Source organism: Heterocephalus glaber, unplaced genomic scaffold, assembly GCF_053883595.1.
Source record: "Heterocephalus glaber isolate CG9 unplaced genomic scaffold, H.glaber_assembly_v1.0 deba00000331, whole genome shotgun sequence".
In the NCBI taxonomy this organism is placed as follows: Eukaryota; Metazoa; Chordata; class Mammalia; order Rodentia; family Bathyergidae; genus Heterocephalus; species Heterocephalus glaber.
Window position 1 is genome coordinate 1,439,925 of NW_028258142.1, and position 72,089 is coordinate 1,512,013.

General features: G+C 44.0%; 1 protein-coding gene across 2 annotated transcripts; it reads right to left on the reverse strand.

Moving 5' to 3' along the window:
- Positions 1-319: 319 nt before the first annotated feature.
- Sall3 (spalt like transcription factor 3) lies at positions 320-19,460 on the reverse strand. 2 transcript variants are annotated; one of them, XM_004861926.3, is made up of 4 exons: positions 19,325-19,460; positions 4,974-7,838; positions 4,417-4,757; positions 320-3,202 (listed from the first exon to the last, which is right to left on the reverse strand). In XM_004861926.3, exons 1-4 carry the CDS (start codon positions 19,404-19,406, stop codon positions 2,771-2,773), a joined length of 3,720 nt encoding a protein of 1,239 aa, XP_004861983.2. In that variant the 5' UTR covers positions 19,407-19,460; the 3' UTR covers positions 320-2,770. The 2 variants fall into 2 exon arrangements, with proteins under 2 accessions (XP_004861983.2, XP_004861982.2); XM_004861925.3 differs by having other exon boundaries at positions 4,417-7,838.
- Positions 19,461-72,089: the final 52,629 nt, after the last annotated feature.

A 72,089-nucleotide genomic window follows, 5' to 3' on the forward strand; every position in this document is an offset into this window, starting at 1 on the left:
GAGCTTGCGAGGCCAGCGGAGGAACCACTGAGCTAAGTCCCTGGCCCACTGCTGAGTCTTTTAACAGGTAGGAATTTTCTATGACACCTTCTTGCATGAGAGATATAAAAAAATCCAAAATTAGAAGAATGAATTTTTATTTTGGAAACAAAAACCCCAAATTCAAGACCAATCGAAATACTCTTAGATATTGCTTAAATCTAAGCTGTCAACCCTCATTGACTTTCCTTGTAGCAATACCATAGACATACACACACCATAAATGACCACCTCAAATTTCACTTTTCCATTAGAAGAATCAAGGAACGCAATTCAGAAATAATATCACATCCTGCATTTTATTCAGTTCCATATGACAAAAATAGTAACCTAGACTAAGACATCCATTTCAATCAGTAGATGTGTCAAGCCACAAGATTTAATCATAAAAAATATTGGATCTAGGTAACAATTCCCAGCTGGCTCAGGGAAGTCCTCACCCTGCATGGTATTGCAATAAAAAAATAGTGTCTCTCTTCACCATGCAGGGATGAGCCAGCCCTGAATACAGACTGGGCCGGTCTCACTGTCCCTTCACGAGCCACCTTATTTATAACACTTTACATTTCTCTTTTCTTAAGTTATATACACATCCTTCTGGGAGAAGAGAGGACACTAACATAGTACCAAATACTAACCAAAACAAAACGAAACACACCGAAAGGACACAGATAAATAACAAAACATTCGACTGCTGAAACACAGCAACGTTAAGCCACCTTGGTTCCCTCTTCCCAATGCCGACACACCCCTGTCACTCATCCCCCAGGAGAGATGGCATGACACGGAGGTGCCACATGTCACCACATGGAAAACAGAGTTGCAGAGTTCAACGTTCATTTCCAACAGAAACAAACAGCTAATGAGCCTTTGAAACTCTTTGTTCAACAACACGCTGGCAGAGGAGCCCGTCCTCCTCCAACACCTTTTGCTGTTGCTGGACTTGTGTGAGAAAGATGGTTCTATTTTTCTGTTTCAACTGAGAAGATTCACTGTCTGATTCATTCTTCAGGGGCTGACAGCTCCTTGAACTGTTACCCAGCTACTCACAATATCTCTTGAACAATTCTGTTGTTGGAAGTTCATTGTGTCAGATCCCAGCATACTTGCAACGCATAAAAATGAGGTAGTACACACAACACTGACGTTCAAGTTTTGATTTAGCCCCACCTCCCAGCCTTTGCTCACTTGATGCAACTGAGATAAAGTCATCAGCGTAAGACCATATTTGCAATAATCAGAGGACATTGTGCTTTGTTTTCATTTGAGAAGATAATAAATAAATCAGGAACTCAGGAAATTTCAAAGTTATGACTGATTATACTGCTGGACACTATTTCTCTTGTTTATTGAATGCGGTTACCAGCACTATTAGGCAGTCACCATCCTGTGTGTGTGTGTGTGTGTGTGTGTGTGTGTGAGAAAGAGACAGGAGAGCTTACAGTAAAAATCACACCTACACAATGTCTCTCAGTTATTTTTGGACTTGTACTGATGTCACAGTTCTAAGATTAATTTGTCAAAGTTTCATTAGGGTGGTCACAGTTTTTCAATGGGCTTTGTAGAAAAGTTAAATAAATCATGTTAACTTAAGAAATGGCAGGCCTTATTTTATCGAGGCGCTGACAAGTGTTGGTGGCTTTTCTGCTTAAGTAGGATAGATTTCTTGTATTGTTTGACTTTAAGACAAAACAAGAAACCATAACAGGGTTTTTTCCCCCCATTTTCCTAAATCAAAGTACTATTTATAAAATACTTTACATCTTTTAAAATTTTCAAATTATAGACAAACCTCCCTAATACAAAATACTAAAAGTGCAATCGTATAAATTAAGAGTTTGCAACCACATTATACAAACATTACCTTTTTATTGTACAGCTTTGATGTTTACTCACAACTGTTTATAATGTTGTGAATAATTTACGGTGATGTATGTCTGTAACTTGTTCCCCAATCAATCACTGGGCTACAGACCACACTAGAGAACAACTGTCCACATAGCAGCTACAAACATTTAAGTTAAAAAAAATAATAAAAGGCTTGTTACTGACAGGTACTTGCACACAAAAAGCATGCTATCTTTCCCAACAGAACGTCACAATTTTGCCTGCGTTGAAATAATCCACTTATTTATAGTAAAACAAACTTTGTTTTTTTTTTAAAAAAAATCACATAGCCAGATGTATTCTGCAGTACAAAAGCTTCATTTAAGGTTGGGGCTATTTTATTGTCTGTTACCCGCATAATCTTAACATTATAAATACTACGGACGAAGATACTGTCGTAATACACAGCATTGGGAGTACTGAACCACTTCTTTAAGATGAAGAGTTCCTAAAACATAGTTCAAGTTTCTAACTAATTCGAACAAAACCATCGAGAGGGGTTCACTGGAATACCCCTGAAAGGGTTATTAGGTTTTAGGATAAAGGCAGTGGATATGAACTGAGCTCTTTCTGTTCTAAGGCGGTTTTCCAAGCACTTCTTTTTTTTCTTTTTAACTGGAATTTATTTAAAAAGTTGCAGAGTTCTTAAGAACAGTCAAACCCACTGTTGAGCAGAGTACCATGCAGCGCTCACAGACGACCTTTTGGCAGCCACATGGTGAAAGTATTTTCTGCCATAAGTAAAATTTTAATGAGAACCTAGGCATGAGGGTCCAAAGCTGACGCTCAAACTGCAAAATGTGAATGTGGACAGAACAGATGAATTGAGTCCCAATGAGTCCAGCTAGTTTATACCGATCTCTTTGTTATCCTCAACAAATCTCGTGAATGGACGGCTGGCTCCCGTCTCTGAGCTCACTTTGTCCAAACTGACAATGGGTGGGCTGCTGCTGGTGCGTGCTTTGTCCATCCCACCGGTCATGGTACCCAGAGGGGGAATGGCACTTCCGCCTAGACTTACTGGGAGCTGGGGGATACCTCCATTCTGAATGACAGAGATCTCGTTGTTCTTCATGGCGAGCCCATTAGTGATGGCTGCTGCATACTGGTTCCAAAAGCTAGGGTCAACATTCATGGCTCGAGCTGCCAGGTCCTTCTGAAACATTTCAGAGAACTTCAGGGCATCACCACCTAGCAGGGCCATGGGGTTTTCCACAGACAAACGGCGACCACGCCTTGCAGGGGCATTATTCCACATGTGAGTTCCCATGTGTACCTGTGTAAGATGGACAGACAAGCCACAGTAAGAGAGTCCATAACTTCAAGGTGGGTATGTCCTGTTTCTGCTGTTCCACAATGCTGACCCCATCCGAAGCATTAGCTTGGCCATAGTAAAACACAGTTAGGGAAGTTTTTCTGAGCATCTTATATATGCAGTCTTTCATCTTGTGAATGCAAAAACCAAAACCAGCAAATAAGTTAACGAGTGTGTTCTTTTAGTTAACACACCTGATAAACAATACCAAAAAGGCCACAGGGAATTTCTAGAGCTCCAAGGATAAAGGGCTTTGTCCATTGCCCACCTCCCGGCTTAAACCATCTTCTATTTGAACTCTTCATTGACTAGTACCTCTTTCCTCCCTTTCTTTCAAACAAGGAAGTACTAATTCTAAAACATCTTGGGGCCATCTGCATCAACAGAGTCCTCAGGCAGCTCTTATCCTTACAGTCCTTATTGGACTTTGCCTCTGCAGAGGCTGTGCCTCGACACAGGCAATCTCTGTAGACATGCTTTACAGAACACGAGACCAGCATATTTAGCTGAGGTCATGTGGATGCACACCCTAGAGTCAGCAGCATCTTGTCCACAGTGCGTCCCCTGAGGAAGACACAGTGCTGCTGTAGTCTTCAACAGGGACATAACTCAGCATCTGTTTTCTCTCTGGCCCTCCCATTCCAGGGAGCTTCTCACTAGCACCCTTCCCATGGGCCTTCTCGGCAGCCCCCCTTCTAGAAGTCACTGAGCAAGCCTCATAGTTGTCTTATTTGTATTATATGTGAGTGCTTAAAGGCCAAGTTTATTTTGTTATCAGATTCAAGAGAGCTTTGCCATGTGTGTGCCATCACCCCAAGTACCAGAGCAGGCCAGTGTCAGAGGCATAGGTGGACATGTATCCTGGACAGGAGGCCCAGTGTCCTGTTTTTCCCAATGTTGCATGGGATGCACACTTTGAGAGTATTTGCATATGAACACATAGGTACACACTCCACATGTATAGACATGCACACTCCATACTACGTGGCTACACCACATTCATACTCAGACACATAACCCACTTCATACCCACACACAAACACCCCCAGCATCTTATCCTCTGGGCCAAGGTAAGAGCAGAATTTCTGCCATCCAGTCCAAGACAGGTAGCACAGGGAGGAGTCCACAGGTACCCTGTTGGTTCGGCCACAGCTTCAAGCCCATGGTCCCCTTACCTTGAGGTTGCCCTTGGTGGTGAAGGCCCTCCCACAGATGGTGCAGCCGAAGGGCTTCTCCCCAGTATGAGTGCGCTCGTGGATCTGCAGGGCACTGGCCGAGGAGAAGGTCTTCCCACAGGACTGGCAGTTGTGCTGCTTCGGAGTCCGGCGTGGTGGAGGTGCCAGCATGGGTGCCAGGCCTGGGGTCATCACTGTCTGGGGCCCTGTGGGGACCTGGACTCCAGCCGGCAGTGGTGGGCCCTCGCCCAGTGCGATGGCCTTGCTGTGACCGTTCACTTCCATTTTGATCATGGTGGGTGCAGGGCTGGAGACCAGGCTAGGAGTGCTGTGGCTGGGACCTAGAGTAAAGTTGGGGTCAAATACCTGAGAAGGCAGCTCTTTCAATCTGTGTGTCAGTAAGTGCTGTTTTAAATTACCCATAGTGGAACACCCCCGCCTGCAGACTGAGCAGACAAATGGCCGTTCCTTGGTATGGCTGCGGTGGTGGATTTCCAACGCACTCTTGCAAGCAAAGGGCTTGCCACAGACACCACACACAGTGCTCGTACACTTACCCCGCTCTCTGTTCAGGAACAGCAGGCTGAAGGGGGCCTCCTCCTTGATGATGGGCCGGGTGGGGTGGCTGGCTGTCAGGTCCAGGGCACCTCCATTTCCTGGGCCTGGGGGTGGACTGTCTGGCCTTTCTGTCTTTAGCGGGATCTCCTGTGGATCCTCCTGATTGCCAAAGCCTGGGGACTTACAGCGGAAGCTCTCACCATTGCTGTTGGTGGGTGACAGTGCCTGGGAGGATGAGGATTCCGACAGGGCAGGGCTGCCTGCACTGCGGCTCTCCAGGTCACCCACCGCAGATGAGGAATCGTTACTCAGGTGATCACTTTCCCCAGATCCATTTTCCACGGATTTCAGGCTGGTCAGCTGCTGACAGTTCATGACTGAATCAATCATTTTCATCTGATTCTCCAGGGCAGCAATGCTGGAGATGACTGAGGGAGGTGATGGGGGGCAGGATCCTGAGTAGGGAAGGAGTGGTTTGGACGAATCGCTGGCTGCGTCCTTCAGTTCTGCGTCCTCCTCCATTGAGTTTTCATCGATGTCATCATCATAGCTGCTCAGGGTTTCCACATTCTTCTCATCAAAGGGCAGCTCTGCATCCATGGCATCCTGGAAGCCCTCTGGCAGAGGTGTATTGGGGATCTGCCCTCCCATGTGCATGCGGATGTGCTGCTGCAGCACCACGGCATTTGTGAACTTCTTCTGACAGATGGGGCAGGAGTGCTGAACTCGAAGGGGTGGTTTGGCGCGGTGGACCCCAAAGTGTGTCTTCAGGTTGCCTTTGGTGGTAAATGCTCGGCCACAGATCTTGCATTTAAAGGGCCTTTCCCCTGTGTGCGTCCGGTAGTGCATCTTTAGGGCGCTTTGACAGCTCAGCACCCTGTGGCAGATGACACACTGATTTGGATCCGTCATCTTCTTATCGATGTTCTCTACCAACTGCTGCAGTTTCGAGGTTTCTGACGTTTGCATAGAGTCGAGCAGGCCACCAAAGGGGAACTGGGCCTTGAACTGGTCAGAGGCTGCTGGAAGACTGGGGCTGCCAAGGCTCGTGGAAGTGCTGTCTGTGACAGCAGTGACTGCAGACGTGGGCACAGCACTGATCTGCCCAACAGGAATGTCCACTGTCCTTGCGTTTGTACAAGGCAGGCTGCCAGGCTCAGTTTTAGTCAGAGAAGACCCACTGAGGAGCGGCTGTGGGGACTCAGCTGACACTGGGATGCTGGTGTCAGCATGGTTGAGGCCTGGGGACAAGGAGGTGCATTCACTGGATGCAGGAGAGGGTCTCTGTGGGGAGCGACTGATGGGGGTGACACTAGGGGAGTCGTTGTAGCTGTGAGTGCTGGGGACCGTGGGGGGCAGCTGCAGTCCCACAGATGTGGGCACTGTTGGCAGCACTGGTTTGCTGTCCAGCCAGGTGGTCACTGGCTTCTCTGGGGGCAGTGACATGCCATAGGGAATCCCAGAGCAGGTGGGCACATTGTCGAGGTACTCCGGGACGGGGTAGGGGTTCATCTGGATGTGGGGGTACTTCTCCTTGTGCCTCTGGAAGTGCACCTTCAGGTTGCCTTTGGTGGAGAAGCGGTTCCCACAGATGTTGCACTTGAAGGGCCGCTCACCAGTGTGTGAGCGCAAGTGGATCTGCAGTGCACTGTCGCTGCCGAAGACCTTGGCACAGAACCTGCACTTGTGCTTGAAGAAGGGGTCCTCAGCACTGGCCTTGGGCTCGAACACTGACACGTTGGGTGGCTTGCCCTTGCGGTGTTTCATGAGGGCCGACAGTGGGTCCAGTGCGTTGGCCGTGGCAGCAATGCTGACCAAGGGGTTGGGGAAGATGACGCTGCTGGAGGAGGTTTGAGGTAGCAGAGGGCTTGGCAGGCTGGGGGCGGAGCTGAGCAGGGGCCCGGGGCCCAGGGCAGGGGGTGTGGGCGCGTTCTGCGGCTGCGGGGTGCTGCCAGGTGCGGTAGGCCCTGCGCTGGAGGCTGGGGGTGCTGTGCATTCCGCAGGGCTGGGGCCACCTGGGGGGCTTGCTCTGGAGGTGGACTGCGTCAGGGGTTGGGGGCCCTCGAAAGTGGCCAGTGGGGCGGCTGGGCCCGCAGGGCCAGGGACTGGGGCAGCAGAGAGCTGCAGGGCAGGGTGTGCAGCCAGGGAAGTTGGGCCAGCTGCACCAGGCGCCGCTGCTGAGGGGTTCAGGGGTGGCCGCGCAGGCTGGCGGCTCATGAGGGCTACCTGGCTGCGTATCTGCTCGATGAGCTGCAGCTGGTGAATCTGCTGCTGCTGCAGGGCCACCAGCTGCTCCAGGATCATGGGGATGGCCACAGCGCCAACGCCCGTGCCTGCTGTGCCACCTGCCGCGCGTGTGCCCTGGGAGAACTGCGCCACGGCCACCTTGGTGCTGAGCAGCGTCTCAAGGGTCACATTGGTGCTGGGCATCCCGAAGGTGGCTGCGGCTGGCTCAGGGCCTGGGGCCAGGGGTGGGGCTGGCGGGGCAGGAGCACCCTGGCCTGTGCCGCCCTTGTCCCCGGGCCCCTCCACGTCCATGGGCTCGAGCTCGCGCGCTGGCGCCTGGGCCTCGCCCGCCTCACCCTCCGCCGGGGTGGCCTCCTCCGCGGGCTCGCTCTCAGCCTCAGCACGCTCGCTGGGTGAGCTGGCGGGGGAAGCTTCCGGGAACTCCTCACCGGGCGGCTCAGGCTCATCCTCGCCCACGATGAGCACCAGCGGGTTCTTGGTGCAGCTCTCCTTGTGCTGCAGGAAATCGGCCCACTTGAAGAACTCGGCGCAGCATTTCTCACACACGCTGGTCTCCTCACCGCCACTACGGCTCTCGTTCCCGCTGTCCACGTCCTCTGCGCCTTCCCCAGGGACGCCTAGGAAACCAAGGGACGATATCAGCCGGCCTGCTAGTCAGCCACCCTCCGTCTCAAAATTTTGCCCATAAGTAAAATCAATATTTTTTTATTTTGTACAAATTACCCCACTTCAACATTTCTGACGTCCCAGCGTGTGTGTCCTATGACTCTTTCTAGCTAGCTAATCATTTTCTTAGCACAATCCATCAAATTATGAGGCTCTATCAATTGTGGATACTGCTTCTTAATGAAATTCCATAGAAGCCATCGATTTCCAATATTTTCATACAATCCGCAGCCACCCTGTCTGTTGGGTACAAAGCCAGCTTCGATGGGCTCATTAGGGCTCCCCTTCACCATCGGGCTTCCTCATTTCCAGTGAAATTACAGATGCCTCTGCCAGTTCACTTAACATTGCTAACCTAATCCACAACCTCCCCAGTGCATCAGCACTTGAAGGGAGCTGCCTGCACTCTGGTGTGGTCTCGGCTGCTGCACGGATTTATTATCTTTATGCAGGGCTGAGGCTGTACAGATCTAAAGTAATTCTATAGAACCTTTGGAATCAATAGGCATTTTTTTCATGTAGGAAATTTTGGCTAAATACTTTCATTTGTAAACGTAACAAAGAAAATATAAGCACTTCTTACATTTCTGCTGAGAAAAACAATCTCGACTTAAAGAGTTTGAGCAACCAAGCTACTTGCACCTTTTTGTCTCAGACTTCCCTTATAGAAAGGGCGCATTTCTACATTTTAGATTTGCCAGATGACTATCAATATAGGCTAGGTCTAAAATGGATCATGTTTAATATAATTAATTGGCTCTGTCAGATGCAATATTTCTTGGCAAAATGAACTAAAATTACATGTTATTGTGATTAGCCAATAGAGTTTAGTGGTTTGTTAACAAACTAGAAATTATATATTTAAAGTTCATTTATGTTGACATGTTTAACATGAGAATGTTGTAGTCAGACACACTTTTTGTACCTATTTTCATCTATTCTCATAGAAAGACTTAGCAAATTATATGCTTGTGCCATAGTGGAAAACCCTCTAATTGGTTACACATGTTTAATTACTGTTGTAGGCAGCCACTTCCTCTGTCTCCCCTTACCCTCTTGTGCCGAATAACAACCGTGTTTAATGAACAACTCTAATTCACACCTGATCAAATAAAGAGCTGTACAGGAACGAGACATGGACACATGATCACACTTCTGGCTGCTACCTTTTGGATAGCTGGGGTGTGCAGTCCCACCCAGGCACTGCTCAGTTCCCTGAGCCAGCTTGGGTATTACTGACTCTTAGCTGCTTTTTGTCAACTTACAGATGGAGTGACAGCAACAAATCAGTTTGAACACAGCCGAATGACAGCTGCAAATCAGCTCTTTGTTAAACATGCATAGTTGAATGTGAGAAAAAAAATCCTCAAAGTCAGTGTCCCTGGAAATAATTTAATGTTCTATCATCAACACATGGATTTGCTAAAAAGTCTCAATTTTTTCTTTTAGGGTTTTGGAAAAACAGTTCAGCAGTAGTACTGAACTGAGTTCAGTAGAGAAACCTGATTTTTAAAAAATCACCCAGAAAAAGTACATTGCTCTCTCTCCTGGAAAAGAAATAAAAATATTTTTTGAGGCTAGTCTGCTGCTCTCCATGAGGCCATTATTTCCAGGTAATTTATACATGCCTTTAAAAAATTATTAGCAGCATTCAATTAGCATTTTCTTAACTGGCTAAGCCATTTGAAGGGGAAAAGAAGTTAGAGCTCGCAGCCCATAAAGCCTCCTAGACTTTTAAACTAAATTCAGCACGGAAGATCAGGCTGCAGCAAGCAGTCTCATTACAGCGCGGAGGAAAGAATGTAATAGGTATCTGTAATGAGGTTGAGGGTAGCTGCAAGCAAAGGCACAGCCGATTTATACTGCAGATAGGCGCATTAACAAAATACTCAGAGCACTCAACTTTCCTCAATATATGCAAGATGTAATTGTAAACCTGCTAAGGTTATGGAACAGAGCAAACAAAGCAAAACACAACAAAATAACAACCTAAAATCTTCAGGTAAATAGTATCTTAGTGATTGATCAGAAAAATAAGGGCTACTTAAAATTCTAGTCTTGGAAGAATTCCTGCTTTAAAATTTCTTAATTGTGGAATGTTTAGACTTATTTATTAAAAAATAATCTAAATGGACATTTAAAAATGTTAATCTGCATTAAGCAATCAAATGATTAAACGGGGACAGACTTCAAAAGTTATTTTCCAATATTTAAAAGCTATGATATAAAAAGTATTAATACTTTTTTAAAAAGTAGCAACAAAATTAAAATTGCTAATTCCTTGACATATTTTTCACACATAACTTCATAGATGAGGTAAAATGTATAACTTATATGATATACAAAAACATTCACATGCTATGTAAGTTTAAAATTTTACAAAGTTAAAATATTTCATTAAAGGAACAGTTTTCTTTATATGAAGTATCTTAGGACAATTCACTGAGAAAATGCTTAAGAATTATGTTGACTTCTGGATCATTTAAAGTCAGTTCAGTGTTGAAAAAATTAATTTATTTATCTATAAATAAACTATATCTTTAAAAATGAACATTTCTCAGATTTTCTTTGTAACAAACTATAGCATGTGATATAAACACTTTTGTTTCACACAAAGATCTTATGCTTTTCACAAAGGTCTTGACCCAAACAAATCTCTATTTACTTTAAAGATTTGTATTTTTACATTCCTTTAGTTTTTTAATGTGTTAATAAGCATTTTTAGGGTTCACTTCCAAATGAATGGAAGTTGGGGAGTCTTCCCACAGGTAATTTCATTTTTTCTCATTGGTAGAGTGCTAAATTAACAACTGTTTCTCAATTGTAGATACTGTACCTAAATATTTAAGTGCTTTCAGCCAAGTATGTAATTTTGTTTAGTGGAATTTTAAGTGAAAATTACCTCAACATAATGAAGATATTCTTGTCAAAGAAAAACAATCTTCTACTTACATTCCTTCAAAATTGAAGAAGGAAACTGTAAAGCTGGCACTGTATCTGTTAAAGTTCACCATGCTAATGAACCTAAGGAAACTGACAACTGGTTAACAATTTGTTTATCACCAAAGCTTCATAATAAATTTGACTTCTGACTAGAAGATATCTTAAAAACTACAATTAGTGGCAGAAAAATTCTTCAATATAATTCAGATTTCTTATTTTGAGCAAATAAACAAGAATCAGCACTTACAACTTCTACTGGGGTTTGTATAAAACACCAGTACATGATCATCAAGTATTATTTTCACATGCTCAACTACAATTGCGTGATCAAAATCTGACTGCAATTAGCACTCTAAAAAAGTTGCAGAGAAGCACAAGTTTCATAAAATAGTCTTGAATACAAAAAGAAACTAGTATCTGACACCCAGGATTGAAATTTTGTTTGCATACTTTAAGATTATTCAACAAGTACTTTTAACTGAATTGATTGGCAGGAAGTAAGCCAAATGAGTATGTTTTACTGAGGACAGAGCTCTTTCGAAGTAGCAAGGCATTTTACTGATGATGTGCAGAGCTCAAGTGTTAACTTGTGATGCATTGTGAAGAGAAATTAGTTTTATAACTTGTTTTCATGACTCTTCTCATTATAATGATTACACATTACAGTGCCTACGTGCTAATCTAGCGTTATTTAAGTGCTCTCCATAATAAAATCTATGCACGAGAACTCTGAATGTAATTTGCAGTTGTATCATACAACTGCTAACCCTTTAATCCTGCATCATTTAAAGGGAATATTATGTCAGAATAAAATATATTTAACTACCTTTTAATTACACTAACTTTTTGAACTGGCTACTATACTCTAAAAATAGAAGTTATTACATCCACGAAAGTATGGCTTAAAATTGTTATTTCGATGTAAATCCTTGTTAAGGAGGCACTTTCTAACAATAGAACACCAGTAACAAGTTTGAGAAATTTATTACAAATGCAATGTTCTGTTTTCTTTCTTTAAAGGGGGAATTTAAAAACAAGCATTGTAAACATTATTATTAGTGTCAAAGTAATTTATTTTTTGCATACTGATTGTTTAACTACTAAGAGATCTGAAACTATAAACAGCCAAGGGATTGAGCATTACTTGCTGCCCTGGTCATGTATGAAAGTGAGGAAGGGAGTGGATTCGGCTCTGAGAACTCTCCTTCACTGATGTCCAATATATATCAAACCCCTGATGCCGGGATCAGTCACCTGTACTATAGGGCTAAAATTACAATTCTTTTGGTTTGATCTACATATATCCCAACATTTGCTATTTACACTTAACCTTTTCAGGGTTTCTAACTCCACCACTATGCACATGTTCTTGCGTGATTTCTGTTTCTTGCTTGTATAGGAGGGAGAAAACATAGCCAACAGCATTTCAGAGAAACTCTTGAACGAAAGGGCAGCTTTGAAAGCAGTAGTTTCAAAAATACACGTATTTTTCTACACATGAGTAAAGCACACAGAAAATGATTAACAGAAATATTGCTATTCTTAGGACTGACTCTCACTGTGAAAGAAGCCACCAACAGTTTCTGTAGTCTTTTGGCTTTCATTCCTGGCTGTTACAGAACATACTCGTATCAAGTTTACACTGTATTCCAGAGAATGATGGGTCAGAAGATAGGTGGAATGTTTGGTCATGATCATATTTTTAAAAGTCTCAAGTAAAAACACAATGTATAAAAGTATTTGAGGCATAAAGCTTACTTTAAAATTTTCTAGCTACAGTTCTTGGCAAGACTTTTAAAAAAATTGTCTCTTTTCAGGAGTAAATAAGGTTGTCAATTACAAAGAAGTTGTAAAATAGGTATTTTGTAATTTTTAGTTACTTTTATTCTGCCACACTTTTGTTACACACTTTTGTTACATTACATTCTTAATTCATTACAATTAGCAAAGGGAGAAGCAAAACTTGTTTAAGTACTGGGAGAGGCATGCTAACCTCTCTACTTCAATTAGTCATTTTAAAATGCCTTGTCTATCCTCAGGACAGGCAACTGTACTTTCTTCTTTGCTTTTCCATCTCTTAAAAATCTAGCAAGCATTTTTCAAGTTTTTCTAAATTGTTAGGAGACACTTATTTTCTTGCAAATTAATTCTTTTTAACTCCTTATGATAGCTTTGAATCCCATAAAGAAAGATGAATTATCACATACTGAGCCCAAGCTGTGACACAGGAGGAGACAAATAGAGACCCCCACTGTGTTTAACAATGTAGAAGAAATTCCAGGCTCAATAGAAAAATTTTCTGTCCTTTTCCCCAGACCTCTAGCTTGTGCTCACAGAGTTGAACGGTGGAGGGCACTCTTGCTATGCTCAACACGGCACTGACCTGCACACTCCCTCTTACTCAGTGGCCCACATCTCAAATTTGTTAAGTCACGACCACCTGTGGCACAGGCACCAAACGTCTTCGGTTTAAAACATTGGCAGTTTTAATCTGTGGTGAAGCATCGGGGACAGAAACACTGTTCCTTTCTGGGCACATGCAGATGGGAGCAGCACAGCATGCTCACTTGCTCTATCAGCCCTGACACTGCATCAGATAATAAGACGTTTGTTACACTTCAAGGTTGCACAATAGTCTTTTCACTTACATATTCTGTTGTCATCATGCTCCCAGTGAATACACACATCGCTCTCCATGCCTAATGAAAAATACACAAACCTGAAATTCTTTAGTCCAGGCAAATAATTTCAATCAAAATTTGGTGAGGGGTGAACACAAGATTTTGCCAGATCACTTCTGGCTAAGGTGAGATAGTTTAAATATTGGAGATGCATCTGTGTCATGATGTGTTTTCTGCAAAGTGCCTACATAATTGCCCACACACTGGCCATTTTTCAAATCCATCATGCACAGAAATAAATAGACAGCAAAATTAGTTAGATGTATAACATTTAAATGGCTCTAGAGGGGACCATCTATGCTCGACCAGGAAAAAGGTTTGAGTCAGCCCTAACCATTAGGCTGCCACATGTGGGGTCAGGTGACTAAATCATTTCATTATTTGTCATCACTTTGCAGCACTGTTTAAATTCTATGAGAGGAGCCTGCGTATAGGTAGGAAATCGCCAGGGAAAAACCACTACTCTAGTCGTTGAAGCCAGTGACTCGCACGTATACACACCATACAATAGAATTATCAAACAAGTCAGCTGAGGTCACTTCCGCAAAGAGGTCCAGTAACGCTGAGGAGTGAAGACGAAGTGCTATGGCACCTGCGGGGTTAACTAAACAGTTCAAGATGCAATGGCTACACAAAAGAAAGCCGGTTTCTCTTCTTCCAAGAACTATAAACACTTGTGCTGGACTAGATGGCATTTGATAAGCTGTGCTGCACGGAACAAACGCACAGGATCTCTAGTTAACACTTAGATTCAGTGTTCACACTTAACAGAACAGTGGTGAGTCCTGTTGCCAAGGTCAACAGCACAGATGCACTAATTGTATTATGAGCTTGACATCTAGTGGTCACCCCTGGCAGGGCAAAGCAGGCAAAGGTTAAATCAGCAAGGTTTGTCAAAGCACTTCTAACTACCCACCTTCAGGGAGAGTCAGAAGCTGGCCAGCACTCTGCAATCCACCTTCCACAGTCAGAAGACAAAAAAGGCTTTATATGCCATGCCTTGTGGCCACTGTTTGCAGAATGCAAAGGGGGTAGGCTCTCTTGATAGCACGCAGAACTAATCTAGGGGTGATTTAAAAAGGCCCACAGAGGAAAATATTTAGACACCAACTGGCCTCATCCGGTCTCTTTGGTGGACACTTGAAAATTCTTCTCTTTAATTAAGAAACAAATCAATCTTAATCTGTAACATAGAGGCCATTCCATTACTTTGTTAATATTTTATACTTTTTGTAACAAGATTTCTCCTATTTGTTTGCTTAGAAATCACGCGCTTAACTGTATTTTAAATCAAACACATGTTGAAATTACAAGAGAAAAAAATTCAAGCTGTTTTTAAAAAATCAGCGTTTACTTAAAGTAATAGTAAAATATTTAATTTTTACATAGGTTTTATTTATATCTGATTTTATATGAAATATGTAGCAACTTAACATATGCTATAATAACAAAGCTACACCAAAGCTACACTAACTGTAGTAGAATTAGTTCACATCTTCATGAGACTAAGATATGTTGATCTCATTCTGGGAATGAGTCAAGAAATCATGTAGGAAAAGCAAAGCCAATAAAACAAAACAAAAAAATCCAAAACACAAAAAACACCCTTCCTGTTATATTATTAAAAAATTATGCTTCTTGAAACTATCTTGCAGCTTTGTAAGATCAGGAATCACATTATTAGCAGTTAAAAAGATTTTAAATTTACTTAAATCAAAGCCTGTGCCAATACTTACATTTAAGAACGTTAAATTGCAACTGATGGTCAGGCTGCAGAATAGAAACTTTGGCTGTATCTTTGCTGCATTTCCCCCTGAAAAAAAATGTTCTTAAGACTACCTGGAGATGATGGTAGAGCTTCTTAGAGATTGAAGCTGAAAATGAAATCTGACCCACTTTTGCCTGCTTTCACCATCATCGTGGATACAAAAAATAATCAGCTTGCTAAGTAATTCCTGCTGTTACTCCATACCTTTTCCTTTCTCTGGCAATGAACACATTGAAAAATTCTGGATTATGCATATGCTGTGAAAGTTTGAAATGCATTGTACACAAAAATTCCCTCTTTGTCACATAATCAGTTCTCTGAAAGGTAGAATTAATGGGCCCCCTTTTTTGTTGATCACGGCAATATGCATTTTAAAATGGGTTAAATTTCTAAGTGTTATTTTTAAAAGAAATGTTTGCAGGTTCTTTTCCTTCTCTTCCCTGGTTACTTTTTACCTTTCATGTTTCAGAGAAAACAATCTGCCTGTGGATGTTGGAAAGTGGCTTCTGCATTGTCCCTTTTGGTATGCTGAATTGTAAATGTGGGTAGTGTGCTGGGGGAGCTGAAGGCAAACCCTGGATCTACAGATAAAAGAAAAAAGACCTCTTCACCGAGTGCCGATGGCCTTCTTTCCCTGAATTTAAACACAGCCTGTGAATTCCTCGGGTAAATCCTTAGGTCACAGGCTCACCATATTTGAAAGGATTCTTAAGATAGCCATATACTATAAGTTGGCAGAAAATAAAAACACTTTGAAGCAATTAGTACCAACAAAATGCAAGATGGCAAACTGTTTTAAATTGCAATATCCTTTTGTTCCTCTTTAAATACATACTTTCTAAAGACAGTAAAATGTTTATTAAATTTCATTTATGCAACACAGGACAGCAATATTACACCTTTTGAAGTTCTTAGTGGGAGTTAAGTGCTGCACTGTCATTGGAAGTTTTAATTAGTTTTTCTTAGAACAAAAATCTTCAGCTGGTTCAAAGGATATCATTATTGGTGGCATAGATTTAACTCCAGAGCATTTACTTCTATAATGGGAATGAAATAATTAGCAAATAAGTAATTTTACAAGACAGTTTCTATTGGGAATGTAAATCTGAATGACCTTAAAATAAATTTTTACAAAAGGGTAACTTTAGAACTTTACATAAATCATCCTTATGTTTTCTCATTCTAAATACATTATCATTTCATTCCTTCAGTGATAAGGCTGGGATAGCTCCAAATCAATTTTTTATAGTATTTTTTTCATTGCTTGCCTAAAAACCGAAGCCTGAAAAAGAAGTTATAGAAATATGGGCTTGTAACTATAAAGTAATGTGCCTCTGCATCTTTGCCCTCTATTATAGTAAATTTTTTGCATACTGTATTTGTTTTTCATGACATCAATTTACTGCACGTAGATGGACCCATTGCTTTAATTAATATGTTATGCCCAAAGTGATACAAAGGAATTATTTACTTCATTTCTAAAACACTGTAAACTAACTTAGCTCAATTATAACTCCACACATGACATGTTTATTCCCACAGCATTTAACAAAATTAAAATTTTGAAGAGATCTGGTTCATGTTGGAGTAATTTAGTTTGTACAGCCATTTGTCTTAAAAAAAACTTTAGTTGGTTATCTTAGAGTGATACACACAGAATCACTCCTTGACTTCACAGGGAGCAGAGTATCTTTTATGCTCCATGAACAATCTGCTTCAGAACAATTAAAGCAGAAAGAACTTGTTTTAATAGTTTGCCTGAACTACCCTTTAAACAGGCATGGAAATACACTGCTTTCCTAGGGCTAGCCCCAGACAGGCTATTTCTGGCCTGTTGCAAAATATGATCAACATCGTGATTAGAACTCAGAATGGCTGTGGAAAACACAGGCTCGACAAAAACTCCACTCCTATGACGGTAGAAAGCCTGGGTGTGGTAAATCTCTAAACAAATTCGAGCAGCAAGGCGAATTCAAAATAGAACTCCTAAATAATTACTCCATTTGTGGGTTTCAGCACTATATGTCCTCCAACATGTTTACACTATTAAGTGCATCACGCTCACATTTCTGAAGTGAAATTAAAAATGAACAGCAATGCCTCAGCTTGTTAATTGTTAAATACAAGAGGTTTTACTCTATTAATTAAAATATGCTTTAATAAAAGGAGACATTGCACATTTTGATAACGACCCTACAAAGCTGAGAAGTATTTACATTGTTGCATTTTGGGGCGGCTGTGAAAGCCGATTTTAAGCTATTCAGGAGCCACAATAATAAAGCTTTAAAATTCCTCACTGGGATGCAATGTAGTTCTTTTGAAGGAAAGACTGTCTTTCTCATTCGGTAGAAATAAATCCATTCATTTGATCATGTAGTCATTGAGGGCAATACAAAACAAACCAAGTGTGAGAAATTCTATGTGAAGAAGTAAACAAAACAAAAAAATCCATTTCCATGACAAAAAGATTCTTTGTCCTTAATCTACCCAACATATGCAAGCGTTTCTTTTTAGCATATCGCCTGTTCTAATCTTGGCTGACTTGCTTCGCAGAGACCGCTCCCTCACCTCCACAACAACAAAAAGACCCAAGGAGTCCTCAGTTTTATTTCATGCACTTTTTACCCAGTCCGTTTTACCTAGTTTCTCACTTTCTCCATTCCGACGAAGATGTATACCTGCTTTGTCAAACTTTACACCACCCTGTGACAAACTCTTAAAACTCTCCCCCCCCTTTTTTCAGTCTAATTCAGTCTAATTCTCAAAGTAAAAAGATTAGTATTTGCCTCCGAACAGCTTATAATAGGTTAATCACAGCAGTTGGCTAGCCTGTTTTTTAAAGTAACAAACTGTCCCACGCCCGTGCTGACTGCGGGCTCAGGGGTGCCCGCGGCCGTCCCTCCTCGGTCCTCCGCGCGGGCGCCCTGGGGACCCCTGCGGGATGCGCCGAAGCCTGCTATTCAAGGCCGAGGCTTTTAACTTGAGAAAACGGATTCGGGATTTCCTAAACTTTACAGTGCCAAAATTCAGCTACAGTTAATCCGAATCGTTGCCAGTCTCTAACTTTCGCGGCGCCTGCCCTTCACTTCAGGGTGTTTCCAGGAGGAAGTTCCTACCAGCGAATTAACTGCAAAGAGCCTCCGGCGCCCGATTTCGATGCCTCCAAAAGAATAAGAAAACGCCTGAGAAAACCCTGAAACCCTCCAGAAACGTGTTGGGAGTCCCACCGTGTGCAAGGGCCCAGGCAGCCCCTGAACGCTGCAGCTGTGCTCACCCCAGCTTAATTCCCAAGTCGGCCATTAAGGAAAGGCCAAGGGACGTTTACTTTCTACTCGTTTCCGAACGGCATCATCGCATTTGTCAACGCACTGGGACATCGCGGGGTTCGCGGCCAAGGGTCACTCGAGGCGGCACACAGGCGGTACGGAGGGCAGAGGGCACAGGCGGGGATCAGGGAGGTGGCGTTGCATTCTGGGCTGGCTCGGGGCACGCACCACCCGGGCACCCGGGCGCGCAAAGCCGAACAAAGCTGGCCAGGCGGCGGCCTCTGGGACCCGCGGGGGGTGAGCCTTGGACGCGTATCCAGCTGCTGCTCCAGCCCGGGGCTCGTTCGTTCGAAGTCTCCGCCGCCACAAGGCCGCGACGCTTCTGGGCGCAGCGAGGCCGGGGGGCAGCGATGAGGCAGCAGCCGGGACCCCCGCCCGCTCCGGCTCGGCGCGCAGGCCTCCACGCCCGGCAGCGCCGGCTCCCAGCCGCCCCCCAGTCGGCCCGGCCGTAGCGCCCTCCACGCGCAGCACCCCAACTCCGAGGAGCGAAGCCAAGTTTCTTTGGCTCGCAACTCTCCGCGGCCGCGCGCGCTCCGGCGGAGGACCCAAGTCCCCGAGGCCGCCCCGGCCCGGGAACCGGACGCGACTCGGACACTTGCTCTAGGGAGCCAAGGAACTTTCTCCCACTCCGCGACGCACTCGGCCGCTCCGGTCGCCTGCGCTCCCACCTCGCGTGGGAGCCCAGCAGCCCCGGCCACCCTGCGGTCCCTGGCCCTCACCGTGCTCGGGAGCCCCGTCCGGCGGCGGCAGCTCCTCGTCCGACTTGAGGTGCTGAGGCTTGGCCTGTTTGCGCCGAGACATGCTGCTAGCGGCGCTCCGGCCCCGCGCGGGGCAGCGACATCAGCTGGGAGGCCGGCGGGGACGGCGCGGGGCGGGCGCGGGGCGGCCGGGCGGGCGCGGGGCGGCGGCGGCTGCGCGGGCCGCGCATGGGGCTGAGCAATTAGGCTGGTGAATAATGCACGGCCATTAGCGGAGGGCCGCGCCGATTGGCCGGCCTCCAGCGGACTCGGGCGGCCTATGCAAATGAGGCCGCGCTCGCAATTAGCGGCCGCGCCGGCCAGGAGGGGCCGGTGGCCTGCGGAACCGGGTGCGCGCTGCCGGGCGCCTCTCACATCGCGGGCTCCGCCGCTCGCGCTCTTTGGCGGCCCTGCTGCGGCTGCGGCGGGCCCCGGCGCGGAGCGGGACTCGCCGGCCTCCCCTCCGCCAAGCGCAGCAGCAAACTTTGGCGGCGTCCGCGCGGCGCCGTCTCCGCCGGCGCGCCGAGCTCGCCCCTTTATAGAGTGTCTGCGCCGTCGCCCGCGCCCCGCGCCGCGCCCCCCCGCCCCGCCGCTGGGCCGCCCCTCCCGGAGCGAGCGGCCGCGGGCAGGGCTCCGGCCGGGAGCCTTTGTCTCGCCCGGGCCGCTGGGCGCCGCGCCGCCTGCGCTCTGGGCGCGCAGGGCCGGGCGCCTCCTTCCTCTTCGGCGCAGGTCGCGGCACCGCTCAGCACGCGGCCTACTCTGGCTCAGGTGCCCCGACTCCGGACCTTCTCTCCCGGTTCGAGTCCCCTCCGAAGGCTCCCCGCGCCAGCGGGGCTCGCAGACTTGCAGCCGGAGCGGAGTGCGCACGCCGGGGTGGCGGGACTTCGGCAAGACCAACTTTCCGGTTCGGAAGCGGCGAGGGCCGCGCGGCTCCTCCCCTCCCCTGCCTTTCCCTTCGCCCCCACCCCCGTCTCCCCGCCCCCCCACCCCAGGTCCCACCAACTCGGGAGCGTCCGCCCCGCCCGCCGCTGCCACCTGGGCCGCCTCGGCCCCCGCGTCCGCCCGCCGGGGCCTCTCCGCCGCGGGAGGCTTCTTAAGTCCAGGGAAGGGAGGGGACGGCGGGGCCCCAGTGTCCCTCCCCGCTGCCTCCCCCCACCCCGTTCCCCTTCTGGACGGGCGCCGTGGCTCCGGCACCCACTGCTGGGGAACCTGCGGAGTGGGCGGGGAGCGCGACTGAAAGTTCCAAGTTCACAGAAGTCCCGCGCGCGGCCCACCGCGTCTCGGGATTTCGGGGGGGGTGTGTGGGGGGCCAGGTAAGCGGTTCGCGCACGTCAGGACCAGCCCCGCACCCTCTGGCAGCCTGCGCGGCGCGCTGCCCCGCCCTCGGTCACACGAACGCGCCTTCTCACCCGCGCGCACACCCGCTGCCGAGCACACGCGTCCGCGTGCACGGCCGCTCGTGTCCTCCATCCTCGAGCGACCACCAGGATGTGCCTCGGGCCTCGCCGCCGCCGCCGCTGCCGCTGTGCCCGCGACAGTGCCCCTAGCCCCAGTATGTCTCTTTTCATCTCCTAATTTTAATATTTTTGTCCTCGCAAGTGGCCCTGTGTGGTGCGAAGCTTGGACACGATAGTCTCCCCACACTTCCCCTGGTCGTCGCTTGTGGCGGCTGCGGCCGGAGGTGGAGGGCAGGTGATGACCAGCTAGTCCCCCACGCCAGGCTGCCGCACGCTCCCCGCAGGGTTAGAAGCTGCTCCCTGGCTGGTGGGATCCCCTTCTCTTCCAAAGACTCAAGCCTGGCACCGCTCCCCTGCTCTCCGCCGGCTGCTTTTCGGTTCTAGGCTCTGGTTCTCAGCCCGAGTTTTGCTGCCCTCCTCTAGTTGTGTGAATTCCACGAAGCAACAGCTTTGGGCTCCAGGCAGAGCGCAGGAGAATCATGCAGAGGAAGGAAGCACACAGGTTGGAGTCGCCTCCAAACAGCCCCAAGAGCCACTTAAAAAAATTCTTTAAGGTTGGTTTTGTTTTTGGCTTTTGGAAAGCGTATTCACTTAGGTGATTTCTGTTTAAAGAAAAGCAAATAAAAGATGCTCAAAATCTAGAGTTCTCCCGTTTGACTCACACACACGTCGATTGCGCTTTCATAGTTAAACCTTGGGACAAAATGTTATCGAAATTGCGGTGAAGGTTTGTGAAGGCTGTGAGCGTTTTGAGGACGCTCCTTGGTCTGGCACAAAGGCGCTCTGCAGTGAGAAGTTTGCAGCTAGGGCTTTAGAGCCAGGAGGGACAGATATTTTCCTGGGAAAAGAGGAGATAGCGGCAGAGGTGGGGAAAGAAAAAAAAAAGTGGAGGGGCAGTGGAAAATGGAAGTTTTTGCAGAATTTCGCGGACCGTCCAGAGTTAGGGGAAGGCGCTGCGCCTCGGCGGGAAGGCAGACGTCTGCATTACTTTCTAGAACGCAGGAGGACCATCCCCCAGTGCTACCCCAGGCTAAAGGTGTGTTGGCTTTTTTGACCTGGGCAGTCCCCTCCCCCTTTCTGTTTGTTATCTGCCCACTTCGGGAAGAAGGAAACGCAGGTTCTCATAGCAGGCGGCATTTGAAGCCTTTCAGGGAAGACCCGGATCCCGCTAGACTGCAAAGCCTCCCGGGCCCCACAGCCCGAACGACTCCTCATTGGGTCGCCTCTGCTTGCTGCTGCCCACCTTTTTGTGGCTGGCGGCCCTCTCATACTCCCACCTCTGCACCCCGCCCCCCAATCCCTCTCTCCAACAAACGGTCACGATTTCCCTTGGTCTTTCCGGGGCTTCCCTATGCAACTGTTTAATTTTGTGCACTTCCTTTGCATTTTCTATGAGGTGTGGTCGTGGGGAGGATCTTTCGAGTCCCTCCAATGAAGGCACATCTGAGCCCGGGCCCTCCGTGTGCACGAAACATGCCTTCAGATTGCAGAAGAGTTCAGCGAATGCTAAGTGGGAAGGTAAAGCAGGCAGGACTCGGGGCTTGGATGGACGTCGTGGATCTCACGGGAACAAGCCAGCGATCTGGATGCGTTGGTCCAGCCCCGGGTGGGCTGCTGTCCCAGGGTTAGGGCAGTTCAGGGCTGAGCTGTCCGGGAAAGGTCCAGGCTCCGTGACTCCGTTGGTGCAGGCTGCGCTCGAATTTCGTTGAAAAGGTGAAGCAAAGATTTGGACGGAAGGGCCAAGAGGCTGCGGAAGCCTGCACTAATTCTCTCCACTGCTGAAATGGTGCCCTTGAGCAAGCCCTGAGGTGCACCCTTTTAGGAACTGCTTGGGCAGGACAAGATAAAAATTTTTTAAGTAATGGTGGAAAACAAAAGGCGGGTTTCTTCCCGACTTACCTGCTCCCTTCCCCTTTTTGCCTCCTTACACTCAGATCAGAAACCTCTGATTGTTCTTACTCACTGTGGCAAGTTTTAATGAAAGCATTTACATTTTATGCCCTACTGGCAACAATATATTTATTTCAAAGTGACAGTGGGTCAATGGGATATTTTCACAGATGAGAGGCAGGATGTAGGCTCTGGTTGTGCCCAGGTTAATGCACAGATGTATGCAACAGAGGTGTGGACTCTGACTCAGGCACGAGGCACACACATACTTATTATCACATGACCACTGTCTATTAAATTATTGTAATACCTAAACACTTGCAAAAACAAAAGTTGAGTTTTCTTCTCTGTAATTAAATCTAATTTGTTAATCGTCTTTTCTCTTACAATGTTGTTTTCATCTTAAGAGGAGACACGTTATTATTTTGTCTGCTTAATAATATTATTTACAAATTAATACTGTATATTTTACATTAGTGGAACATATAATTAGGTGTTTGATTTAATTTGTATCATTTATTCAGATAAAACAGAAAGCCTATGCAAGATTGATTTGACAAGGGAAGGTTGAATAGTTGGTTCTAATTTAACATCACAGTCAGGTTGTTGAAACTACCTGCCTCTAGATACACAAAAGATGGTTTTACATAAGGTGCATTTGACATTTTGTTTACAAAGTGTTCATATCTCCAGCCACTTAATACAAAACAGGAGTTCAAATATTAAGGCTTTCATTTTCAGACTCCTTTCATTCTTTTTTCTTCCCCAAGTTCCCTTTAACATATTTGGTATCTCTCTCCCTCCCTCTAGTTCTTTCCCCACCCCACAACTTTTGTTTTAGGTCCTTAGGTTTAAATTCAGCATGATGTTGTGTCTTTAATGCTGTGACAAGTGACCACTAATTGGTTCTCACTTGAGCAAAGATATTACCATACTAATATTATTATTGGTAAGAAGAGGTAATTGATAACACCACCTGCCACTCTGGGGCAATCACGATGATAAATGTTTCCATCAACAGGAAATCTGTGCTTGGTGTACCACAGCCCCACGCAAACAGCATGTCAAGTGCCAATTATAAAGATGTTGCTTTTCTATTATGTTGGGGGGAGGTGCTACAAAACATGTAGGTAAATTTTTTAATTGTGTTATTTTTAAATGTTTTATCCAAGCTTCTATTTATCTAGTTGAAGTTAACTTTCTCCAGAAAGATAAAAAGCTCTGTTTAAATAAACTGGTGGATGGCTAACTGCCCTGCCTATCCTGGCTACAACTGCTGGTCTCCTTGCATTTAAGGCCATTGATATAAATATGCCCCAATATCTTTAATAGGTGGGAACCATGTGCATGGTGTATAAATCCATTGTGGTCTGCGTGCTCTGAAGCCTGCCTGTATTTGGAGTACAGGACACTGCAATTTCACTGTAGGTACCACAGTCAAGCATTCCATGGCTTTTTAAATGGCATACACAGAGAAACATCAGCACATATCCAGGGTCTTCACACTTAGGGATGCAAATTGTCTTGAAGTACTTCTCTCCTGACCACTGAACTTTGCATGTGGGCTGCATGTGGCACAGGAGGGGCACTTCGGCATGTATGATTATATAAATAATGCTGGGGAGCTAAAACTTTGACTCTTGCCTCTGGGGCTGCTCAAACGATTATTATTAGCTTGCATTAACAGATGCAGGCCTCAAAAGGCGAAATCAGCTATTGATAATTGCAAGAAGTATACAGCAGCTACTGTATCGATCGGCTTGTCCCTTATTCCCCTGGTATGGGAGAGATAAGAAGACTCACTCTTTAGTGCAATATAATTTCTTTTGACCTATCTGCTTGCTACAGACTTATGATGAATAGCCAGAGTGGTTAAAGTCCTTTATCACGAAAGTTACCCCTTGATATAATATTGATTCTTTATAACTAGCTCCAAACACAAAAATCAAACTGTCCACTTGACCATCATCATCATCAATATCATCACAAAGCCTCTGGAATAAAGATCAGCCGCAGCCTGAAAACGTTTTCTATAATCTTCCAGGCTAATCTTTATTTGCTGATGATGAAAAGAAAAAGCGGGGAGGGAGGGAGTGGAATGTCATTTGGACGGACACTGTATTTATATGTGTACCTACATTAGGTCACTGCAAGGCGGCCTTTCCTGCCCTAGAACATGCTGCAGGCGTGGTCAGGCGGGCCCTGACGGGCCTCCCGCTTCACCTTATGGGCAGGGGCAGGGGGGGCATAAAGGGCTCCATGCGAGCTGTCTCGCGTGGGAGACAGGACGAGCCCACAGGCTTGGCTCGGTGGCAACCGGGGGCACGCACCCTCTGCGAAGTCCCCGTCCCTGCGCTCCGGGGCGCGGGCGGAGACGAAGGCGCTCCGGGTGGGCTCGCTGGCTTGGAGGGCCAGGCCGCCGGGAGGGGACTTCAAAGGCCGCCCGTGCAGTTCGTGTGCATTTCCCTCAATTAACGGCGTTTCCTGCCCCCTGCTTCCCGGCCGCCCGGCCCCGGCCCCGCCCCCGCCCCCGCCCAGCCCGGCCGCCGGAGCGCAGAGCCCCGCGTTCCCTGCAGCTTGCTAGAGTGCGCCAGTCCGCGCGTCGCGCGACTGCGGGGTCCTGGGGCGCCCAGGGGTGGGCCCTGTGGGGCCGCGCAGTGTCTGGACCCGCAGGCCCCAGCAAGGGCTGGTCGAGGCAGAATTTTCGGGTGCGTTTGTGGGCAATGGAGCTTAGATTAAGGGTGGGGGTACAGAGAGGACCCCAACTCTGACTGCCCCCTTGAACCTTTTCCTCCGTGTTCTACCACAATTCAGGGCCGTCCTTAGGGAGCACAGCGCTCGGAGCTCACGGGACCGCTCCGTTTACCCACCGGGCCCCACTCCTTCCCGCTTGCATTTCTGTTACCCTCAGAGGTCGCGCACCAAAGCGGGGGTGGTGGCGGCGTGCGTGAGTGTGACAGCAATGGCCCGAGGCCGTGAGAGCCGAGCGGGGATCCCCAGTACGCTCTCCTACCTTGCGCAGCGGTGGAGGATCTGGGAGAGTCACGGAACCCCTGATTCCTGGGCTCCCCTGGTCCCCACCCCCTGCCCCGTGCTCACGGCTCTGTCCCTCAGCCCCACCCCCGAGCGCCCCCAGGCCCAGGCGGCACGATAGGAAGGAGCTCGGGCAGGCCGGGGCACCCTTGGCTTCAGGACCCAGGCTGGGTGTCCGGGCTCCCTACCCCCACACCTCTCTCTTTTGGGTCAAAGACTGCCTCTCACCCAAATTCCGGCATTATTAGAAGTCACCGGGTCGACCCCTCCACGTGCAGGCCGCTTGGTTCCCTGCTGTCTGAGGAGAACTGTGGGAGGGGGTAAAACTCCGGGACTAGTTTCACACTCTGAACCTCCCCATTTGCTCTCCAAGAGGCCCTCGATTGACAAGGCTAATCCAAGGCTCTTTGGATGGTCCAGTTCAGGCGAGGGTCCTAGGCTTCCTTCTCCAGGCAGTGAGCTGGGGGCTGTCCCAGGGGGCGCAGGCAGGAAGCCCATGGCATGTGAAATGTGTGTCCACAGCTCTGCTCCCAGCCCTGCTGGTGCAAACCTTCGTGGAGTCCTGCCTCTGAGCAGTTAGGAGGTACTGCTCCTCGGATCGCCTGATCATCCTCGCTGAAGAGCAAGCCCACTCTTCAGAACATGTTCGAGGGAGTTTTAGAAAGCAAGTACAACTCTGATGTAACCGTTCGCATCCTTCTTGGCTTTTTTTGCTATCACAAATGACATTTGCTTTGGCTTGAAGTCTGCCAAAATACAGAGATGAAATTCTGCAGAAGCTGGGTTAGTGAAAGAGCCACTCACCACAAGGTCCTTGATCTTGGAAGGGGTGGGAGAGACAACTAAGTGAGGATGGGATCTCCTGCTCTCATTCAAAGGTGAGCTAATGTGCTGGGCCCTGAGGGGAACCAGCTTCACTGAGAAGGACCCGTTACCAGAACTGAAGAGCTGGCACAAGCCACCGGAGATAATGGGGTCTGTGAGGGGACATTGCTGTGTCTCCCTCCCTTGTCCTGTGTGCTGGCCACTGCAAGAAGTTTTGCTTAATATTGTATTCTGTATTTTGAACTATATATGTCAGACACATCAAGACTTCTCTGTCTAAGATTAAAAATGGATCTGGGGATCTGGTTGAAGTATTTAAAAAGTGATTTCAGTGCTATTAAAAAGAAAATCACAAAAAATAAAAATGGAACTGAGGATGTAGCTCAGTGGTAAGAGCTTGCCTAGCGTAGCAAAAATCAAACGACAAAGGAGGAATGCAGGGTTCAGATTGTCCGTGAAAGGATGGACAACACAAGAAAATTTCAGTGGCCAGTTCTGCAGTCCATTGTCAAATCAGCCAGCATTGTGCTGTGACTTCCTAATATCAGGCTCGCTCACATTAGTGACAGAAGCTTGTTTGTGGTTCTTCGAGGGTGCAGGGAAGTTTTCAGTGTTCTTCAGTGAGCTATTGAAAGGTTTTAGTTTCACTTTATTGTAGTTCTCTTACTAGGGACAACTCCACTCTTCCAAGGCTGCTAAGTGTAGCAGTAGGTCAGTGTTATGGGGCCTCCTTGGGATAGCACATTTAAATAAAGGCATCCTCAAAGGCTGAGCGATCTGAGGAATGCAAACAATAGTAAAAGTAGTAGCCACATTTGTGTGTGCCCAAAGAGGGAAGGTTTCTTTACATATCAGAGCCACCATGGTGGAGAATAGATTGGAGGAGCACTAGCAGACCCATGAGACCAGAGAGAGGCGGGTGCAGAAGGGAGATGGAGGCAGCTTTGGTTCAAGTCAAGGAGAGAGGTGGGGGACTCATCAACACTTGGAGTGCAGAGCATTGAGGGAGCACTGTGGAGCAGAGAGGGCCCCCAGGTATATCTCTGCTGTTTGCCCATTCCATGAAGAAGCTCAGGTAACATCCTTGCTGCTTGGTGTGAAGCCAGCCGGCACCTCTCCAGCACAGAGTGTCTGCCAAGGAAGTGGCCTTCTCCAATAGTGTGTTTAGTAAGCTCCACTTCTACGGTAATCAGTTCTTTTTTTATGGCAAATTTGGGAAAAAGTGATCATTCTTGCTCATGTAGTAAGAATACAGCTACCACTGGTTTCTCCACCGGCATTTCTTTTGTGATGGCCTTTCCCTTTGAGGTAACCCTGGTTAAGGCTTGGTTGATACTGCTGTTGAATCATTTTTTGCCTGGCTTGTGTGCACCCAGGCCTGGATGCACATGTTTATTTCTCTGCAGATTTCAGAGCCAGGGAGGATGTTCTAGAGATACTTCTTTGGAGTCAGCTATAATCCATATACTCTATAATCCTTATAATCCCCAACTTGAGAGGCTGAGGCAGTAGGATTTTAAATTCAAGGCAAGTTTGGTAACATAGCAAGTTCAAGGCCAGTATGGACTACACAGAAAGACCCTATACCAGTGGTAGCAAACCAATGGCACATGTGCTGCAGCAGGCTATTTGTATCATTGAAAGCTCTAAAAGGTTTGCCATCATTGCGCCTATACAAACAAACAAACCTAAATCCAAACATCAAACCCCAGAAAACTTCCTCAGGCACCCCTGTGTGCAGGGCTGGGCAGTTGCTGGGATTAGGGTGGAAGAGTATCAAAATAATGGATATAAGGACACAAACACACACAGGCACACATATGTACAGTACACATGGCCTTTGGTTAAATTCCTCATTGTTGACCCCCTTTGGGTTCCTAGGCTAGTCCAAGGGTGATGCTTAAAACTCTGCTTATGTGGCTGTGGACCTGCACTGCTAACTCCCTGTTTGCTGTTTCTGTTTCTTGAGCACCTGTTGATGGCCAGGCTCTTTCACCTTTATTCTTTCATTTTTCCACCCTCTCTAGCTGCTTTGCTTGCTCACACATTTCTTAGGCGCCTTAATGTAGCGTCGGTGGTATTAGTGATGTGCCCTCAGCTGACTTGTCTGTGCTCATTTTTTCCTTTACTTGGAGGATATGATTGAAAGCATTGCCCACTTTAATCTTGGAGCGCGGACTCATCCCTGTGAACTCTTTCACAGGGCCAACATTCAGCATTTACACATATTCTTTTTGCTTCCCTTGCAATAACATCATTGCCTTCTTCAGAAACTTTGAGCAGGAGAGGGTTGACATCATCCTTCCTATACAGTTGCTATTGTTTGGTTGAATTTCTGGGGCAAAATACATTTTCTTCTGCAGACAGGTTTGCTTTACTCCAGTGACTGCATTTTCCACCCTAGCTGCCTCATCACCCCTGCACTGTTCAAGCCGACCTGTCCTTGGGCACCGCTCATTTCCCCTCTTTGAACCTTGTCTTCGTTACTTGTCGTGTTGCTGAGACAAAATACCTGACACCCACAATTAAAAGAGGAAAGGTTTGTTTCAGTCTGTAGAGGTTTCAGTCCATAGGTGACTATTTCCAAGGCAGGGTGGCCTGACAGAGGGGTACTGCAGAGGAGAAACAGCCCATGGTAGGGCAGGCAGGAGGCAGCAAGCAACAAGCAGTGAAAAGAGAGCCTGTCTTTCCCTTTTATGCCATCCAGGCTATAAGCCTTTTGGCTGGTGCAACTCACATCCACGGTGGGGATTCTGTCTTCAGTAGATCTATTCAGCCACACCCAGTACTATGCTAATTATAATCAGTGGACTAATTTAATACCACATACCCTTGATCCACCCACCTTCCCAAAGCCCCACCTGTGAGTGCATAAGGCTTTGGTGGGACATCCAGACACATGCCATAACAATCTTTAACTCACCTGAAGTTATCTTTGCTTTCGTTTTCTTTATTTTTTTTTAATTTTTAATTTTTGGTACCTTGGATTGAACTCAGGACCTTGTGCTTGCGAGGCAGGTGGTGCACCACTGAGCTAAATCCCTGGACTGCTTTCATTTTCTTGACTAATTTTTGGATTCAGCTTGACATTTTTCTTTGAGGAAACATTCTGAGATTGCATCTACTTCACTCTTATGGTCCCTCTGTTCTTTGCTTATTACTGTTAGAGATTATGAATGCTGTTAAAATAATTTAGAAAAAGGACCTTATGGGTTTCATGAGTCATTAGAAGGCAGTTCTATAAATTCTCAGGAACACCCTCGCTCGCCCACCACACACGAGCATTGTCTTCCTAGCATGTGCTTCTTACCTTGCCCAGCTCTGCAGCTCTCAGCCTTCCACATCCTATTCCACTGGCACGGCACCTAATGTTATTGCAATGAAGCAGAGCTGTGAGCTGCCCTTCAGCTCTTCCATATATTATATTACTTGCACTTTTCTCTTTAACTCATCTTATTTACTATTCATGGACCAGGTCCTGAACTGGGCTTTATGTTATCTTCTTTAATCCTCACAATACCCTGTGACATGTTTCTTATTATCCTCCTATTAAGGGTAAGGAAAAAGAGCCACAGGAGTTTGCAAAACTTGTCCCAGGCCAAGTGGCCACATACTTGAAGCTGTATATAGATGAATAGGATAGCTCCAGGAAAAAGTGTATCTCCACCTGCAAACCGCAGCTCGGGTAGGTTTGAAATGCTTGCCTGGTCAGGAGAATCTTCTCATTCTTTCTCTACATTTCTTTCCTTTTTCCTCTCCTTTTAATGTTTTTTTCTCTTTCCCTTCTTTCCTATCTCCTTCCTTCCTTCCCTGTCTCCATCCTCTCCTTTCTTGTGCCAAGAATGGAACTCAGAGCCTTGCACATGCTAAGCACATTCTCTTGCCCTGACCTACATGGACAGCCCTTCTGTTCCTCTATGATAAATCATAGAAGAGGAAAAGTTTGAAGGGATGTTGGAAGTGGCAGAATCACTCTGAAACTCTGGTTGACACCCTGGGCTTCTCCCTGTGCTGGGGACTGTGGTCATTTACAGAAGAGCCAACAAGAAGGAAGATGGAGGAGAAAGAACAGGTGTTCATAAAGGCTTGAGCAGTTTGCCTAGACATGGGTGGACATTTCCATAGCCAGGGCTGAGTGTGGAGACAGCTCCACCTGAGAATCTCTGTTGGCACAGTAAGGTTTGTGTAAATGGCCGTCCAGGGCCTTTGAGTTCATCTGTTTTCAAACTCTTACATGAGCAGGCACTCTCCACTGCTGAGGGAGTTTCCCACGAGTGATGTTGACATGAGGGTACCTTAGTGCACACGCTTGCTTTTCCCTAATGTCTCCCGACAGCCTTTTCACTCAGAGTAAAGCAAAATGGCGGCACTCATATCGACCTTCTGTTTTCTGCCAGAGAAGACAGTGTTGTTCCTGAGACTTTTGGATACATACCGGCTTTCTGATTGTCAACATGTGCTTAAGTCTCACAGCTTCTGGTATTTGCTGTTACTATAGTGTCTTCACCACAGTGGTGATCAGGATCAGTGATTTGTGTCATCAACCATTTGTGTCTCTTGATAGAGAGAAGACAAAATTGTGAGAAGAAAGATGTATTGACTCTGCCACTCGCAGAGACAAAGTGGGGGTTTTGCTCTGGAATAGCGTCTTTGGATGGGTTTCCCATCTGGTGTATACAGAACTGTGTGCACTTTTAGGCAGTGCATTCTGCTTATATATTTTTGGGAAGGGCCATCTTCACTCCTAATAGATATTGCGCATTTACATCTAAATACTGTTATGCACATACACAGATTCCTAAATGTTGTGATGCGGTCCATAAGTTATGGGTGTTGCCCAAACCGCAGGTTGTAGTTTTATTAGATTTACGTTGAGGTTGCGAGAAGGAGGGTAACTGAGATATTTTGGTGACATGTTCTGAAAAGAGGCGTCACTTTATCCAAGAAGAACATTTTTTTTTTTTGATACTGGGGATTGAACTTGGGTCTTTATGCTGGCAAGGCAAGCGGCGGAACCACTGAACTAAATCCCCTGCCCGAAGAAGAACATTTTTAACATATATTTTTACAGTGCCATAAAATGGCAGAAAGCGAACAGTATGCATTAAGAAAAATAATATTGCATTGGTACCAGAATATTCTTATTTTTTATTTTTTATTTTTCTGGCCCTCGGGATCGAACTCAGGACCTTGTGCTTGTGAGGCAGGCATGGTGCCGCTGCACTAAGTCCCTGGCCTAGTACCAGAATATTCTGAAAATAGGTCCAGAACACCTGGTTAAAACTCTCTTTTCCCCCACCCCCGGGGATTGAACCTAGGGCCTTCACACTGAGCTACATTCCCAGTCATGCATCCATTCATCCATCCATCCATCAATCCGTCCATCCGTCCATCTATCTAAGGCAGGGTCTTTTTTTGTTGTTGTTAAATTCTTTTATTGGTACATTGTAGGTATACAACACAATTACATTTCTCATTGGGAATTGTACCTTTACATAATGCATCTTGGTTCTTATTTTTTCCCCATTCCTAGCCCTCCCTTCACGCCCTCCACCCTTCCTTATTTACAAAGACTTTATTTCCAATTCTTCCATTTCTCAGCATTTTTCCTTTCCTTTCTTTCCTTTCCCCTGCCCCTCCCACTACCCCTACCCCTTTGGACCTTTTCTTCCTATTTTACATTATCGATTATTCATTCTAATCATTGGTACATTTTAGGTATACGTTATAATGACATTCATCATTGGAAATTTGCACCTTTACACAGTCTCTCTTGGTTCCTATTTTTCACCCTTGCCCAGCCCTCCCTTCAACCCCTCCATTCCTCCCTATTTACAAAGATTTTGTTCCTATTTTTCCATTTTCTCATATTAATCCCATTCCCTTCTATCCTTTCCCCTAGCCCTCCCACTTCCTTCCCCTTGGCCCCTTTTCTTCCTATTTCACATGACCTATTATACATTTTAGTCCTTATTTACACTTTCAGTTTCTCACACCAGAGAAGCTATTCGGTATTTACACATGTGTGTCCTATTTATTTCACTTAAGAGTATTGCCTCAATGTGCATCCACTTAGCTATAAATGTCTCTAATTTCTCACTTTTGATGGCTGAGTAGTACTCCATTTTATTAAAAAACCACATTTTCTTTATCCAGTCTCCAGTTGATGGGCATTTGGGCTGTTTCCAAGTTTTAGCTATTACAAACTGTGCTGCTATGAACATGGGTGCACATATATCACTGTGGTATGATTCTTTTAATTCTTTGGGGAAGATCCCCAGCAGTGGAATAGTGGGGTCAAATGGGACTTCCAGTCCTAGTTCTTTGAGGAATCTCCATACTGATTTCCACAGTGTTTGCACCAGTCTACACTCCCACCAGCAGTGGAGCAGGGTTCCTCTTTCCCCACGGCCCCGCCAGCATTGGTTATTGGTTGATTTCATGATAGCAGCCATTCTTTCTGGACTGAAGTGGAATCTCAGCATTGTTTTCATTTGCATCTCTTGAATGACCAGTGATGTTGAACATTTTTTCATGTATTTATTTGCTATTTCTACTTTTTTGTCTGAGAAATGTCTGTTCATTTCAGATGTTCATTTTTGGATTGGGTCTTTAAATTTGGGAGGTCTGATCTTTTTAAGTTCTTTATAGATTCGAGATAGTAGACCTTTGTCTCAGGAAGAGCAGGTAAAGATTTTTTCCCACATTGTGGATTGTCTCTTCACACTGCTGGTGGTTTCTCTTGCTGTGCAGCAGCTTTTTAATAAGAAGAGATCCCACTTGTTGATTGTTTGTGCTACTTCACGGGCAACTGAGGTTTTCTTCATAAAATCTTTTCCTACACCGATGTCTTCAAGAGTTCTACCTAACCTCTGTTCCAACTGGTTCAGAGTTTCTATTTTAATATTTAGATCTTTAATCCATTTTGATTTTAGTTTAGTGCATGGTGAGAGATATAGGTCTAGTTTTAATCTTTGGCAAGATGAAGCCCAATTTTTCCAGCACCATTTATTAAGGAGGCTATCTTTCCTCCAGTGAGGATGTTTGGCTCCTTTATCGAAGATGAGATGGCTGAGTGTGTCTGGGGTTGTTTCTGCATCTTCTAATCTGTTCCACTGGTCCTCAAGTCTGTTTCTTTGCCAGTACCATGCTATTTTTTATCACAGTAGCTTTGTAGTATCGTTGCAGGTTGGGGATTGTGATACCCCCTGCCATGTCTCTGTTACCTAGAATTGCTTTTGCTATTCTGGGTCTCTTCTTGTTCCAAATGAATTTTTGGATTGTTTTCTCAAGGTCCATGAAGTATGCTGCTGGGATCTCAATTGGAATTGCATTAAATCTATATGGCAGTTTAGGAAGTATGGCCATTTTCACTCTATTAATCCTTCCTCCCCAGGAGCAGGGGATGTCTGTCCATTTTCTGATATCATCTTCAATCTCTCTTTTCAGAGTGCCATAGTTTTCAGAGAAGAGGTCTTTGATTTCTTTCGTTAGGTTGATTCCTAGGTATTTCAGTTTTTTGGATGCTATTGTGAAAGGAATTATTTTCCCTATTTCTCTCTCAGTGAGTCTGTCATTGGTGTAGAGGAAAGCTACTGATTTTTGTGTGTTGACCTTGTAACCAGCTACTTGTCTGAATTTGGTTATTAAGTCTGGAAGACTTTTGATGGAGTTCTTGGGGTCTTCTATATAGAGTATCATGTCATCTGCAAATAATGACAGTTTGACTTCTTCATTTCCTATCTTTATTCCTTTCATTTCTTTCTCTTGTCTAATTGCCATGGCTAATGTTTCCAGAACTATATTGAACAAGAGTGGTGGTAGTGGACATCCTTGTCTTGTTCCTGAGTTTAGTGTGAAGGATTTCAATTTTTGACCATTCAGTATGATATTGACTGTTGCTTTTCATAGATGGCCTCCATCAGTTTGAGGTAGAGACCATCTATTCCAATTTTTTGTAGGGTTTTTATCATAAATGCATGTAGAATTTTTGTCAAATGCTTTTTCTGTGTCTATGGAGATAATCATATGGTTTTTGTCCTTGGCTCTATTGACATAGTGTATTACATTGATTGATTTGCATATGTTGAACCATCCCTGCATTCCTGGGATGAGTCCCACTTGATCAGGGCATATGATCTTCTTGATGATCTTCTGCATTCTGTTTGCCATTATCTTATTAAGGATTTTTGCATCTATGTTCATTAGTGAGATTGGCCTATAGTTCTCCTTTTCAGTTGGGTCTTTCTCTGCTTTGGGGATCAAGGTGATGCTTGCTTCCAGGAATGAATTTGGGAGTATTTCTTCCCTTTCAATTTCATTGAAGAGTTTAAACAGTAGTGGCAGCAGTTCCTCTCTAAATGTCTTGAGGAATTCAGCAGTGAAGCCATCAGGGCCCGGGGTTTTCTCAGTTGATAAGATTTTTGGTTGATATTGGGTTGTTCAGAGTTTTTAGGTCTTCTTTGTTCAACTTTGGTAATTCATATGTATCTAGGAATCTGTCCATTTCTTGTGTGTTGCCCGTCTTATTGGCGTATAGGTTCTGGAAGTAGGTATTGATGATCCTCTGGATTTCTGCTGGGTCTGTTGTAATTTCATCCCTTTCTTTCCCAATTGCATGAATTTGGGCCTTTTCTTTCCTTTTTCTCATAAGGTTGGCTAAGGGTTTGTCAATTTTGTTGATTCTTTCGAGGAACCAACTCTTTGCTCCATTGATTTTTTTGTATTGTTCTCTTAGTCTCCATTGCATTGATTTCTTCTCTGATCTTTATAATTTCCTCCCTTGTATGAGCTCTGGGTTGTCCTGCTCTTCTTTTTCTAGAAGCTTGAGGTGTAGCATTAGGTTCCTTAATTGGACTCGTTCGGTTTTCCTAATATGCGAATTCAGTGCTATGAATTTCCCTCGTAAGACTGCTTTCATTGTGTCCCATAGATTCCGATATGTTGTATTGTCATTGTCATTTAATTGTAGGAACTGTCTGATTTCTTCTTTAATTTCCCTGTGACCCATTGGTTATTCAGAAGTGTGTTGTTCAATTTCCATGTGCTTATGACATTCTTGCTGTTTCTTTTGCTATTGATGTCTAATTTCATCGCACTATGGTCTGATAATATACAGGGGATAACTTCAATTCCTTTGCGTTTACTTAATTAAACATGTTCTATGTGTGAGTATGTGGTCTATTTTTGAGAATGACCCATGTGCAGCTGAGAAGAATGTGTATTCTGATTTTGTGGGGTGAAAGACTCTGCAAACATCTGTTAAGTTCATTTGTTCAAGAGTTTGATTGAGTTCTAGTATTTCATTACTTATTTTTTGTCTAGTTGATCTATCTATTTGTGACAGTGGGTGTTGAGGTCCCCCACTACAATTGTATTAGTGGATATATGACTTTTCATGTCCGTTAGTATTTGTTTTATATAGTTGGGCACACTAGTGTTTGGTGCATAGATATTTATGATTGTCATCTCTTCCTCTTGGATTCTTCCCTTTACAAGGATGTAGTGTCCTTCTTTGTCTCTCTTCATCAGTGTTGGTTTGAAATCTACTTGATCTGCAAAGAGGATAGCTACTCCTGCTTTTTTTCGCGTTCCTGTTGCATGCAGTATTGTTTTCCACCCTTTCACTTTCAGTCTATGAGTTTCCTTTTGAATTAAGTGTGTTTCTTGTATGCAGCATATTGTTGGATCTTGCTTCTTGACCCATTCTGCCAGTCTATTTCTTTTGATTGATGAATTGAGACCATTAACATTGATGGTTATAACTGAAATGTATTGATTTTAAGGCAGGGTCTTGCTATGATTCCCTGGCCAGGCTCAACTTGCGATCTTTCTGCCTCAGCCTCCCAGAGTGCTGGAATTATAGGCATGTGCTACCACACCTGGCTAAAAGTCACACTTTTTCATGTTTTAGTACACTTTTCATCCACAGAGAAGAGTGAGTGGTCTCCTCTAACTCAATATCACATGTAGGAATTGACAACTATGAAGTAGAAGTAGCCATTTTTTTCCATTTATTGATGTGAAATTCACAAAACATAAAATTGGCCATACTAAAAAGAAGAATTCATTGGTATTCAGTACATTCACAATTCAGTTCCAAAACCCGTTCACCTCCCCAAAATGAAACCCCATGCCCCCTCGAGCCCTGGATACCACCAGTCTGCTTTCTGCATCAATCACTGATTAAAAAATTTAAGTTGCTTTATTTTAAGTTGGGTTTCACTGTGTTGCTCAGGCCTGTCTCAAACTGGACATGAGAGATCCTCATCATGCCTCAGCCTCTGGAGTAGCTGGGTCTATAGATGTACATCACTGCACCTGACTCAACCAATGATTCTTAGCCAGAAGGTTTGGGGTAACCAGTCTGGATGATTTTCAGATTGAACTGATCTGTTTGTGTGCCCTATGTAGATACACCCTTGGTACTACCCCCAAATGATAGAATTTTATGGAAATCAATCAGACAGATAGGGGAGAGAAGCAGAGCATATCACAGGTCTGCGCGCAACTGATGTCAGCCAGTTGATGTCATTGGGCCCTTATCTACCTCTTGGCTCCATTCATGCAGGGAAGGCATGTGACCCTGGGTTAGCAACCCTTGAAATATACTCCCATGTTCCCTCACGTGTGTGATTTCTGTATTTGTGGAGTCACTAGCTTCCTTTGGCACAGGATGTAGTGCATGACTGTTCAGTTTAGTTTTTATCATTTTTTTTCCAGTATTGGGTTTTGAACCCAGAGTCTTTGGACTGAGGTAGATCCTCAGCCTTTTTATTTTTTTAATTTTAATTTTAATTTTTATATATTTATTTTTGTACCAGGGATCGAACTCAGTCAGGTCCTTGCGCTTGCGCAGCAGGCGGTGAAACCACTGAGCTAAATCCCCGGCTATTTTTTTATTTTTTGTTTTGTTGAGACAGTGCCTCACTATGTAGTTCAGGCTGACTTTGAACTCAACATGTAGCACAAGCAGGCCCTGAACTCATGATGTTCCTCCTGCCTCAGCTTCCTGAGTGCTAGGAGGATTATAGACTTATGCCACCATGCTTGGCTTGGTTTTTATCTTTGTAAATATATATATATATATACTTTTTTTTGGTACTGGGGATTGAAGTTAGGACCTTGCGCTGTGAGGCAGGTGGTGGAACCACTGAGCTAAATCCCCAGCCCTGTAATAATATGTTTTAGGAAATTGCTGAAGATAAATTATTCACATGATGAAGTTTGAAACATGTTCTGGGTTGAAGAGCAGAATATGTTGCTGCTGGCCTAATGAGGCATCACTCAAAGTACAGAAATACAGGGTGCTCCAGGTTACCATGGGAAGGAATGTTTCTTTGAAGAATGTGCCTAATACATGAGCTTCCTAGACTTTTCTTGTGTGTATCAGCACATTAAAGGCCTTGAAATTTCATACAGTGGAAGAATCCTGTGGTTAGGATGATTCAGCACTTCCCAAACATACTTGGTTATAAGAACATTTTTTAGGCAACTGGTGATTCTACTGTATGAGCACAGTGGCTTGCATGTCATGGTAGCTCCAGTGTGAGCCATTACAAAGGCAATAGGAAGAATCCTGGAGTGTGCAGAAAGTACCCCCTTCTCTGTCACAGCCCAAGTGCTGGAAGCCATTGCTGTGCCCCTTTCACAGAGCCTGGGAGCAGGCTTCTCATCCCAGCTTGAATGACTTTGGGGGGGTGTGCTATTGGTGGGGGATGCACTGTGCATTTGGGATGTTTGAAGCACTTCTGGTCTTTGCCCACTGGATGCTGGGGCACCCCTAAGATGGATGGGGCCTGGAGTTGTGTCACCTGCCCCAGGGTGAAGGCTCTGGGGTGGTGAGACATGTGATGTCTGAGGAAGAAAGAAGTTGCTTGCCCACAGGATGGCAGGCAGATGGAAGCAACAGGGAGTTGAGGAAGAGATGGGGCAGGGAAATATCCAAGCCTACTCGGCTCCTGGCGTGGGTGAGTGGCTCCAGTGGGTCTCTGGAGGGAGGCCATGAGAGGAGGAATACCAGGCTGAGTGACACGGGCCAGAGGGGGCAATTTGGTGGTAGTAGAAGGTGGGCAGAAAAGCAGTGACTAGGGCAGCATGGCCTTGGCAAAGAGGCCCTGGGGTTGGGTCTGGTTGGGGCAGGAGGGCCTGGGGGCTGTTCCTACGGCAAACAGACCTCTGGGCTCATCCTGGGAAGGTCCTGTCACCCCTCTGCAAGGGTAACATATTGTCTCCTAAAACAATAGGGAGGGGGGTGGAGATCGACGATGAGGAGCACCAATGTGGAACATATCAAGAAATATTCTTTTCACACTGTCCATTCTGTAAACAAGAACTGCTTCGGCAGTGGAATAAGCAGGAATTAGGGCTCACTTGTGTATCCGGGTACTGGTGGAGGAAAACAAGATCTTTTTAGATTAAACTGTGTTCAAAGTTGCTGCCTACTGTGAGTGGAGAAGGATACTGGAGGTGGCCAAGAAGGGGCATCTCTTCCTTTTTTTTTTTTTTTTGTACGGGGGATCGAACTCAGGACCTTTCCTTTTCGAGGCAGACACAGTGGCCCTGAGCCAAATCCCCTGGGCCAGGGTATCTCTTCCCATAAGGGGGTGGAACACAGTGTGCACGGAGTGGGTGGTGGCAAGGGCAGGGAAGAGGGGAACTGCTAGTGCTCAGGCCACAAGTGGCTGTGGTTCAGTGCTGGCTAGAGAAGATGCAGGAAGGCTCTCTGGGCATTGTTGGGTGGGGCTCAGCCCGGCACAGGGGCTGTGGGTGGAGAAAGGGTGTGGCAGGTCAGTGGTTAGCCCTGACGTGCTGATGGGAGGCACTGCCCTTGGAGGGAGACCCAGTGTGACAGGCGAGCAGGACCAGCCCGCCCATGCGAGGCCAATGTCTGTTGCAGATCAGGTGTCAACATGGCACTCGGGACAGCGAGGGCCCCATTTAAAGCATTTCTTTCTCGGTTCCAGAGTTATATAAAAGCATTTGCGTTTTATCATTTCACATCTTTATTTACATTTCACCTGAGGTATTTTGTTAAATTTTTGATCAGTCTCAGATTATATGTGTGTTTTCAAGGAGAAAAATAGCAAAAATATTTTTGTAGCTGGTACAAGAGTGTTTGTAAATGAAAAACAACAATGGAGGGAAAGATAACCGCAACTGTTAGTCTGGAGTAGAAATTACTTGAAATGAATGTTTACACAACTTAATCTCGGTGAGTGTATACACACCTTAATCTTTTTGGGGGGATAGGTACTGGGATTGAATCCAGGACCTTCACACTGAGCTATATACCCAGGCTTTTAAAATTTTCTATTTTGAGACGGTGACTTGCTAAGGTACTAAGTTGCCCAGGATGCTCTTGAAATCCTTACCCTCTCAGAGTGCTGGAAGTACAGGCATGGGCCGCCATGCCCACCTTGATTCTTAGGAATTATTTTTGGTATGATGGGTCGCAGGTTTTTGAAGTTATTAAAATCATATGCTTAGAAACATGCACTTATTTGAAAATCAGTTTCAAGGCACTATCACGGGAAGACTAGAGATTGCAAACCTTTGTTAGATGAAATTAGCTTTGTCATTAAATAGTACTTTTTGTTTCTCTGAAACTCATTTTAACATTGTGGTATAATGGAGATTCAGTTCAGTACTTTGTTATTTTAAGCACTCAATCTAAAACTCATGTAAGAGATTATTAACGGGATAATTCTATCTCAGAAGGAAACTGCTTGATGAAATGACTGAACTACAGTGACAAATGGCAAATCATTATCCCCTTAACACAAACGAGTACCTGAGTGTGTCAGGGTAAATGTGTGTGTTTGTGAGAATATGTGTGAGTGTATGTATTTGTGAGTGAGAGAATGAGTATGTGTGTAAAAATTTGAGTGTGTCAGTATATATGTGAGTGTGTATTAGTGCATAAGAATGTGTATATGAGTGTGAGGTGTGTGCAAGTGTGAGTGTATGAGGGTGTGAGTATATGAATGTATATGATAATGTGAGTGAGGGTGTGTGTGAGAGTATATACGAGTGTATGAGTATGAAGATGTGAGTGTATGACTGTAAGTGAGTGTGAGGTGTGTGACAGTATAAAAGTGTATGAGTGCATATGAGGGTGTGAGTATAATGAATATGTGTGAGGGTGTGTGCAAGTGTGTGAGCATGTATGAGGATGAATATATGAAGGTGTGAGTATGTGAATGGAAAGGTTTGTGCGAGGGTGTGAGAGTCTATGTGTATGAGTGTGAGCATGTGAATGTATGTATGTGAGTGAGGGTATGTGTGAGTATGTGTCAGCATGTATGTATGAATTTGAGGATAGGTATGTGAATGTATGAAGTGTGTGTGAGCATGAGAGTATATATGTGTAAGTGTGTGAGAGCATGTGTGTGAATGCATATGAGCACACTTGTGTGTGTGTCAGGCAATATGAAGGTAGTGGAGCAGGTAAGAATTTTGTAATTGAAGATCGAGAGTTCAATAAGATGAATAGCTGCACAGTTACAAGCAGCTCAATGGAAAAGCCTGATTTAATTTATAAAATTCGCCCTATACTTTTCAGAAACAATATTAAATGAATTGAAATACTCATATGGGCCTTTAACTTAGGAATAATCAAAAGCTTAGGAGAAAGAAATCACATTCCTAACATCAGCTGATTGGAGGCAAATTCCCTGTTAATACTATAATTAGGTTACTCAGTGTTTACAGGGCTTTTTCTTAAATTTCAGTTTTGGGTGAATTATATAAAATTCAGAGTTAAAATTTTTATTTTTGCACATTGAAACTTTCATTTATAACAGTGAAATGGAACTATATTGAGTTGGAAGAGTAAGTTTATATATTTTCAGTTCTTTAATCTTTTTCTTGCAGTGCAAAAAGCAAGAGAAGCACAGTGGTGAATAGGATTTTGCTTAATATAAGTTTTCTGCCATGGTTTGTGTAAATAACATCAAAATCTCTTTTAATTGTCTTTTACTGACCATTGTTTCTGTTGTTTGTTGGCCTGGAAAGAAAATGGGAGATATTATGGAAAATTTGGTATCATCAGTATAATCACTTCTATCATATGTGAATACTATTAAAACTTTGCAGTGTTTGTATCATTTTAGTAGAATACTGTACTGCTAAAATTCTTTATAGCTCCAGCATGAGTCATTGAAGGATAGCAAAGGAAGAATGTGCTTGGAAGAAATAAAATGCACAAAATCAGGACATGTTCTAGGGGATATGGACAACCAATATTGAAAGAGGAATGATTGTGACTAGTTCATAAGCAATGTGCAAATATCAGTAGACTTTTATTTGCATTAACCTTTCCTGATTGTATTACACGATTTGAAGATCCTGTTTTTCTGCCTCAGCACTCAGGATTGAAAGTTTGAGCCCAGTCCAGGCAATTTAGCTACTTAGCAAAACCCTGTCTCAAAAAATTTAAAAACGGGCTGAGGATGATGCTGGGTTCAATCCCCAGTAAACACACACACACACACACACACACATACACACAGACACACACACACAGACATGTATGTGCATGTGCACACACCAGATTTTGGATAAAAAGTTTAGCATTTATGATATAAAATACATAAAATGTAAATTTTATAACACATAAACATGCTTTTTGGATGCTTTTGCATTTTTGTATTTAATTATGAACTGAGCTATCACAAAAGTTTGGTGTGTGTGTGTAATTACTTTAAAAATAATTGGAGTGATAACTAATTGCTGGACCCTGCGGAGGCCTTCCAGGTAGAGTCGGTTTCCGTTGTTACCTGTTAATTGTGTGCACTATACCCACGTGTGCCGTAGTAACACTACATCTTGGTGAGGCCTGTCATTATAATTCATATTGGAATCAGTTGGAATTGTTTTCCTCCTAGTCATGTGACACTTGAATTTTACAAGGACTTTAAAACACAAACATATTAACTACTCTTACTCTATGTGAGACACACATTTTAGTTATATCAATGCAGAGAGATAATTTAGTTGCTATTATTTTGTCACAATGCACCAATTTCAAAGAGAATTAAAACAATATCACATGGTGATTTAAAAAAAATTCCACTGAACCTTGAATATATTTGCACTAAGAATCAGCCTGTGGATTCCTTAAGCCTCTGCGTTTGCTTTTCTATTTGTTTATCACATAGTTTTCCCTGATTTTTCTCTCATTCTCTTCCTAATCTCAGTCTCCACATAGCGTTTTCGTCACAGGTCTTCACATGTGGCTTAAAAAGTCAGTGTCAGCAGTTTGGGTGCGCACTGCTGTGTTCATGAGAGGGAGGAGCAGCAGGGGTACTGGAGGTCTGCACCCTCCTCTGGGAGCCTGGAGGCCCTGCAAAGAGCTCCCTTTCTAGACTGCCAGGAGTGTGCTACAGTCCAGTGGGGAGTCTAGGAGCCTGGTGCTACCTCTTCCAGTACCAAGAGATAAAGGGGCTCATTTCCCCCTTTTTCGCCGTCTCCCAGAGGGAAAGGTACTGTGTATGCTTTACTTCCGGTTAAGTACACCCTTAGTATCACTTAGACCTAATTAGAGTGCTGGGGGCTGGTGATGGGGCCTGGTCCTCTGGTGGCAGAAGTGCTGTGGTCTCTGGCTATGGAGGGCGAGGGAAGCCCATGTAGTGGTTAAGGCCATCAGAATTGAGCGATGAAGAACAATTTTCTCTATTACATGAAAAAATAGCCAAGTGGTTTTGAACCACTAATACATGAAAAGCAGCTGAGTGATTTTGAACATAAATTATTGATTTGTATGTGGACGATTGGACAAACTTAAACAATTTTGTACCCTAAGCCTTTCTTTGGTGATCAAAACACCTTTATTCCTGTTTTTTATGAAGTAATTCAAAGAGTAAATGTATTACTTTTGGAATTATCAAAAGGTTAACAGATGTGTCACACTGGATATGACAGAATTTAACTCGCTGAGACTCAATAAGAAATTATGACCTCATTAAAAGTTTCTGTTTTTATTTTTTAAAAAAATACGTGCTGGGCATAGCAGACACCTGTAATTCCAACACTCCAGAGGCTGAGGCAGGAGGATTGCCATGAGTTTGAGGCTAGCCTGGACTACATAGGGAGTTCAAGGCAGCCTGGACTTCATATGACAGCAAGACCCTATATTAAAAATAGCTCCCACCCAAAGTAAAACCCGATATGGTGGTGTATATCTGCAATCCTAGCACCCTGGAAACAGGAGGTTGAGTCAGGAAGATTATGAGTTCAAAGCCAAGTTGTACTACCCAGTGACATTCTCCCAAAACCAACAAAAACTTGAAACCTAAAACTTGAATATCTGTGCTGTCCCACATGATGTGTTTGGGTCTGCAGATATTGTGGAATGGCTACGTTAGGCTATAGAACACATGCATTCTCTCACACTCTCTTTTTATGTGGAAAGAATACAAAATCTATTTTCCGCAATTTCCAAGTATACATAGTTATTAACTATGTCTTTCTTTTCATTGGTTCCACATAGCAAACACTGCAATGATTAAAAAGAGGAAATACTCTAAATGACAGGACTTCTCTTCCCAGGACTGGACAGGCACTGATGTGGCTGGCCAGTCGAAACCAGAAGCATCCTCAGGGGAAACTGAGGCCACATAGTACCCAGTGTGACCGTCAGTTCTCTACCAGTAGGAGCATCAGTGTGAACTTCAACTCCCTTTGTACGTTGACCCCTGGAGGCGAGGAAGCCTGAGGAAGTGGTTGCCTGAGTTTCTGTAGATTTTGATACACAGCTCAGGTTGGGCCTATGGTAAATCAGAGACTGGAATTTTTCAGTGAGTGCTGAGCCAAATCACTAATTTAATTTGGATAACCAGTACCAGTGGCCCAGTTGTACCAGTGCTGTGCCTGGTTCCCTAAGGGAAGCTCACCTGGTTCCTGGTGGTGGCTGTGGTGGAGGTGCAGCAGAGGTGCAGAGGGGACTGAAGAAGCAGAGATCTGGGCCTTGTCTTCCCTGTGCAGGGTCTGGTACCCCTGAAAGTCGCTACCTGGCAAATATTGGGCTGCCTGGGCTCTTTTATGTGCTCGTATTTCCCTCTCCTTCACCTGTGTTCAAAGGGCACCTGAGTGTAAAGAGGGTGTGCTTGTTTGTTTCGTTTTTGTTTTTGTTACCGGGGATCGAACTTGGGTCCTTGAGCTTGCACAGCAGGCGGCGAAACCACTGAGCTAAATCCTCAGCCCTTTGTTTTTTTTAAATTGGAAAATTTACAAGATTTTTAAAGGAAGGACAGTGTTTCAATCTTGACCTGGGAACTGTGTAATATATTAGAGTGAATTCTTTTTTTTATTAGTACATGTTTGCAGTGCACGCAGTTTACAGTCATCTGGGTACCTGAGAAGGGTACTTTTCATAAACTTCTCAGGTTTGGGCAAGTGAGTTCTGCCAGGATTGGTCAGGTCCCACCGGGGAGCCCAGAAATCCACTTGCTTGTGGCAGAAATAGGGTAAAGCCCACGTCATCACTGGGGAGAGATACGTTCACTTCCCATTTAGCCTGTGGTCACAGAGGTGATGATGTCATAATACTCAGGCACGCAGAGCATCACTCTCTGTTGTGCAGCTTGACTGCCAGGGGCCTGAGAAAGAAGCAGATGCTATGGCATGGCACACTGAACAGAAATTTGAGGAGAAAATGCCCTGATTGGTAGAAATTCCCAGAAGCAGCAACTGTTATGACTATTTTTAAACATGCATCTTTTCAAAGTTTTCCCAGTAAGCTTAGAAGGATTGCATGCATTGTGTTATCTCCCTGGATATAAATTCTGGGATACTAAGAGTATAACTAGTGACTTAATTATTACTGCAGTTTGGACAATCAAATTTCACCACATTGATTTCGGAATGGAAAAGAGGCTTCTGTTTTCTCATGTGCTAGCTATCCCCTCAGTACTTAGATATGCCTTTCTTGCTGACCCAAGTTCCTCTGTTTTGTAGACTTGTGTCCTGTGATCTAAAACAATGTGGACTAATGTGGGGGCTCTGTGGCAGGAAATTGGGAAAGATATGTATAAAATAAGGGGTGCAGGCGCCAGAACCACTTCTGACGAAGGGCTGGATTGACAGGGCAGCCTCACACACTTTCTCCATTTAGCCCACACTGCTACAAGCCAGGGCAATGTGATCCTTCATTTGGAAGGCACGGTTAGTGAGGCAGGAAGGCTACCCAGCAGGGTTCTGAGAGATGAGGCAAGTAAGTGTGAGCAGGACCTGTCCCCAGAGCATCAACAACTACGAAGGATTGGGTAGCAAGAGCTGTTGAGCCAGGGACCTTGCTTCATATTTATGGGTTGAGATATTTGAAAACAATATAGCTCATACATTTTCTCATGTGGGCAGTACTTTTTCTTTTTCTTTTTGTAAAATCATTTTATTCATTATTCATGATGAGACTTTTTTTTTTTTTCCTGGAAGAACATCCATCTCAGAGGGTCTTGCTTTTATCTAACAGTCCGTAGGCTGTGCTCTCCACCCATGATTTTCCTTCCTCTAGACCAATGCTGGCGACCCTATAGCACCCATGCCACAGTGAACTGTTTGTATCATTCAAAGCTCTAAAAGGTCCACCTTTTTACTGCTAGGACCCTGACTGGTTTCTGCAGGGTTATCTTGTGTTCCCCTGGGAGAGGCAGGGCCAGGTGCTGAAGCCCTGCCTTTGGCCTTTTTATAGGCAGAGCCCCACCTGGAAGATCCCCTTTCACTCTCTGGCCCTTTGGTGCTGTTAGCAATGGGCATTAGGTAGGGGGCCAAGTCCTGGATCCTAGTCCAGGCAGTGTCACAATAAACTTGTCAAAGCAGAGCTCTTTTTTAGGTTTGAAGTGGAGGAGCATTTTGTAGGAGAGAGGACACACATGAAGGCTTTCATAAAGAAGACTATTTCTATGGAAAGTCAATGCTGCCTTTGAGTGACTTCTGACTATTAGGTATCCTAAATAAATCTGGATTCTATGCAGCATGACATAAGAGCAGATACTTCTTCTTCTGAAGCCCCTCAGACCTGTGACTGTCCAAATGTGTAAGATGGTACAGATACCGAGTAGACATCCTTGTTTGTTTATTTTTTTTTGGTACCGGGGATTGAACTTGGGACCTTGTGTTTTCGAAGCAGGCAGTGGAACCACTGAGCTAAGTCTTCAGCCCCCGAGTAGACATTCTTTAAGGCTGAGCCCTAAGCACACAGGGCTGGTGGTGAGAGAAAGCACGTCTGGAAACAACATTTTCCATGTGAGAAGGGAGGCCTGTTAGGTGATGTTCACAACAGTGTTTGTTGATGTTTGGTATCATCAAAACATGGAGTGCAGTGCCACTACACAGACACAACAGAAAAGTCCACAGTGGAATCTGGGCATGCTGAAGCCATCCATAAACACTTAGGATCTTTGCTTTTTTTTTTTTTTTTTACAGTATGTGAATTCTGTATTTAGGTGAGAATAATCAGCAGGAAAGCAAAAGATGTAAGAAGTGAGAATTTTCATGATATGGGGCTGTGTTAATGAACTTTCTATCATTGTAACAAAACATCCGACATTATTCAAAGGAGGAGAGGTTTGTTTTGGCATGTAGCTATAGAGGTTTCAGTTCGTGGTCAGCTGGCTCCATTGCTTTTAGGCCTGAGCCAGGGCAGAAACATCACGGCAGGAAGGTGTGGCTGAGGACAACTGCTCACCTCATGGTAGCCAGGAAGCAAGGAGGGTAAGAGAGCCAGGAAGAAGGGCCGGGACCAGGTACAGTCCCCAAGGCCATGCTGCCATGGTCCACTCCCTCAACCAGGCCCCTCCTCCTGTTCCTATCATCTCCCCATGATGCTGTCAAACTGTGAGCTCAGAGGTCGAAGTCTCCATGATCCGATTACTTCTTTAGGCCTCACTTATGAGCATTGCTGTGCTGGGGACCAAGACCTCAGTACACAGTTTTTGTGGGACACTTCCTATAAAGTAATAGGGCCCAAAGCAGGCGGATGTAGGGGCAGCAGACGGAGGGTAGGGCATAATGTACTTCTTCACTCAGAGAACAAAGGAAGGATGAAAACCATACTGATGAGCCTTTGTCTTATTAGAATTCCATGTCTTTGTCTTTTGACCTTGGGCTGCCCTTGATACTATGACTGGAAGTGCTTGAGCTGAGTGGAAGCAATGCCAAGGTAAGGATGGTCCTACAACACAGAATCTTTGGTCTGCATGAGAAACTTGCCCCATGCATTTCTTTGGGGAGTCAGAGTAATTATGCAGGTCCATCTTTGTTTTGCATTTAATTTTTAAAAATATAGCTAATATTGCAAGCTTTTTAGTGTTCAATTCCAGTCTACTTTAGATAGCTCATAACAGATTTTATGTCTATAATGCCAGCAACAAAAGATTGAACAACTGAAAGTGGATCTAATTGACTTGCATAATGCTGACCCTGTAACCTTCCTGAGGCTTTCTTCACCCAAGTTGTTTACTCTCTGTGGCATGGGGCTTTCTAGAATCATGGCTTGCCATGAAGGGTAGGACAAATCTGAACTCACACCAGATTCAAAGTTGACCATTTTTTTTAGCAACCTGGAAGGTGCCATAGTCTGTGAAGAACATTATCAGAGGCCATCTCATAAGGAAATGGCCCCTAGAGGGTAAGTGATTTGCTCTGGGTCAGAGTAAATCAGGCAGAGTAAACAGCATCTTCTACTTCTCGGTGACAAGGAACAGGGCTCTGGCCTCTGACACTGCTGTGGAGCTTCTTCTAAGCAGAGGAGGAGTTGGAGGTCCTTGTCAGTGCAAGGGAGCCTTCCACATCAGAAGGTCTAGGCCCTTCACACTGGTAGCCATGTGGCTTTCATTGGCATCAGACTTACATTTAATCTCTTGCATTAGTTTCCACAAAAAAGTCCACACACTTGGGTGGCTTAAAACCAGTTCTGAAGGCCAGAAATCTGAGATCAGGGTGTCCACCAGGGCATGCTCCCCCAAGGGCTTGGTGGAGAATCTTTTCCATGGTGGCCAACCATCCCTGGCCTTTCTTGACCTGAAGATGCATACTCCAAGCCTTGCCTCCATCCTCATGTGGCCACCTTCCCCATGTGTGTTCTAACACCATCACCTTGGAGGTTAGTGTTTCACTGAGTGAGTCTTAGGGGGAATACACTCATTCAGCCTCTCTCAGTGGAGAAGGAAGATATGGCCACCACTCCATTCTGGCATGCTCTGGTATAAACCAGAAAACAGACTGTGCATTGGGAAGAAAGAGTCACTCACGAAGATTAAAAAAGGTGACAGGGAAGTGGGGACATGGGAAGGTGGGAAATAGAGCCAATCAAGGGGAAACATGTCCCCAAAGAACACATTTTGTATTCATCCAGAGAGAGGAGACTGTAGCTCCGTGGGAGTGCTGTTGCTTCTCTATGACTTACTGAAGGCCACTTCTTGTGTTTCCCCATTCTGCAGGAATCAGGTATTGGCATAGCAGTGGGGTGTGTGATAGGGTGCCCCAGAGCCCTGGCAAGGGTTACATTGATGTGAACTCATATTTTTCCCCTAGCTATTTTACAACAAATGACATCACACAGCTTGGTTGTGGAACTCCTGGGCCAGGCTGTGCCTGCTGGATCCCCAGAGCTGAGCTAGCTTGTGTCTCTTCCTTTATGCCCACTGTGCCTCCCAGCTTCCTGTGTGGCTTCTAACCTCCCCTGGCATTTTATTCATCATAACATTGGTTTCCAGCCAGTGAGATGGATTGATACATTGGTACAGGAGTCTCAGAGCTTCTTGTCCTCATCCTATGCTAAGTGAGAAAAATGAAGGGCAAAACCACTAGGCATAATTTTAGAAGATTTGACAATGAGGTTTTCCTAACTACAAGGAATAAAGCAAACAAAAATGTGTGCTCAATGTTAGGGCCTGGCAAACGTGTTTCATTTTGGAAGATGTTCTTCTGGGTAGAGAGTCATGCAGTAGTGAGATTAAACTTATAATGTGGTGGTGGTTTTTCAGTAAAAGGCAAAAGCACAGTAATTGACTGAATATTTATTAAAGAAGAAATGGTCCCATCCATCCTGCCTTTTCACGCTCTGAACCTTTTCATCACTTGAAGAGAGTGTGGATTACAAGAATGTTAGAGGAACCATTCGTTATTATTTTGTTTCATAACTCAACCTCATGCAGTAAGGGACAGAAACAAGGGTTTATAGGTGGGACTGAGTTTAGTGTTTTTCCTATAAAATAATTTCCACAAATTTAGCTTCAGGCTCTCCTTCTCTGTCTGATATAGGAGACTTGACTCAGAATTCATATTTTTTGGACACCCATAAAATGCACAATCTTTTGACCGACAAAAACCTGGCATTGTTCTTACTATCCTGTGAGCTGCTTGAGTTTCCAGACCACCAGCCTTGCTCTTGGCATTATTGCCTGGTACCGCCTGTCTCCCTCAGACCTATGCTCTGACCTCAGTCAGGCCATCTCCCCTTACAGCAGTGTCCCTGACTCCTGCGACTGTCCCCAAGGCAGGCGTGTGTGCCTCAGCTATAGCTGTCTGCAGGCTGGTGGGTGCATGGAGCTTCCCGCTGGGGCAGGTTTGTTCATGTCTGTGTCCTTTGTACTTGTTCCAGGAGGGAACGATGGTTGCTGCTGCTGTGGGGAGGATGAGCACTGCTCATCCTGGCAAGCGAACACTATTGTGAATGATTGCTTCTCTCTCTCTCTTTCCCTCTCTCTCTCCCTCCCTCCCTCCCTCCCTCTCCCTCCCTCCCTCCCTCTTCCTGTTTTCCTCCCTTTCTTCTCTCCTTTTCTCCCTCCTTCCTTTCCTTTTCTTTCCTTCCTCCTTTCTTTTTTGCTCCCCTCCCTTCTCCCTTTCTCCCTTCCTTTTTTTCTTCCCTCCTTCCTTCCCATGAAGCCATTCTTAGAATTGATCAATAATAAAAGGAAACAAGCTATATGCATAAAATTATTGCATTTATATATTTTTCCCAATTTGATCTCTTTCCAAGGTTGTCTTTGATTCTATTTTTTTTTTTTTTTGGTATTGGGGATTGAACCCATGACCTTGTGCTTGCAAGGCAGGCGCAGGGCCGCTGAGCTAAATCCCCAGCCCTTTGATTCTATTTTTAAGATGTATTTGCTAAGTTAAATTAAAAGTTTTTAAAAACTTTCAATTTCATGCTATTGGAATAGTCTATTTTCTTTAGAAAGCATTTTTCCTCTCTTAACTATCACCCAATTCTTAACTTCTTTGGTGTCTATTACTATGATCCCATTAGAAGCTTGGAACAACCTTGGTATCTGAATTTCTTGACCAAGTGAGCAGAATGGACTGGCTTTTGTAATAAAAGCAGCAACAGTGATGAGGCAAAATTCTGTTTAGTCCATAGCACTAATTTCCTAAGCACCACTGGGGAGGGCCAGACACGACTAGGTGCTTTTGCTGAGTATGTGGGGAGAGTTTGCTTCTGAAACACCATGTCATTTCTTTAAGCATCACTGACTGTACAAAAACAAATATGAAGTTAAAGACAATGCATTTGTTTTTATTCCTGCATACAAAAGAAATTATAAGTGGGAAGATATTTTGTATTCAATATGATACAAAAGTAAAATTAATCTCTGAAGATGAATAGAGTATTTAAAATAAATGTGAGGAAAATACAGTGGAAGGAGTATTTTGACTCAATCCCAATAACTCAGAAGTGGCTGTATTTCTGTTGGTGCTTCAGCTGGAACGTGAGGGTACACATTTTTCTCATATCTCCCCCCTTGTTCTTGATGGAACAATGTAAATGATAAGCAGTCAGAACCCACCCCCAGTAGTTCATGTTGTTAATATATAAACTCAGGTGTGTTTTTTAATATGAACACGGGTCTGTTTTTATAGGCTTGCATTTCTTTTTATCCTCACGACCAGCTTTTTGTCACTAGAACCATGACTCTTGCACTAAGAAAAAAGATTAATTGACTAATGGTTATACATTGGGCCCAGTCTGGACATTGTTCTGGGTTTTGTTTTAATTCTAGTCGTTAAAGAAAAAAAAACTACAACAATGTTATTAATGTGATAAAAAGAAATACTTGTTAATAACTAGATAATTTTAAGAACTTAGGTTCACCCATCTGTTAATCTTAGTTGTGATTAAAGAGGGAATCCTAATGCCCATTATTCCTAATGACAAGACCAAGCAGGCTTAACGCATTAGCGGCTGAGGCCACAGAGAAGAGGCGATGAAGGATATCAACGATCTCGACTGCAATTGAGGAATTGGCCCGTCCTCCACACAACAAAAGTGATACAAAAGAATTACACCCTCACTAAAGTCTATTTCCTCGTATAATCACACAAAATGATTTTTCTTAAATATGATAATAAATCACAGCAAAAAATCAATGTGGCAGGGCCCAACTGCTATGGCCTGATAACGCATCAATCAATATTTAGTATTTAGATTTTAATTAATACATAGCCGTGCAGGGGCTTTTTAAGAGAGAAATATTTTCTCAGATAAAAAATCCGGCACCGTTAGCATGCAAAAGTTGTTGCTCATATCTGTCATTGATCAATCTGCTAGAGTTGTGATTAAAAACCCTTGAAAATATCAGGCAAGAGGGTGAAACAGATTGAACCAAAAAGAGAAGACTGTGGGCTGTTTGCCTGGGAATGGGAGTGGAGACTGCTGCAGCCCGCCCGGCAGAGAGCGTCAGCACAAACAGATAAATATGGAATGTAGGAGCTGGTGAGAACATAGACTGAGCTCTTTGTTGCTGGAGGGGCATCAGAGAGTTTCACGTGAACATCCCTCATTACTACCATCACTTCTCCCAGTCTTATTAATTGTAGTTTTGGATGAAAGTTTCTCCTTGATGAGAAAGCATTTAAAAATAATTTTAATGTTCGGGGATCCACACTGATTTCAGTGATTGTTTTAATTTCCCACATCTTCCTTGACTCCTAAATGACATGGACTATTGAAGTTGAAACTATACATAGACAAGTGGAGGCTTTCCTTTCCGAATTCCTGTCCTTACGTTCTGCTTACAGCGTCCTCCACGCTTGGTGCTTGGTTAGGTCCCCTCACTCTTGTCTGATATCCTGCTCCTGTGCTGTCATTTGAACCTGCATCCATCAGTGAGTGCTTGCGAAACAGATTTAATGCAAGACATACAAATATATAAGAATTTACAAGACTGGCTTACAATGGCCACCCACAGAGTCAGGTGTGGAAGAGAGCCAAAGGTCTGTCTGTGGGCTCTAGTTGAAGGCCTGGAGCTCACTGTAGTGTCCCATACAAGTCTCTCTCAGGAGGCCAAAGGGTCTGCACTGGAGGCTGAAGATGATGTCTAAAGTGAAGGGAAATATTGGAGCTCCTCTGAAGAAACAGAAGCAGTAGCCTTCCTTCTTTGTTTCCATTTTATACCATTCTGGCGACAGTCCTCCCTAGGGTGAATCTTCCATACTCAGAACTATGCTGAGTCAATTTAGTTGGGCATTTCTTAATCATGTTGACATAATCAGTCAACTATCACACCACCAAAGAGGACAGAACTGCTGCCTTGCTGGCCCCAGTTCTTGATGTTTGCTGGGCATTTTTATCAAGTGGAGAATTTCTCTTGCTCTATCAGTTCACTCAAAACAATCAAAGACAGGCAAGGAAGATGAAGTTTTTGTTTTTGAGTTTTTCTGGGAAAAGAATAGAGTATCTGACATAGATGTATGTAGCTCTTTGACTTTTCCTTTCAAGCAGTCCCTCTACTGGACCTCCTCCTTTGTCTGTCTTCTGGTTACTCTCCCATCTGATGTTGCTGCTCCTCCTCTCCTTAAATGCAGAGGAATATGTATCCTGTAGCTGAAGCTTCCTTCATTCAGTGTTCTTTGGATGTTCTCACTTAGCAAACCCAAAAGTTCATGGACATCTTGCTGGCTGTGACATGTCATTTTGGGTCTTTCATCAAGAAGAGTGAGGACCATATCTTAGTGAGTGCTTGCTGGTTATCTTGTTGGGTATCTTCTTTTCCAGATCTCACAGTGCATGGGCTTTGAGTTTGGTGCTGGCCAAAGTCACTCTCACTAGAGTGTCACGTGAAAAATGTGCTTGGATCTGTGTCCTGTCTTTGTTGTGTAGCTGCTCTGTCAAAAAGCAAGAGGAGAAGTGTTCTGCAAAGTTGATCTGGAAGGCACTGGACTAGGACAGGGAAGTGCTGATGAGTTCTTCGTTTCTGGAGTTCCCAAGCCTGAGTTTATGCACCAGGACATAAACTGAGGGTTTGGCAGGAAGGAAGCTCTTAAGATGGAGAATGTGACTTGTTCTCCTTGGCAGATCTAGACGATAACATTAAGGTGCAGATTAAATAATCAGATGTGAGCAAAGGTGAGTAGGGACTTTGGTGGCTCTTGATGAGGGGGACATCTGCCTGTTGAGTCGCTTCTGATATAGCCTTTCTTTTGGGGATTTCTAAGGGGCCCTAATTTCTGTCAATGCCCATGAAGGGTGACCACAAATTACATTTTCTGTGATGAGAAGTTAACCCAGGTTAGTGGTGAGGTCAGTGGTGGAGTGTGGGTTTGCACCTGGCCAGGGGTTTTGGGCTCTTGAGTTTCCTCACCTGGGAAAGTTGCAGGTAGTATGTGCCCAACGGGGGAACCTAGCCAGACCTGGGCCACAGAGGGACCAGGGAACTGATTAAAACCATACAGTGTCTACATTTTGACCTGATAAAATCACTACCAGGTTGTTACCCTAAGAAAATAATCAGATGAGCACAGACACGGAGGTATCAAGATATTCCCTGCAGTAGAACAACACCCACCACACAGTAACTAAATGTTCAGTAGTGGAGGAGTTTAAATAGCGAAGCTATGTCCAAACCACTGTATAAAATGGAGTAGCTAACTATAGACCTGCTTAGAAGAGTGTTCATGACATTGGGGAAGATTTTCTCAGTTCTGTTAAAAATGAAAGAATAAAAACACCATAGACATTAAAAATATTTCTCATCCACACATTTTAGGATGCGTTGTAATGTTTACACTTAAAGTAAAAAAGGGGAAACCATTCTTGCAGGTTGTAGTTGTAGTTGGTTCACTCTGTTCTCTGGGTCTTGCAGTGGAATCCCAGGCTCACCCATAACTTTGACAAAGGTGCACATTCAGCCTCATCCTGGAAATGCAAAACCGAGCTCCTGGATATTTGTTTCACTCCATTGCCTCTTTTTCCATAGGATGCACCAGAAACTTGCAGGCTGAAGGAGCCTGAACACTTTCTCTTACTGGTGTCAAATGGTCACCATATAAAGCCCCCTCCCCACCAGGTCTTTAGGATCTGATCTCCTTCAGTCCTATAAATCATTAGATAGAAATTTCTTGAGTCATGAATTTTACCTGGACAAGTCTCATAATCCAAATAGGTTGCTAGTTGAATATGTATTCTCATTTAGAGGATTAAGCCTAGCAAGAATTGTCCTCAGACAAACCATTAAATAGCTATAGACTAAATTCTCTTATATCTCAAACTGGGTTTCTTCCTTCCTTCCCTTCCTTCCTTCCTTCCTTCCTTCCTTTTTTCTTTCTTTCTTTCTTTCTTTCTTTCTTTCTTTCTTTCTTTCTTTCTTTCTTTCTTTCTTTCTTTCTTTTCTGTACTGGGGATCAAACTCAGGACCTTGCACTTGTGAGGCAGGTGCGGTGTCACTGAGCTAAATTCCCCGCCCCTCAAACCAAGTTTCTTAAGTGTCTCTGATAATGCTAAAAAACAGGGTGGTTTGAAGTGAAGGCCCACAGGGACTTGCAATGTCAGAGTGGAGGGAACAACCTTTTATTTGCTTTAGAAGGAGATTTTATTTTTTGGCAATAATCAGATTAAAATAATATTCACGTGGTTAAAATGAAATTTCATCTTTCAAATGTAAGACAGTGGGAAGATACTGTATTTATTTGTAAAAGCATAGCAGCAATCCCACCCTGAGATCTACAAAATAGTCATTTGATTTAAGATTACCAGTGTCTGAGCTGTGAGAGTTTGTGATGTCAGCTGCTGCTGGTTGAGACCTGACGTCTGCAACAAGCGCCTCAGTTCCCCCTCGACAGCGGTGCTGTCTGCCCCTGTGTCTTGGCATTTGAGGAAGCAGAGCTGAGAGGCTGTGGCAGAATGAGCACTCAGGAATTTCAGGGAAACATGGCCCTGGAACCACAGGGTTCTGGGGCCCAGGCATGACTCCTGACGCCCGTGTGGCATGTCTTGGGTTGCACTCCAGAGGCACATAGGGAAGTGAATTGTGCAGGTTACAGTCCCTCGGTAGCAAAGCCAAGTTTGTGACTGACAATAGCTTGAAAGGGAAAGGAGATGAATGAATGGACAAAGGTAGCACAGGTATTTTTCCTACCCCTTTCCGGTTTTGAGGCAATTCTATATCAATTTGCGGAAACTGGTGGCCATACCTTTTTTCTGGGGACAGCTAGGGGCACTGTTTTCCAACTTTCCTTTGATTCCCTCTCCATTGTCCTATATGGCCCTTGTGAGGTGCCATCCTAGAAGTAGAACTTGACCCTCCTTCAGAGGGTGCAGTGCCTGTGGGCAGTTCACCAAACACCGCCACAAAGCTCAGTGTACGGGGATGTCCTGAGGAAGTCGCAGCCACTTAGCTGTGCAGGCACACTCCAGGATATGATGCAGCAGGGAGACCAGCATAGAACATGTCCCCGTCACTAAAGGACACACAAGTGAATGCAAGTTTTAACACAGGCACCTTTTCCACCAGGTCCTCTTTGAAAATGTAAAATGCTTTCTGAAATTAGATGTTAGACCAAAAAATCAGAATCTTATAGAGTATGAGTAAGTTTCTAATGAACTGGCTATAAGAATCCTTCTGAGGAAAAGCCTCACCCTTGAGAGAGCACCCTGGGCAGACAGGGCCCACTAAGTCATTGTGGGTTGGTCTTGGTCCTTCACAGGGATCAGGGTGGTGAAAACAGGTGACAGACAAACAGAGACTAGAATCCGTCCTCAATGGGCTGTGCCTTATATAGGCAAGCTTATGATTTGCACATATACAGATGGCCGGATTCTGGGAAGATAAAGTGCTGGGGGATGAACATAGGATTACAAAGTGGTAAAGAGAAATTAGGGACATTTGACTTGGCCTTCCAGTGTGTGTGAGGGAACCTGTTTTCCTACTGAGGCAGAGTTCAGAAAGGAGATTGGAGCAGGATGGACATTTAATGAGTGAGAACTGCACTGGGAAGCTTGTCAGACAAGTGTGGAGGGAGAGAATGCGCCTCTCACTTGCTTGTCTCTGTCTGGCAGCAGAGGATGGACTGTTCCTGGTTTAGGTTATGTGTTGCTAAGAGAGCATCTCTGGACATTAATTTCTTGTTGTAACCTGGGATTTGAGGTAGGAAATTGGAACCTAAAGAAAACTTTATAGAGCTGGAAACTCTCGCATTGTAAATGGCAGCTTCCAGTACAAGCCTTACTGGGGTCAGCCTGGAGGACATTGTGACAGGGGCCTCCTGGTAGTGATGTCCACCCCAGAAAGGAAATATTCAGGATAAGTGAAGACTGCAGGAGATTTGAGTGACAGATGAGCACTTGTAGCACAATTCAGTCAAAGTATGGGAAGTTCCCTCTTTTGCCTGTAAAGAAGGCTCAATACCACCTTATATCCCAGATTTTATCCTTTGGAAAAGTTTATCTATGGTTCAGATAAATCAACTATAAAGAAGGAATATTAGACAATCATGGATGTTTGTAATATAAGGAATTATTATAAATATTTGAAATGTAGTAATGATATGATTATGTTAAAAAAGAAGAGACATTTGCAGATGAAATATAATCTCAGGATTTGTTTTCAATCAGTATAGTGGCATGGGGATTTGGGGCAATAGAGGTAAAACAATCAACCACACATGTTGGAAACTGCTGATGCTGGGTGCTGATGAGGGCATAGGTTTCACTATATTAATCTTTTTTTCAGTAGTAGCGATTGAGCCCAAGGCTTTCCCACTGGGGCATATCTTCAGCCCTTTTGCATTTTCTTATTTTAAGACAGGGTCTCCCTATGTCACTGAGTAGCATAGATGGGGCTTGAATTTGTGGTCTTCCAGCTTCAGCCTCCCCGAGTGCTGAAATCACAGGTGTGGGTCACCATGCCTGGTTAGTCTGTTTGTATTTACGGATGTTTGAAAATCGTCATATTAAGATGTTTGTTCCTTAAGATCACTTGTTTTCCTTGGGGACAGAGGCCAGATCAAACCCAGATGTCTGGGCCTGGGCCATCACTCCTCCTGTTTCTCCGTGTATTTGTTTCATCTGGGACATACTGGTGTCCCCGCCTTTCTGTTTGTTTTGCACGTGCACATTCCCATTCCTCCCAAGCTTTTGTCTCTGTTACTGGGTGAGAAGACTGGTTCAGTTTGTAGTGAATTCTTTCAGATTTTGAAGTGAGCATTGCTCCCACTCCTTGAACTCAGATACTGGGTGTTCTAGCATATATTCAATCTAATCTTCTCAACAGTAATAACGTAAGTCTCATTCTCCTGAGAAAGAAATTAGGAAAATAATACCTTTCACAATAGCATCAAGAAAAATTAGATACCTAGAAATTAACCTAATCAAGGGAGTGAAAGACCTCTACAGTGAAATCTATAGTACTCTGAAAAGGATCAAAGAGGGTGTGAGACAATGGAAATATACCCTTTTTCCTGGATGGTCAGAAACCTACATAGTCAAAATAGCCATACATTCAAAACTGCTACACAGATTTAACACAATCTCGATCAAAATGCCAATAACATTCCTTACAGAACTAGAGAAAACAATACTAAAATTCATATGGAACCAGAAGAAACCTAGAATAGCAGAAGCAATCATGGGCAACAAGAGCAAAACAGGAAGCATCATAATCCTAGACTTGAAGTTATATTACAAAGATACAATGATAAGAACACCATGATATTGACAAAAGAAAAAAAATCCAGACTTGTGGATCAGTGGACCAGAATAGAGGATGCAGAAACAACTCTACACACTCAGCCATCTCATCTTTGACAAGGGAGCCAAAAACTTTTGCTGGAGGAAAGATAGCCTCTTTAATAAATGGTTCTGGGAAAACTGGCTATCCACACGCCAAAGATTGAAATTAGACCCATCTTTCTCACCAAGTTCTAAACTAAAATAAAAATGGATCAAAGGTCTAAATATTTAAACAGAAACACTTAATCTGCTGGAAGACAAAATAAGTAAAACTTTTGAAGATATAGGTATAGACAAGGACTTTCTAAACAGAACCCTGGTTGCACAAGAAGTAACACCAAGAGTCAACAAATAGGATCATATCAAATTAAAAATCTTCTTCACAGCAAAGGAAACCACCAACAGAGTGAAGACACAACTTAAAAATGGAAAAAATTTTTTGCCAGCTATTCCTTTGATAAAGGACTAATATTTAGAATATGCAACAGAACTAAAAAAATTAGACTCCTTCCAAATAAGACTCAATCAAAAAATGGGCACCTGAAGTGAATAGACACGTCACAGAAGTACAAATGGCCACTAAATACATGAGAAAATGAATGGCCACTAAATACATGAAAAAATGTTCAGCATTTCTGGCCATTAGAGAAATGCAAATTAAAACAACACTTAGATTTTATTTCACCCCGGAAAGAATAGCTATCATCAAGAAATTAAGTAATAACAAATGCTGGTGAGGCTGTGGAGAAAAAGGACCTCTTTTTTTATTGTTAGTGAGAGTGTAAACTGGTACAACCACTATGGAAATCAGTATGGAGATTCCTCAGAAAACTAAAAATAGAAATTTCATTTGACCCAGCTATTCCTTTTCTAGCTATCTTCCTGAAAGAGTTTAAGTAATCATATTATAGTGCTACACCCATGCTCATGTTTATAGCAACACAGTCCATAATATCTAAATCTTACAAACAGCCTATATGTCCATCAACAAATGATGGATAAAGAAAATATATTTATACACAGTGGAGTACTACTCTAGAATAAAGAAGGAAAAACTTGAGTCTTTTGTGGGAAAATTGGTGCACCTTGAGACTATAATGTTAAGTGAAATAAATTGGATACAAGCTTAAATAAATATCACAAGGGCTGGGGATTTAGCTCAGTGGTTTTGCTGCCTGCTGCACAAGCACAAGGACCCAAGTTTAATCCCCGGTACCAAAAAACCCCACAAAAAACAACTAAATATCACATGACTTCTCTTATATGAGAAACCCAAAATATCAATAAGGAGAAAAATGAAAGATAGACAATAGGAAATAGGGAGGTTGATCTTTAGCATATGGGAAGGGGACAGGAAGGGAGGGTAGGGGAATGATATTTTAAAAAGGTGCAATTGTGATGTGTTGTACATGTACCAAGTCCTCCCTACAAGGCATATGACCATTAGGTACTACAAACATGTGCATATATATATGTACAAATATGTCATATGTAATATATATATATATATGTATACATCCTCCAGGGGACACAGGGGAGAGGAAGTGAAGGGGGAGGGGAGGGAAGGGGATTAAAAAATCAAGCTGTGTCATGCAAATGTATCAGTGCTCCAAGATGAATGTAACCATTATGTACTATAAACATGTACCAATAAAAAAGAAATATAGTCTGTTAAAGTAACTACAATCTATAACATAGGCAGAATGTTATTGACTATAATACACATATGAGCAAAGAGCAAAGGAAAACCAGAGAAGGAGGTGACTGTTTTCAGGGAGCAATAATGAAGTAGTAGAGTCAATGCCTTATATAAAGTACACCTCAATAAAGGCTTGTAATGCAAATGTAAAAAATAGGCTATTCTCAATTTTATGTATAGGAAAGCCTAGGTTCAGAGAATGTCCTTGCTGAGAGTGGCACAGCCCAATGGGAAGTGGGCCCCCTGGCCCTCTGGCCTCCCTTGTGTGGGAAAAGTTTAGGAGCAGGCCTGACTGCTACCTGCACAGATGCTCCAGGTCACGGCCAGGGCTACTGCTCCTATTGCTCAAAGCTTATTAGAGTGAGAGTCCTGTCAGGGCAAGGTGGCTGGAGAAGTATCAAGTTTCGCTCTGAGATAAACTCAGAGGTGGTTGCGGCTATAGTGTGGGCTGGAAATGTGCCTGTGCATTTGAGGGTGGAATTGGCCCAGTGGTCTGAGCCTGTGCCCCCGCACTGTCTGCCCGCCACCCATAATTTCTCCATGGCTGGCCTGGGCATGCTGATTTGCTCTGTGGTTCCTTTTTCATTTCTCTGATGGTCAGTGGGAACCATTAGTTCATTTCCAATGCTGGGCCAGTGTCAGTTACTTAGCAGAGGTCATAGGTTTTGATGGGAGAACTGGGGTAATGTTCACAATGCCAGTGATTCCTCAGCTGTCATCATGGATAGCAGAGATATTCCATCTCCTACTGAGGGCGACTCAGTGGATTTTAGTCAAGTTAATATGAATTGTGTTCCAAGATAAATGAAATGCTTGTTTTATGTGAGTAAATTGCATACAAAAAGCTGCTATTGAAATGGCATTTTTTCATAATTTGGTCTATCAGGAATATGCACACTAAATGCCTGTTTACCTAAATGGAAAATTACCTCCCACAGAAATGAAAAAACATGCACTATTTCAGTTTCTTATGGTGTGTGTGCATGTGTGTGTGTGTGTGTGTGTGTGTGTGTGTGTGCATGTGTGCATGTGTTTGCCTGCTCACAACGGGGAAGAAAGCTGTGTCAATAGTGTCTAACAAGGTGTTTTACAGATGTTTCTGAAACTCTTACATCAAGGATCTGCAGTGATCATTCTTTACTATTACTGTGGCCGTTCTTGCTGTTTTGCAAACAAGGAGTCTTGGCTGACATAGTCAGGGCCCTTCCTTAGTAGAGGCAGCCACTGAGGGACAAAGCTGGGGTCATCCGGTGAGCCTATGCCCTTCCCACTATGAGCCAGTCCTGCTTTCCCCAGCATACTCTCAGATCAACATGCAAGAATCCCTGCTAGTACATTTCTCCTGTGCCCACATCTGTGAAAACAGGTGCCTGCCCCTCCCCATCACCCTTGCGATCCCTGCACGGCCACACTTATTCTCCCACAGAGATTGAGACTCCCAGACCCGGGCAGGTATATGTATTCATTCCCCAGATAATCAGAGGCCCAGATAAAATAAAGCTTCCAGTTGATGGACACCAGGCAGACAGGGCTGTTAGTTTATGTAGGCTACAGGCAGAGCCGACTGGAAAATTTTGATCACTTTAATTTACTATATCCAGCATGCCTGCTGTACTCGGCTGGCGCTTTTATCAAGCCCTCTGAGGTGGTATTGATTTTTTTATTTTCTATGTAGGATAAGAAGACAGAGAGTTAGGAGCAAGAGTGAATGAAGAACTTTCCTCAGATTGGGGCTATTCTCTACCTTATTGCATCCTGTCGTTTGCGGTTTCGGATGATGTCCAGTATGTCAGGGTTGCTTGAAGCAATAAACAGGGTGAATAACAATGGAAGGGCGAGATGAGAAAGATTGAAAAAGGAGAAAGAGGCAGCACAGAAAGTGAGAAAGTGTATGTGAGAAATAGGAAAAAAAGCCAAGGTTGAATAAAAAACACTCGAGGTGTAGGTAACCCCATCAGCCCCGTCTGACGCAGCTGTAAATGTCCAGGAGAGAGTCTGCAGCACCTACAGAGCAGGAGAGAGGGCCTTTGTCTTATTGTTTCTCCACAGCCGACAAGAGTGCCAACCCCTCCGCACCCCACGCACAGCAAACCACAGCCACAACCGCAGGGCAGTCACTGGCCATCATGCTGGCCGTCCCTCCTTCAGCTCCGTAAGGCCATGCTCCCTATGCTGAGGGTGCCGTTCTGTGTGTTTCTACAGTGAGTTGATGCCAACCCCCCGTTCCACAGGGGAAATAGGAACTGTGCCCCTTGCGGGTTGTTTTAGGGTACAGGAGACTGACTCTGTCTCAGCTCACTCTGGGTGAAGGGCTAGGTCTTGGCCCTCTCTGTTATTTGAAAGCATCTTTTGATTTCCAGGTTTCTCATAAGTGTAATGAAATTTGACAAAAGAATAAAGATTATTTTAATAATGTAATTTCTCTTAGGGTAGATATCAAGAACATAGTGTGAGAAACATAATCCCAGGTGTTAGCCTTCAGTTATTGCTCTATTTTTTTTGTTTTTGGTACCAGGGATCAAACCCGGGTCCTTGCGGTTGCAAGGCAAGCGGCAGAACCACCGAGCTAAATCCCTGGTTGCAACTGCTCTGTTTTTGATAGCTTTCCGTATTTGATTTTCTTAGTGAAAAGTTTCACTCATACGCTGATATCCTTCTTTACTGATTCATGGATCCACTGATGAAGCTCTGAGTCCCTGTTCCATCAGAAGTCAGGCCTGTGATGTTCAGCTGCTTGCTTTAAAACATGTTTTGAGGCCAAGACCACTTACAATTAACACAGTCCCTGCTCTCAGTTTCCTGAACTGTCCAGGAGCACCAGTGTGGGCTCACAGCGATACACAAAGGCAAAGTACATCTTTGCTGTACTTCATTTAGATGATTTCCAAGAAAATAGCCTTCAGTGAGCAATGCAGGTGGAGAAGTTGAGGTCTGGAGAGAAGCAGGTGCATGGTACAGAGCAGGGAGAAGATGATTTCTGTGTTCCTTAGACACAGCTTTCTTAACAGACTTCTAAGACACTGCTAACTGCAACCTTCAGCACAGCAGGACATGTGGATCATGGAGCCCTCAGTTTGGAAAGATGGTAAGAAGTTAGCAGTGCAGTCATAACTCAACCATGACAGGCTTTGGTAGTTAGAGAGAATGACAAGGGTGTCCAAACCTTAAGACAAGTGGGTAGTGGAGTAAAGAGAGGAACTTCCACAATAGGCAAGGGGTAGCATTTTAAAAACATACATCGGGCTGGGAATGTAGCTCAGTGACAGACCACTGGCTCAGTGTGCACAAGGCCTTGGGTTCAATCCCCAGCGTTACAACAAATGACTCTTTCTATTTTTAATATTTTACGAGTGATCTAAATCCCTGTCAAAAAGCTAGGGGCGTCTTTATGGTAGTGGTTCCATCTTCAGAAAATCCAAAGCTCATCTTTATTTTATTTATTTATTTATTTATTTATTTATTTATTTATTTATTTGGTACCAGGGATCAAACTCAGGACCTTACACTTGCAAGTAAAGGTTATCTTTATATTAAGTGCCATTCCCAGAAGATACTGCTTGGATCTATGTGTGATCCAAGTGTTAAGTTTAATTTTAGAGTATAAAAATGTTCAGTTTATCAATAAGCAATCATGTTTTTGGAATTATGTATACAAGAACAAAGGATAACTTGGAGCCTGATATTTGCAAATTGTTTATTTTCTGGCTCTAAAAGTTCTGACTTTAAGAATATAGGAAAGTCTTCACTCTTGTTGTGCTTCAATCTTTAAATTTATCAAAGAGAGATGGTAATAACACGGACTGGGTCAAGCGAGATGCTAGTTGGCTTGTAACTGTCCATATTTTCTGCATCAGTGTTATCTTTAACGTGTCTGTGACAGTCCCAGAGAAATGCTTTGGTAAATACTCACTGCACACATGAACTGAATATAATTGAGCATAAAACAATTTGTAAAATCATAATGTATAATTTCTTTGAAAAAGGGTTTTGGTAAAGTATGAGGCTAAAGTCAGAAGTGGTAGGAATCAGTCTGTAAATTAACATTTTTGTTAAAATCTCCAGAGTCATTTGACTTACCAAATAAAGATACAGTAATGAACATCTAAAACTTTAAATCTGATCATGAAATTTGATACGTTCACTTCTTTTTTAAAAAATTAATTTTTTTGGCACATTCTAGGTATACAATATGCTGACATTCATCATTGGAAATTTGCACCTTTACATAATCCATCTGGTTCTTATTTTTTCCCCCTTCCCCTGCCCTCCCTTCAACCCCTCCATCCCTCCCTATTTACAAAGACTTTGTTTCCATTTTTTCATTTTCTCATATTAATTCCATTCCGTTCTTTGCTTTCCCCTACCCCTCCCACTTCCGCTTCCCCTTTGCCCCTTTTCTTCCAACACTTTCACTTCTTATGAAGCATATCTTTAACCTTAAAGCTCTATCTACATATGAAAAACAGACTAAGGATCTGTTATTGTCAATTCTTGGTGAGAACTCACCAAAAGTGCATGTGCATGAGGCCTAATTTGATTGGGTGAAGTTTTAGTTAAATAAAGTTAATGCATGATTTTAAAAATGCACTTTGCCAAATCTATTTATTTTGTAGAGAAGTTGATGCCTTATCATCAGATGAGATTAAGGGAACTCACCCCACCTCCAGCTCTACTAAAAATCATAATCCTGACAAGCAGAGAGACTTACAGACATTTCATGTACCTAGATATTTATGTGCTTTCTGATGTGTTCAGCTTAGCTTCAGAGCTCAAATAAGCCCAGGTGAAAGGTTTATTTAACTCATAATATGTTCCCAAGGGTGCTTCTTTGCTCCCTGTCCCTGGAGATGTGCAAGAACAGAAGAGACAACCATCTGTCTGGGATTGTCTCGGCTCAATTGCTCGGAGGCCAGGGGTGGACTTGATGGCCTCTCGAGGCTCTGGCCATTGTTCTGTGCTCTCTGCTTTTAGCTGGCATTTCCACCCTGCAGAGAGGGACACATGTTGACTTACAGCAATTGTATCTGTGGTTTTTGTTCTCTAAGAGGACTTATTTCAAAATTAGGGACTGTGGATTAAAAACAGTGATGCAGTAGGAAATAAAACAAGTCAACCTTTTATATCACATTTGTTGAAAATGCTTATGGGCCACCTATTCTGGTTCATAAGTAAAATTTATCTTAGAGAAGATAAATCCATTTGTTTTAAGTTGACATGTGATACATGTTGGTGATTTTTGCTTTATATGTGGGTATGAATTTAAAGAATGCACAGGAACTGCTGGAGCAATCTCTAAAGGCAGAGAATGTTGCCTCTACCTCCGGAGTTTTGGTCGTCTTGGTGCACTTGATTTATTCTCATTTAAAAGGCTACTGTTATAGTGGAAAACTTGACTGACTTACGTTGTGGAGGTTGGTTTATAAAAGCTGGCAGATTACTTGTGAATGAAAGTGTTGCTGTTTGGGCCAGTAATAATCATGCAACCTGAAAAAGAGTGAGACTCCGAAATATTTTAAGGCCATATGGTAGGCTAACTTCTTGATGCACTTATTTTAGAAATCAATTTCATTTTAAATCAGAAAGCCTCATTATGTGAATATATTAACTTCCCCTTTCCCCACATGTTTCCACCACAGATGAACTAAAAACTCTGAAAGGGAAACCGGTCTGCCAGTTGAGAAGGAGATTTTACTGGGTTGGAACCTGGAGATGTGGAAACAGTTCTGACCCCATAGCACCTGACTCTGCTCCCTTCTTTAGAGCTGGCACAGTGAAGTCTGCTCCACCTAAACAAAGATGCTGTGCAGGTGAGCTCAAGTTTGCAGAAGAGTCTGAAAAACAGAAAGTGCTCTAGAGATACAACAGTTGCACCCTTAGATTTCCTTTTTTTTGACCCTGCAGTGGAAATTCAGCATTTTCAAGTATGAACTGGTCCTCGGAAAGATGTACATCATATTTCTTTTGAAAGAAAAAGATTAATATGGAGCTGTAGATTCTGGGATCATTTAAAGTGCTGTTTGAAAATCTGACCCTTCATAACAGTCAGATGTGCTCAGAAAATTGTAACAATGAAAATAATAACAATAATGACAACAATAAATGTTAAAAATGGAAATAGGCCCATTACAATTATAGCTTGGCATTATCTATTGTTAAAGAAAGGGAGATTTTTAAGAAAGACATTTCTTTCCATTCAAAATACAACCTGAGCATTTAACTAGAATGAATCAGAAGAAAATGCAACTGAAAATGGAATAAATGGCTTTAGTTTACCTAGGTTATTTCTAAACAGTAATGCAAAGATGTAATAGAAATAATTTAGACATATGGATAAGAACCTTCAAAATCAATAGTGCTAGAAGTGCTATGAAGCATATGCTGATGCAATCAAACAGAATTGAATTTCATACAAATGTTGGCAAATCTATATCAGATTATCACAGCAAAAACTTCATTTTCATTGATTTATAATGTATTATTATTGTTTCCACCAAACTGCCATAGACAGCCATTTAGCAGCTGCCAAGTGCCTTAAGGGTAAATAAAGGATATCACTGACGGGGTGGGTTATAGATGTTTAAGGAGGCCAATAACTCACCGGGGCGGCAGGTGTGACGTTCCAGTGATTCTTCACTTGTTCCTTTTAATCGCATTAGGCAATTTCTTGAGACTTTTGAGGAGCATGAGGGTGTTTGCTATTCACACATATGAATCAAGGAAGGAAGAAGGAAAATATTTTGTAACATACAAACATTTAGCAAAAATGAGGCTTAAATGGGACCATTAAACACACATTTATATCTACATGTAACCTATATCCAATCTAACCACCCAGATACATATCTATACCCCTATCCATCATCTCTGTATGCCTATGTCCATCTGTGTCTCTATATCCATTTATATAATGGGAAAATTATTTAGATCAAGCTTCCTTTCAGGAGGCTGTCTCCCTTGAGGCCCGCTCTTGGCTGAGATCCATGGTTTCTGTGTTCCACACATTTGGCTTTGCAAGGTGTCTGTTCACTTTTGTGTTCTGTTGGAACAGAAAGGCTCCCCAACCTGAGTGCTGCATTCTTTGACATCCCTCATTACAGGCGACGATTCCCTAGCACAATCTGAGCAGCCAGAGCCTGCTCTTTTGAGAAGAAATGCTATGAATTGTTATCTACCCATGAACTAGTTTTTAAAAGGAGAAGTGGAATTAATAGCAATTGATTAGGAATTACAGTAAGATTTAGCTTAGGACTATAAGAAATAAGAGAAATTTAGGTGTTAACTGTATTCTTTTATTGGAAGTAAAATTTTTAGTCAAAAGTGAAATAAAGCTTTTGTGCCTAAATGTCTTAGAGTGTCATTTTGTTTCACTGTGACTTCGATTGTCATAGGCAGCTCAACCTGTTCTTATACAGCACATAAACAGCATCAGATACAGTCTTTTCTGCCTGGCTTTTCATGTTTCACATTCTTTATTTTTCTTTTTTTGAGACAGAGTCTTGCTTTGTAGTTCAGGTTGGCCTTGAACTATGTAGCCCAAGCTGGCCTCAAACTCATGATGATCCTCCTGCCTCAGCCTCCTAAGTGCTGGGATTACATGTGTACTTCACCACGTCTGGCTACATAGTTTTGAGAGTCATTTTTCTAGTTACCCTTAAGCTGGATCCTTTCTATTGCTGAGATTTTAAATTTTTCTTGCATTTCTCCTGTGGCCTAGTTTTTGGGGTCTGGTTTAATGAATGGAAGGGTAATAGACAGGAATTTTAGGAACAAGACAAAGGATTTACATAGACATTTCAGCTAATGAAGATTTACTATGGTGAACAAGCATGTAGGGTTAGACAGTGTTTGATAAGTAATAAAGAGGCTTCATCACTCCTTTACATGAAAGCCCATGGTGATCCCTAAAAGTGGTGAGTGAGCCTGTTCACAATGAATGGGCTCATGAAAGTTTTGTCTCAGAAGATCTGCTCTAAACCACTGATTGCCCATGGAACACTGATTGCCCATGGAACACTCCTTGGGAATGTGAATAGCTTTTTATCTCATATGGGGTGTATGTAAGATGGAGCTTTCTTTGGGAACCCTGATAGGTAACTTAGTGTGTTTGGGGTTAGTAATTTATAATGAACAGAAATTTATTGCTCACAGTTCTGAAACCTGGGAAGTCCAAGGTGAAGGTGCCAGAGGGTCTGGCTCCTGGTAAGGACCCATTTTTCTTGAATGGGCCTTCTCTATCTGCCCATGGTGGAGGGGCTTGTGAGCTTGTCGAAGCCTCTTACAAGGGCACTAATGCCATTCATAAAGGTAGAACCTTCATGACTTAATGGCTTCCCAAAGGCTCCCTCTTTCTAGCACTATGTTGGTATCAGGTTCCAATATATGAGTTTTGTGGGGAAGTCAACATTCAGATTATAGCAGTAGAGTTTTTATCTTTCATAGAAGCCCAGAGGGGCAAGACAGAGATGACTTTTCTATGATTGCTAACCTAATTAGGGGCAGGCTACTTCTTTCTAGTTCCATCTGGCATCTACCACGGTCTGCAACTGTATTTTCTGTCTGCATTTCTTGATTTTTTCCCCCTGGCCAGAGTCTCTGTCATCTGATAATTCCCTTAATAATAATTGCGTCTTGAGTTGGGGATCAAGCATTGTTGGATAGAGCAGGAACAATAAAAACAAATGATAGATTTTCTCAAGAACGCCTCATGAGATTGGCTTACTTAGGGTTGCCCTCTCCCTCTCTACTATTTAACAGTGGGGAAAATGAGCAGCTTTCCTCAGAGTAAAGGCAACGTGTCTATCAGGAAGCATGATTTGATACTGTCAGGACCACAGGGCAGTACACACTGTGGCGTGGTACCCCCAGTTCCTGGGCTAGTGTGGCCAACCTGGACTTTCGGTTGATATTTAGGGAAGCACATGGGTACTGGCAGCCTTCCTGGCATGAGGCTGCCTGGGGGTCTGGGTACCTCACCCCTCCAGGTACACTCAGGCTCTGGGTGCTGCTGTTAGTGTTGCTGTTCTCTGGGTGAGTAGGGCACCTGGTTTCCTTCCAGTGCTCAGCTCCCTTGACAACACATGGCGCATAGGTGGCTGCTCTTCCAGGTGATTCTTGCAGGCTGCCTCCAGGAAAAATCCTTTGTGCTCTGTCAGAATGAGGCTTCAGGAATGGGCAGCACACTGGCTTTCAGTACAGCTGTCTTCCCACATGTTCTCGATGGCACGTTCAGTGTGCCAGCTACTAGCCTCTACGCTCAGAGGTACAAGATGTGTCTTTTAAGAGTATTGTCTGGAGAACTGATAAAATGGCACAGATATTCCTCATTTAATGACCAACCTATTTAGCAACCGTTCTGACTTATGACCCCCATTCAGACTTACGATGCAGGAATGTAAGTGGCAGTGCGGCCTTATGGTGACTTCTATAGTACAATACTGTAATTTTGGCTGGTTGTACTGTACAGTGCAGTATTGTAGTTTTATCTTCTGCTATACATTATAGCACTGCCTGTTAGAGTTATACAAATAAAAGCAAAGTTATCCAGTTGGTATTTCCTTTGACCATTTCTTTGTTCTGTCTATTGTAATGTACATAGTATGTTACGTATATTTCCTCATCTAGTGACCAATTTCTTTAATGACCGAGTCACAGGAATGGAACTGTCATTAAATGGGAAATGACTGTATATCTTGATTTTGCTTGGGTTTTTGGATGTTTGCTTCCATGGGGCATAAATAAGATTTGTGGTGCTTCTAAGGAATTTTTGTGGCAGAAACATGTTTGTGTATTTGACACAGTGAGAAATGTCAGGTGTTAGGGACAGGTACACGCCCTCAGAGCATTGCTCCTTTAATTCAACCTCATTTTTATTGGGGAAGATGGTGTAAATGAGGAACCTGTGCCCCCTTCTCTTCTGCAGCCATTGGGTCTGGAAGTCCTCATAAGCTCTTGCTCTTGTTGAGCCTGGGCTGTTCATCCAGTCGGCTCCTTGCTCTGCCTTTGACTTTAGCTCCCCCAGGACTGTTGGGAAACAGCTCGGAGGGCACGAGGTAGCCAGGTTCACCTTGTGTCGCCTTCCTTCCTTCCTCTCCCCCATCATGGCGCTGGGCAACATCAGCACCACCTATCTGCGCCTTTCTCGTGGCCTCTCATAAACCCTGTCCCCATTACCCCCACCCCCACCCCCCGGACAGTGAAAGCTACTTTCCTGTCTCTGTGGATTTGCCTATTCTGGAAATGTCATATAAGTGAGATCATACAATAAAGGGATGAGATGTAGATCCCATGCAAAATGAGATCATATGAAGCTTCCAACAGTGCCTCCTGGTTGGTTCCAACTCCTCATGACTTCCCTAAAACCTGCTTGTGTTAGTTACTTTTTCTCCCATTGCTGGAACGAAATACCTGATACCCAAAGTTAAAGGGGAAGGGGTTTATTTGGCTTACGTAGATGTTTTAGTCCATAATCGGCTGGCTCCAGGGCTGGGATGGCAAACAAGCATCCCAGAGGAGAAACAACATGGTGCGCACAGGCAGCAAAAGTAACACGAGAGTTTAACAGCGTCTGTCTTCCCCTTTTATCTTACTCAGACTACTGGGATTAGGGCGGTGCCAAACTAATCACTCACACACAGTGGTGTAGTAATCACGTGCCCTTAACCCCAGCATCACCCATTCCAGATTCAACTACATTTGAAAAAGAAAGTCCTGCCTCATCTGCATGAGGCTTTGGGGGGACATCTAAACACAAACCACAACACCACTCTTGCCCTGTCTTCTGGGTGTTCCCTCCTTGGTCCTCTATCTTCTCACAGATTCAGATGTCTAGATCGGGTCCCTGTGGCTGAGGTGCATCAGTGGAGATCAGTTTTGACCAGTGAGAGGTGATGAAAACGGTACGTGGAAATTCTCCTTCCCTTGAGTAAAGGGACTGCAGCTCCCTTGCCTGCAGGGCGAGAGGATCCCTCCCAGCCCACCTACCTGTGACTTACTGGTGGGTGTCAGGTGCCTTTAGCCTCTGTGGCTGCTCAGTTTGAGGTCTCATTGTTGGACCACTCCCCTTCAGAGAGGGGCAGGCGGACCTGTGTGCCTGCCGGAGGCCGGCCGAGGAGGGAGGAGATTCTGAGGACAGGCAGGGGGTGAGCTTTTGTCCTCCTCTGGAGTATAAACTTTGGAGGGATGCAGTTCAGGAGCACTGAGTGAAGGGTACTGAAGACCGCAGAAGGTGGCAGAAATGAGGGTGGGCAGGGCCAGGCCAGAGACATAGATGCAGGAGTGGCCTCATGTGTGTAGGGTTTGATGTGGTGAGGATGGTTATAATTCATGAATGAGTATGAGGTTAAATTTGAAATTTTTTTGTGAAAAAAGTTAAAAACCAATTAACCCTAACTGGTCACCTTCTCTCTGGTTATTTGTGTGTGTGTGTGTGTGAACCTTTTTATAAATTCAGTTCATACACAGGTTCTCTATTAACTCTACTTAGCCAATTTTTTGAGAAGTTTGCATTAAAGAAGGTGGTTGGTGAAAGAGCTACAATTTAACCAGAATCATTTATTAACCAAGACAATTTATTAACAGGGCAGAATCTATAGTAGTGTTCAACCCTTGTAACTAAACTAAATTGACTCAGAATTCCTTTGCCTAAATTGGTTTGGCTTCCTGTGGACCTCTTCCTCGTGCAAGGCAGAAGCAGGACAGTAATTTAATTGCACTTTACATGGGGAATACATTTTCAGCACAGGCATAATCATCACCTCCCCAGGATTTTACAGCACAGGTGTAGTGTGGGCTTTGTGACGTCACATGAATGGCTTTAGGAAGTACAGACAGCAGTGCTGTCTGCTCTGGATCGAGGTTGCAATCTAATAGAACTAAATAAATTTCAGTTTAGAAATTACT

What these genes read in the sequence shown, in the direction of transcription:
- Sall3 (XM_004861925.3), bottom strand. Translation starts at nt 19,406, where the DNA reads ATGTCTCGGCGCAAACAGGCCAAGCCTCAGCACCTCAAGTCGGACGAG. An exon ending in GGACGGGGCTCCCGAGCACG is followed by an intron (nt 7,839 to 19,324) that starts GTGAGGGCCAGG and finishes TTGGTTTCCTAG; the next exon opens with GCGTCCCTGGGGAAGGCGCA. An exon ending in CCACCAAGGGCAACCTCAAG is followed by an intron (nt 3,203 to 4,416) that starts GTAAGGGGACCA and finishes CATCTTACACAG; the next exon opens with GTACACATGGGAACTCACAT.